Source organism: Gossypium arboreum, chromosome 7, assembly GCF_025698485.1.
Source record: "Gossypium arboreum isolate Shixiya-1 chromosome 7, ASM2569848v2, whole genome shotgun sequence".
NCBI lineage: Eukaryota > Viridiplantae > Streptophyta > Magnoliopsida > Malvales > Malvaceae > Gossypium > Gossypium arboreum.
In genome coordinates, this window is record NC_069076.1 from 31,337,122 (window position 1) to 31,409,210 (window position 72,089).

At 36.6% G+C, this 72,089-nt stretch overlaps 1 non-coding gene across 1 annotated transcript; it reads left to right on the forward strand.

The window, feature by feature from the left end:
- Positions 1-37,795: 37,795 nt before the first annotated feature.
- Positions 37,796-37,902, forward strand: LOC128296041 (small nucleolar RNA R71). Its single transcript, XR_008286589.1, has one exon. It is a non-coding gene; the product is annotated as a small nucleolar RNA R71 (small nucleolar RNA).
- The last annotated feature ends 34,187 nt before the right edge of the window (positions 37,903-72,089 follow it).

A 72,089-nucleotide genomic window follows, 5' to 3' on the forward strand; every position in this document is an offset into this window, starting at 1 on the left:
ATTTCAACTATACTTGATTGGAAACCTCCGAATAATGTTTCTGAAGTCCGGAGCTTTCTGGGACTTGCTGGTTATTATAGACGGTTCGTGAAAGGTTTCTCTATGATTGCAGCCCTGATGACAAAACTATTGAAGAAGGATGTCAAATTCGAGTGGTCAGAAAAGTGCCAGAAAAGCTTTGATCAGTTGAAAGCCCTTTTGACTGAAGCTCCAGTGCTAGTTCAGCCAGAATCGGGTAAAGAATTTGTTATTTATAGTGATGCATTTTTGAATAGCTTGGGCTATGTTTTGATGCAGGGAGGCAAAGTTATAGCTTATGCCTCGAGACAATTGAAGCCACATGAAAGGAACTATCCGACACATGACCTAGAATTGGGGGCTATTGTGTTTGCATTAAAAATATGGCGCCACTATCTGTTTGATGAGAAATGTCATGTACATTCTGATCACAAAAGTCTGAAATACTTGATGGCTCAGAAAGATCTGAATTTGAGGCAACACCGATGGTTAGAATTGCTAAAAGACTATAAGCTTGTAATTGATTATCACCCGGGAAAGGCTAATGTTGTTGCTGATGCTTTAAGCCAAAAATCACTGTTTGCTTTGCTTTCAATGAATGTGCATATGGTCATACCTGATGATGGTTCAGTAATAGCTGAATTGAAAGCAAGACCATTATTTATTCAACAAATTTGTGATGCCTAGAAGATTGATAATGAGTTGATCGCAAAACGAGCTCAATGTGAGACAGATACTTATTCAGAATTCAGAGTTGATGCTGATGACTGTTTGAGATTCAGAGACTGAATATGTGTTCCGAGGATTTCAGAGTTGATTCAGATGATTTTGAATGAAGCTCATAGCAGTCTGTTATCTGTTCATCCAGGTAGTACAAAAATGTATAATGATCTGAAATAGCTTTATTGGTTGCATGGTATGAAATGAGACATTTCAGATTTTGTTACAAAATGTTTAGTCTGTCAGTAAGTAAAAGTCGAGCATCAAGTGTAACTCCCCAAAAATCTTAAAATCGCGAACTTTCATTTTTTTCGGTTTCGATAAAAATTGTGCTTAACATTCCTAGTTAAGTTTTAATTATGTGATAGTAGGTCTTGGTTAAGTTTTGAGTTCGAACTTAGGGGTGAAGGAAATTATGGGTTATTAAATAAAGGAACCTTGTTGGCATGTAGGTTGGTTTTTAAATAAATGAAGGAAGAATTGGACACAAGAAAGCCTTGCAGTGGAGTGGCAAGTGGCATCACATGCAAGGCAATGAGGTATAGGGTTCAAATCCCTCCTTGCTCAAAAAAATGATTTACTTTTGCTTAAGGGATGGATAGTGGTGGCGTTGGATATGAACACTATAAGGAGTGGTAAGAGGAGAAATTTGAGGAGGGGATTAGGGAGTTATTAGGGAGAAAAAGTAAGATATGAGAAGTGAAGAAGAGGTGAAGCCGAATTGGAAATTTGGGCAGAGGAAATTCGGCCATAGAGGCTATAACTAGGTGTCGAATGTGAGGTTGCCAGGCTAATGCCAAATTCTTCCTCACCTTGTTGCCAGAAAACACCTTTTTCTCCAAAGATGAAAAAGTCGAAAATCCCTTGTTCTTCTTTTTTTTTTTTTGTGCCAATTTTTCATTCTTCCCCTACTCAAGTTCTCTTTTTGATTCACCTCTGGTTTTAAATGATTTCTACTTCTCTTTGTGTTGAATAACCTATTTTGCCATACAAGTTTCAAGAGTCGAATATCCTCTGTGCCGCCACTACCCTTTCCACTCGGTCAATTCTAGTGTAAATGCTTTGTTCCCTCAATCGGTTTTGCTAGTATCGATTACTCTGCCCCTCACTTCTTCTAATCGGTTTTGTAGGATTAGTATCGAATCTCATTCTTTTGGATCCCTACCGATTTGCTCCTTAGGTGTGAGATATTGGTAATTGTTCTTAACTTCGGTAAAGGTTGGCCGAATAGGCTTTAGTACTAAAGGGTGACATATGATGGATACAAGTCACCTAATATGTTTTTAAGATAAAGATTAATGCAGATCTGGGAAGTACTCATGATTAGTGATCAAGGAAAAGCTATTAAAACTTGGCATTTCAGGTAAGGTTAAGGTGAGACTTCGGTTTTTGGTAAAGTATTCGATAAGTATATGTGAGTAATCATTGATTGATATCGATTGTAGGTTCATGGTAAGGGGGATCGCAACACGCTTTATTACCAGGTGTGTACATACACTGCACACACACAAGTAGATCGGCAAATCTCGAAATGCCGAAAAGCCGAAATGCCAAAATGACGAAAGTTTGGCTACGGTAGTCTTGCGAGTGCGCGAACACTCGTAAGTAGGAAACTGATAGGTTATCTGAGGCCCCATGGGTGATTCCATGAAATAGAGTCGTGTTTTGGCCAACTGGGCCAGAATAGGCTAAGTGGACCCGATGGGCTGTTGGGCCCATAATAGGCAAACTTGGCAACTTGATGTTAAGTGATGGAAATTATATGAAAGCATGAATATGAATGTGATTTGGGCCTAATGGGCTTATGAATGTGATTTGGGCCTAATAGGCCATACGATGTGATTTGGGCCTAATGGGCCATATGAATGAGATTGGGCCTAGTGGGTTGTATGCATGTATGTAGACTTGTTTGGGCTTTGTAAAGGGTTTTGGGCCTAATATCTGATAAATGTTTAATTGACATAAAACTTAAATAATTAATTAATTGGGAGCGTGGACAAGTTATAAGGTTAAGGTGTGGCAATGGGTATATGCATGTCTAGGATTGGATCTAGGAAGAGCTTGGTACTTAAGCGGTCTTAATGACTCACCTCCTCTTCTCTGAAATCCTACCTGGTGCATAGTATATATTCACTTTAGCCAATGGGGACTTGTTAACGGGCCAAGGTAAGCAACAAACTCATAACAAGAGAAATTACCGAAATGCCCCTAAAGGTGAAAATGACCAAAATAACCCTATGTGTTGAATGTAAGATTTATGGATGTTACATGTATATCTGATACATACATACAATATTCTGTTTAGGTTGCATTTGGGTTGGGAATTATGGAACGGAGGAAGTATATAAGGATCGCATGGTTGCTTGACAACTGTGGCTCCACCGACGGCTTTTAAGCCCAATATGTGATTGGCAGCTTACTGCAATGAAGGTTCTGCAACCGGGCTACCATTGATGTGTATCAGATGGGTGGGTCGATATTTATATCCCCACATGATGTGTATCGGTGGATGGAGTTGATGTGTAACGGTTGGATTATTGGGGGGTTGCATTGCATTGTATTGCATTGCATGTATGATTTTATAGTGATTGATGAATGCTTATTACTCGTTGACGGTTGTACACACTGAGTTTTCGAAAACTTATTCCTTCTTTTATTTTTCTCAGGTGATGCTCAGTAGAAGGTTCGATGTTTAGAGGGACTCGGAGGTGGCTAGCTAGCAAGACGACTTGGACTTGTTTTTTTAAAAAGAAAGCATATAGTTTCTAGCTTATTAAGTAATTTCAGACTGGAATGAAATAAGGCCTTCCCTTTTATTATTATTTGGATTGTTATTTTTATGCGTTGTAATTATGAAAAGGTGAACATGGGTTTCCTAAATCATAGATTGTTTTTCTACGTTTCCGCAACTAAATTTTAAAATGGCAGGCCTTCATAAATCATATGTTTGAAACAAGCTTTCACGATTAAAAGAGAGTTTTTATAAGTTAATTAAGGTTTCTAATTTTAAGGAAGGGTTTTCAATGAAAATAAGGTTTTCGCTAAAACACTTCAATGTGACGCGCCAGATTCGGCCATAACGTCCGGGTCGAGTTTAGGGTGTTACATCAGGTACCTTCTGGATTGCTTTAGCCAATTACAATACCAGAGTGGAAATGGACAGAGTCACGATGGATTTTGTATCTGGTTTACCGTTGTCACCGTGCAAGAAAGACGCAATCTGGGTTGTTGTGGATAGATTGACTAAATCGGCTCATTTTGTTCCGATATGTACAAACTACTCACTGGATAAGCTAGTCGAATTGTATGTTTCTTAGATTGTGAGATTACATGGTGTGCCTATATCTATTGTTTCAGATAGAGATCTGAGGTTTACATCGCAGTTTTGGAAGAAACTGCAAGATGCACTAGGTACGAAATTACATTTCAGTACCGCTTTCCATCCACAAACAGATGGCCAGTTTGAGCGAATCATTCAGATACTTAAGGATATGTTGAGATGTTGCATTCTCGAGTTCGAAGGTACATGGGAACGATACCTACCACTGATTGAATTTGAGTATAATAACAGCTTTCAATTGAGTATCAAAATGGCACCTTATGAGCCTTTTTACGAACGTAAATGTCGTACGCCATTGTACTGGATGGAGCTTAATGGAAATAAAATACACGGGGTTGATTTGATCAGAGAAACTGAACAGAAGGTGAAAGTTGTAATATCCTGAATTAGGGCTTAATCAGAATAGTGGTTTCGTGACCACAAATTCGAGATGGAAATAATTATTTTATAATTATTTTGATGAATATGATATGATTGCATGATTTTTTGAAAATTTCGTGATGAAATTCTATGCCTAAAGTCCTTAAATTGAAAGTAGGGACTAAATCGAATAAGTTGCAAAATTTGCATTCTAGAAGTTTTAAGTATGAAATTGCATTGAAATATTAATTAGGAGGTCTTAAATAGAAATTTGACCAATTTCTAAGTCTATGGACAAAAATTGGACATGGATGGAATTTTTGGAAAGTTTAGTAGTAAGGGCATTTTGGTCATTTAGTTATTAAAATGAATTAAAAACAAAATTAAAAGCCAATTTTTGTCCATCTTCTTCATTAGGCCGAAATTTCAAGGGTTCTCCATAGTTAGGGTTTGTTTCAAGCTTCCAAGCTCCATAGTAAGTGATTCCAAGCCCGCTTTTAATGCTCTTTACGTTTTGGAATCCGGTAGCTCGATTAAGCTTATGTTAGCAATAATTCAACCTAGGGTTTATATTTGGAAAAATACCCATAGGTGAAATTTGTGTATTTTGATGTTTTATGATAGAATATGGGGTTTTAAATTATGTTAGACAACTTGTGCTACTCGGTTTTGAGTGAAAACGAGTAAAAGGGCTTAATCGGCAAAAATACCTAATAGTCACAAGTATATGTTAGAGTAAGAATTTGATGTTGCCATAGAAGGGGAAAATGATCAGCATGTTATAAAACATAAGAATAAGGAATAAAGTTTAATTCCCGAGCCTAGGGGCAAAAGTGTAATTATGCAAAAGTTTAGGGGCAAAAGTGTAATTTTTCCAAAGTTCATATTAAATGCTGTTTTGATGAATGTATGTATTGAATAAGATTAATTTGGCATTATAGATCAAGAGAAACGAGATTCAAGTCGCAATCGAGGAAAAGAAAAGATTGTGGACTAAATTGCAAAATCTTTATATTTTTGTACCAAGGTAAGTTCATGTGTAAATAATGTAGCACAAATGTTATTTTTAAGTTATTAATGTTAATTATATGATATGCTAATTTTTAATCGTGAAATATTATGCTTTGTGGTTAATATTGAGTAATATGCAAATTATGTTTACTACTTGATAAATATGAATTGCTACCGAGTATCGGTTTTGATATTCCAAGGAAGATGGCAAATGTTAGATCAAGGGAAAAAGCCCGTTTGAACCTTAGGAATATATTAGGATACAAGTGACATGTCACTAGGATGGTTGAGCAGCCGAACTCGTTGAGTTGAGTCCGAGTTCACTTATGGATGCAAATGTCCAAACTCGTTGAGTTGAGTCCGAGTTCGTGAAATGTAACTAGGCATCCGAACTCGTTGAGTTGAGTCTGAGTTCACTTATGGATGCGAATGTCCAAACTCGTTGAGTTGAGTCCGAGTTCGTGAAATGTAACTAGGCATCCGAACTCGTTGAGTTGAGTCCGAGTTCACTTATGGATGCGAACGCCTGAGCTCATTGAGTTGAGTCCGAGTTCACTTAGGGGCGGGTTACATGATTTCTTCATTACATATGAGGCATTTATGTGCAAATTATCCGTGTATCCGAGTTGTATTCCGATGTGTTCAATGGGTGAAATTTCTAGTGAAATGGAAGAACACTTAAGATGCAAGCGACGTTTAGGTAAGTGTTGTGAAATGGACACTTTGGACAGGTACGTTCTTAACCCTCGGGTTGAAAATAGATACAACAACGATAAGGTGGTAAGATGATGAATGATGTTTAGAAATGTGATATATGTTTTGGTGATACCATGCTAAAGTTGTTTGGTATATTTCTATTGTTATGTTACTTGTTATTTACATATGAACTTACAAAGCATTTATGCTTACTCCTCCTCTTTATTTCTTGTAGTTTTGAACAAGCCACCGGGAATCGGGACGGGTCGAAGGTTCGATCACACTATCCAAAGGACTTTCATCCGGGTAAATGGCTTGTAAAACTTAAGTATGGCATGTATAGCAATATACTTATTTTGTGTAAATAATTTTATGATATGGCCATGATTGGTTGAGAAAATGTTTGATATTGATAAGTCATGGTGATGGTTAAATTTAGATCATGTTTGATATCATGGAAGTTTAATAGGTTATCTAGTTCATAACAACTCATGAAAAGATGAAATTTGCCTTAAAGCAGAATATTGTCTGCAGCAATGACATGAATTTGAAAAATCACTAAAAATAGTATAAATGGAATTAAATGATGAGAAAGTTATGAAATTTAATCTTAATGAGTCTATTTTCATATGAATTAAAAAACCAGGCATATAAATTATACTTTATGAGATATTTGAAACCTTGTGAAATAGGGCGAGTGATTTTGGATCCTCTATTCTAACTTTAAAATTCATACTAAATTTTAAAAAATAATTATAAGTCATTATTTATATGTAAGGATTCCTTGTTGAGTATAGTTTTAATAGAAAGAAACTTAATAGTCATTTAAATTCTATATAGAGATATATGATTCCTAATACACGAGGTCGTAGGCGGTCAAACCACAAAGCAGGGAGAATTTAACTAATAAACTGTACTAATTGGCCTAACCAAAAATTCTAGAAAAAAATTAGTAAATATATATATGAGTATAGATTTATGGAAAATTTATAGATCTTGATTTCTAGTTTCAGTAACTCGAGATATGATTTTTCTTGTAAGCGTGACGCGGTAGCTAGAAAGGCATGAATGTAGAAACAAATGATTTGAAGTTCTTAATTTGATAAATTATGTTCAGTAACCCCTCAAGCTCGACTCCGGCGACGGTTTCGAGCGTGGGGGCGTTATATTTGGTGGTATCAGAGCAGGTTTAGTCAGTTCTCGGACTACGTGTTGTATGTACAGATTTTGCTATACATGCCATATGTATGAATTGTGATAGTGTGACGACTTCTGACCTTTTTAAATGATTTTTATATAGTAAATGGATCCCGATCCAGCTGTGGCAGATGAAGTAGAGAGTAATACGTCAGCTCCGGCTGAAAGGGCAACGCCGACTGAAAACCCACCCCCTACTGTTGGTCAGGGAGGAGGAGAAAAAGGATCGGGAAGCCTTTCTCCAAATGATGAGTGCATGGTACACTGAGTTTGTTCGTACGAACTCAAATGTACGACCTCCCCCACCTACCCCAATTCCTCAACCTATGCCTCCGATGCCTCAGGGAGTGGATATGATAAAATTTCATGGAACCCCGATGATGTAATTAAGTAAACAAGGGGCTGAAGAATTTAGAGCAAATATTGATGATGATGCGAGAAAGCAGAGTTCGGCTTGAAAATTCTATCCGGTATATCGATGAATTATCTTGTACACCGAAGAATGTTTGAAATGTGCTACATCTTTTTGAGAGATTCACCTATAATTAGTGGAAGACTTTGATTTCGGTGGTACCAAAATATGAGGTAACACGGGAATTCTTTCAAGAAGAGTTTCGAAAGAAATATATTAGTGAAAGATTTATTGATTAGAAATGTAAAGAGTTTCTTCAGCTGAAGCAAGGTAATATGACAGTCTCAGAATTTGAAAGAGAGTTTGTTCGATTGAGTAAGTATTCCAGGGAATATGTTCCTACAGAAGCCAAGATGTGCCGACAATTTGAAGACGGGCTTAACGAAGACATTAAGGTATTTGTTGGGATCTTTGAACTAAAAGAAATGGTGGTACTTGTCGATCGAGCTTGCAAGGCTGAAGAATTACTGAAGGAAAAGAAAAAGGTAGAATCTGAAACACGAAATTGGAAGAAAAGACCAATGAGTAATGCACCCTCACAACAAATCGGAAAGTCAAGAAATATGAATCCTCGTTCCCAAGTTTCAGCTAGGCAATCATATGGATTTAAGAAGCGAAATGTGGGTCCTAAATCTCAAACTACTTCTGCGGCTAGTGTGGGAAATACGAGATTTGTTAAACCTAAGTGCCAGCGGTGTGGTAGAAATCATTTTGGTCCGTGCAAAGCAAATGAATGTTTTCGATGTGGTTCTTCGGATCATTTTATTATAGACGCCTGAGAGAGTCGAGAAAGAAAAATTTCGAATGTAAAAGCTAGTGGTGCGGACTCGAGGGAAGGTATCCGAGAAAAGTGGAAGTGAAACAAGCGAGAAGAATGTAGCCAGAGATCGCGCAGATTAGATCTGAAGGAAGAGCTCGGCTAGAACTTATGCTATTAAAGCGCGTGAAGATGCTTCCTCACCCGATGTGATTACTGGTACATTTTCTCTTTATGATACTAATATTATTGCTTTGATTGATCCGGTTCTACTCATTCATATGTATGCATGAAACCGGTGTCTAGTATGAATATACTGTTGAGAACACAGAATTTATGATTAGAGTGTCGAATCCACTAGGCAAATGTGTGATAGTTGATAAAGTATGCAAGAAATGCCCTTTAATGATTCGGGGTCATTACTTTCTGGCCGACTTGATGTTGTTGCTGTTTGATGAATTTGATGTTATTTTGGGTATGGATTGGTTGACATTGCATGATGCTATAATAAATTGCAAAGAAAAGGTTATAGAATTAAAATGTGAAAGTGGTGAAATCTTGCGGGTTGAACCAGACAAATCAGAGGCAATATTTAGTATGATTTCTTCGATGTCGGCTCAGAGATATTTGAGAAAGGGTTATGAAGCTTATTTGGCGTATGTAATTAATACAAAAGAAGTTGAAAAGAAAGTTGAATCAAGATCTGGTTGTGTGTGAATTTGCGGATGTATTTCGGAAGAATTGCGGGTTTGGCTCGATCGGAAGTAGAATTTGGTATAGATTTGATAAGGGAACACTCGATCTCGATTGCTCCATATAGAATGGCACCAATGAGTTGAAAGAATTAAAGTCGCAATTGCAAGAGTTGGTGATAAAGGCTTTGTGAGACCAAGTTTTCACCTTGGGGTGCTCCGTGTTATTTGTGAAAAGAAGGATGGTTCTATGAGATTATGTGTTGATTATCGACAGTTAAACAAGGTGACAATCAAAAACAAGTATCCATTGCCGAGAATTGATGATTTGTTTGATCAGCTAAAAGGAGCGACATGGTTTTCAAAGATTGACTTGAGATCTGGGTATTATCAGCTGCGAGTGAAAGAGTTAGATGTGCCTAAAACTGCTTTTAGAACAAGGTACGATCATTATGAATTTTTAGTTATACCATTAGGGTTGACAAATGCTCCTACTGTGTTTATGGACTTAATGAATCGCATATTTCGGCCATACCTGGACAGATTTGTTTTGGTGTTTATAGATGATATTTTAATTTATTCAAAAGATGAGACAGAGCATCTTTGAGCATTTGAGGATAGTTTTGCAAACTTTGAGAGATAAGCATTTGTATGCTAAGTTTAGTAAAAGTGAATTTTGGCTCGGAAGTTGGATTTTGGGTCATATTGTTTGGTGATGGTATACGGGTTGATCCTAGTAAAATTTCAGCCATTTTTGATTGGAAACCACCGAAAAATGTAACTGAAGTTAGGAGTTTCTTGAGGCTAGCTGGGTATTATCGGTGGTTTGTAAATGGATTTTCTATAATTGTGGCTCCTATGACTAGACTACTCCAAAAGGATGTTAAATTTGAATGGACGGAAGAATGTCAACAGAGTTTCAAAGAATTGAAAAAGTTATTAACTGAAACACCAGTGTTGATACAACCTGAATCAGGTAAAGAATTTGTGGTGTATAGTGATGCTTCTCTAAATGGTTTGGGGTGTGTACTCATGCAAGAAGGAAAAGTGGTGGCTTATGCTTCGAGGCAGTTAAAACCTCATGAGAGGAATTATCCTACTCACGATTTGGAATTGGCTGCAGTGGTGTTTGCTTTGAAGATTTGGCGACATTATTTGTATGGTGAAAAGTGTCGAGTATATACCGATCACAAAAGTCTTAAATACTTGATGTCACAAAAAGACTTAAATTTGAGACAGCGAAGATGGTTAGAGTTATTGAAAGATTACGAGCTTGTTATTGATTATCATCCGGGAAAAGCAAATGTGGTTGCCGATGCTTTAAGCAGAAAGTTGCTGCTTGCTTTGAGAGTTATGAACACTCAGTTGAAAATGTCAGATGACGGTTCGATTCTAGAAGAGTTAAGAGCAAGACCGATGTTTTTACAAGAGATTTTGAAGCTCGAAAAATGATCAAGATTTGCTAGCCAAGAGAAAGCAGTGTGAAGTCGATCACGGGATCGATTTGTAATCGATTCGATGGTTGTTTGATGTTTAAAAATCAGATTTGTGTAGAAAAATGATGAGTTGATTCAAAAGATTTTGCATGAAGCACATAATGGTTGTTTGGCGTTCATCCGGCGATCTGAAAATGTATAATGACTTAAAGAAAATGTCTTGGTGGAGTGGAATGAAAAGAGATATTTCGAGTTTGTATCAAAGTGCTTAGTTTGTCAACAGTGAAAGTTGAACACCAAGTACCTTCTGGATTACTTCACCTATTATGGTTCCTGAATGGAAATGGGATTGGATTGCTATGGATTTTATATCGGGGTTGTCGTTAACTCGGGGAAGAAAAATGCCATCCGGGCAATAATTGATGACCGACTAAATCGGCTCATTTTATTAGAATGCGTCTGATTATTCTCTTAATAAGTTGGCTGAATTGTATATCCAGAGATTGTTAGACTTCATGGGATACCTTTATCAATCATTTCGGATAGAGATCCGAGGTTTACCTCACGGTTTTGGCAAAATTTGTAAGAGGCATTAGGTACAAAGTTAAATTTCAGCACTGCCTTTCATCCACAAACTGATGGACAATCAGAGAGAGTAATTCAGATTCTTGAAGACATGCTCAGATGTTGCGTATTGGAATTTCAAGATAGTTGGGAAAGGTACTTACCATTGGTAGAATTTGCTTATAATAATAGTTATTAGACGAGTTTGAAGATGGCACCTTATGAAGCATTATATGGTCGTAAATGTCGGACGCCATTGTATTGGACTGAACTCAAGGAAAATCGGATTTATGGAGTTGATTTAATAAAAGAAACCAAAGAAAAGGTGAAAGTGATTCGAGATTGTTTGAAAGCTGCTTCAGATAGACAGAAATCTTATGCGGATTTGAAACGAAAAGAAATGGAGTTTCAAGTTGGTGATAAGGTATTTTTGAAAGTGTCTCCATGGAAGAAAGTCCTTAGATTTGGACGAAAGGGCAAGTTAAGTCCGCGTTTTATTGGACCGTATGAAATAATTCAAAAAGTTGGACCGGTAGCATATCGGCTAGCGCTACCACCTGAATTAGAGAAGATTCATGATGTGTTTCATGTATCTATGTTACGTCGGTATCATTCTAATCCTTCACATATAATTTCACCGACAGAAGTTGAACTACGACCGGATATGACTTATAAAGAAGAACCGATTAAGATTTTAGCTCGAGAAGTCAAACAACTAAGAAATAAAAGTGTTGCACTTGTGAAAGTGTTGTGGAAAAAGCATGGGGTAGAAGAGACTACATGGGAACCTGAAGAAACTATGAAAAACCAATACCCACACCTGTTTACCGGTAAGATTTTTGAGGACGAAAATCCTTAAAAGGGGGAAAGAGTTGTAATATCCTAAATTAGGGCTTAATTGGAATAGTGGTTTCGTGACCACAAATCCGAGATAGAAATAATTATTTTATAATTATTTTGATGAATATGATATGATTGCATGATTGTGTGAAAATTTCGTGATGAAATTCTATTCCTAAAGTGCTTAAATTGAAAGTAGGGACTAAATTGAATAAGTTGCAAATTTTGCATTCTAGAAGTTTTTAGCATGAAATTGCATTGAAATATTAATTAGGAGGTCTTAAATAGAAATTTGACCAATTTCTAAGTCTATGGACAAAAATTGGACATGGATGGAATTTTTGGAAAGTTTAGTAGTAAGGGCATTTTGGTCATTTAGTTATTAAAATGAATTAAAAACAAAATTAAAAGCCAATTTTTGTCCATCTTCTTCATTAGGCCGAAATTTCAAGGGTTCTCCATAGTTAGGGTTTGTTTCAAGCTTCCAAGCTCCATAGTAAGTGATTCCAAGCCCCGTTTTTAATGCTCTTTACGTTTTTGGAATCCCGGTAGCTCGATTAAGCTTATGTTAGCAATAATTCAACCTAGGGTTTATATTTGGAAAAATACCAATAAGTGAAATTTGTGTATTTTGATGTTTTATGATAGAATATGGGGTTTTAAATTCTGTTAGACAACTTGTGCTACTCGATTTTGAGTGAAAACGAGTAAAAGGGCTTAATCGGCAAAAATACCTAATAGTCACAAGTATATGTTAGAGTAAGAATTTGATGTTTCCATAGAAGGGAAAAATGATCAGCATGTTATAAAACATAAGAATAAGGAATAAAGTTTAATTCCCGGGCCTAGGGGCAAAAGTGTAATTATGCAAAAGTTTAGGGACAAAAGTGTAATTTTTCCAAAGTTCGTATTAAATGCTGTTTTGATGAATGTATGTATTGAATAAGATTAATTTGGCATTATAGATCAAGATAAACGAGATTCAAGTCGCAATCGAGGAAAAGAAAAGATTGTGGACTAAATTGCAAAATCTTTATATTTTTGTACCAAGGTAAGTTCATGTGTAAATAATGTAGCACAAATGTTATTTTTAAGTTATTAATGTTAATTATATGATATGCTGATTTTTAATCATGAAATATTATGCTTTGTGGTTAATATTGAGTAATATGCAAATTATGTTTACTACTTAATAAATATGAATTGCTACCGAGTATCGGTTCCGATATTCCATGGAAGACGGAAAATGTGAGATCGAGGGAAAAAGCCCGTTTGAACCTTAGGAATAGATTAGGATACAAGTGACATGTCACTAGGATGGTTGAGCATCCGAACTCGTTGAGTTGAGTCCAAGTTCACTTATGGATGCGAATGTCCGAACTCGTTGAGTTGAGTCCGAGTTCATGAAATGTAACTAGGCATCCAAAGTCATTGAGTTGAGTCCGAGTTCGTGAAATGTAACTAGGCATCCGAACTCATTGAGTTGAGTCCGAGTTCACTTATGGATGCGAACGCCCGAGCTCGTTGAGTTGAGTCTGAGTTCACTTAGGGGCGGGTTACATGATTTCTTCATTACATAAGAGGCACTTATGTGCAAATTATCCGTGTATCCGAGTTGTATTCCAATGTGTTCAACGGGTGAAATTTCTAGTGAAATGGAAGAACACTTAAGATGCAAGCGACGTTTTGGTAAGTGTTGTGAAATGGACACTTTGGACAGGTATGTTCTTAACCCTCGGGTTGAAAATAGATACAACAACGATAAGGTGGTAAGATGATGAATGATGTTTAGAAATGTGATATATGTTTTGGTGATACCATGCTAAAGTTGTTTGGTATATTTCTATTGTTATGTTACTTGTTATTTACATATGAACTTACTAAGCATTTATGCTTACTCCTCCTCTTTATTTACTGTAGTTTTGAACAAGCCATTTCGGGAATCGGACGGGTCAAAGGTTCGATCACACTATCCAAAGGACTTTCATCTAGGTAAATGGCTTGTAAAACTTAAGTATGGCATGTATAGCAATATACTTATTTTGTGTAAATAATTTTATGATATGGACATGATTGGTTGAGAAAATGTTTGATATTGATAAGTCATGGTGATGGTTAAATTTAGATCATGTTTGATATCATGGAAGTTTAATAGGTTATCTAGTTCATAACAACTCATGAAAAGATGAAATATGCCTTAAAAGCAGAATATTCTTTAAAGATAATGACATGAATTTGAAAAATCACCAAAAATAGTATAAATAGAATTAAATGATGAGCAAGTTATGAAATTGAAGCTTAATGAGTCTATTTTCATATTGGTTAAAAAAAAGGCATATAAATTATACTTTATGAGATATTGGAAACCTTATGAAACAGGGCGAGTGATTTCGGATCCTCTGTTCGACTTTAAAATTCATAATAAATTGTAAAAAATAATTAGAAGTCATTATTTATATGTAAAGATTCCTTGTTGAGTCTAGTTTTAATATAAACAAACCTTATAGTCATTTAAATTATTTATAGAGATATATCTGATTCGTAATACAGAGGTCGAGCGATTGAACCACAAAGCAGGGAGAATTTAACTAATAAACTGTACTAATTGGCCTAACCAAAAATTCTAGGACAAAATTAGTAAATATATATATGAGTCTAGATTTAGGGAAAATTTACAGATCTTGATTTCGAGTTTCGTAACTCGAGATATGATTTTTCTTGTAACTGTGACGCGGGTAGCTAGAAAGCTATGAATGTAGAAACAAATGATTTGAAGTTCTTAATTTGATAAATTATGTTCGGTAACCCCTCAAGCTCGACTCCGGCGACAGTTTCGGGAGTGGGGGCATTACAAAAGTGATCCGTGAAAGTTTAAAAGCAGTATTAGATCGATAGAAATCAAATGCAGATTTGAAACGTAAAGAAATAGAATTTCATATCGAAGATAAAGTTTTCTTGAAAGTCTTACCGTGGAAGAAAATACTCAAATTTGGTCGTAAAGGCAAATTGAGTCTGAGATTCATTGGACCGTATGAGATTATAGAGTGTATCAAGCCGGTTGCTTACAGACTATTGTTGCCACCTGAGTTAGAAAAGATCCACAATGTATTCCATGTCTCGATGCTTCGTAGATATCGATCTAACCCTTCGCATGTGATTAGTCCATCTGAGATCGTGATTAAGCCTAGTATGACATACAAAGAAGAACTGATTCGCATTTTGGCTCGTGAGATTAAATAGTCGTAGAATAACAAGATTCCATTAGTTAAAGTATTGTGGTATAAACACTGAGTTGAGGAAGCAACGTGGGAGCCAGAAGATGCAATGAGAGAACGTTATCCAAACCTATTCATCGGTAAGATTTTCGGGGACGAAAATCCCTAAGGGGAAGAGTTGTAACAGCCTGATTTAGACCCTAATCGGAACGGTGGTTTTAGGACCACAAATCCGAGTCAGAAAAATATTTTAAAATTATTTTTTGTGTTCATTTTGTGTGAATTTATATCTGTGAAATTTTCACGATTTAATTTTATCGTTTAGGTGTCCGATTAAATAAAAGGACTTAATCGTGTAAAATGAAAATTTGGTGGTTAATTCAAAAAGGGCCGAATTGTACTTGGCTTTTTAAGTGGAAGCCTTTAAGTTGCAAATTGCACATTACTAAGTGAGGTGGACTGTAGTGGCCCTGGCATAATGGTTTTATAATATGATAAATAAGGTTAAAAATGTAAAACATGTAGTAATAAGTTAGTATATATGTTATATTATATGATAACTTAAATAATCTTTTATTTCTTCATCACTTAGCCGAATATAAACAAAAGAAAAAGAATGAACAAGAGTTAGGGTTCGGCCAATCTTAAAGCTTAATCAAGGTATGAATTTAGTCTGGTTTTTGATAATTTCTACGTTTTTTAGATTGTTGCTTAGTAATATTCAAGACCCATGCTTTAGTTTTTTATTTTGATGAATATTTTGAGTTGTGTCATTGTTGATAGCTTGTGATTTTTGTTGTTTGATGATGAAATATGAAAGATATGTTTTAGATTAACATGTTTTGTATTGGAGTTTTTGATGATTTTAAGTAATTAGGACTTAATTGCAAAAATAATAACTTGAGGGACTAAAATATGAAATTAATGAAATATATGGGCTTTTATAGGTATGGGTACCATTCGGCCTAACATGGGTACTTTGAAATTTTGTGTATTTTGTGTTTTGTGCAATAGGGACTAAATTGTAAAAATTGTAAATGTCAGGGGTAAATGGTAATTTGTCCATTTCTGTGTTGTTGGAATAAATTGAATGAAAATATGTATGAATGAGCTTAATTTGAATATGTTTGGATCAAGAACCAAAGAAATTGGATTTGGATCGAGGGAAAATGAAAGTTGTCGACTAGTCGATCCGTACCGGTTTTTTGTTGTCCAAGGTAAGTTTATAAGCAAATAGACGTACTTAATTCTAATTAAATGTAATATATATAAGCTGAAATGAATTGTATGATTTATTACTTGTTAAAGCCAAATGTGAATAAGCTTGGTTACCATGCTTCCAAATTCGTTTCGACCGAGTTACGACGTCCGAAAGCCTCATATGAACCTTAGGAATAGTTAGGATACATATGTCATGACATAGGATTCTGATATATGTGTGCGAGTAAAACCATGGCATCGATATGTGATTTCGATATTTGTTTACGAGTAAGACCCTATCTGGAACAGTAGCATTGATAAGAGATTACATGTAAGACCACGTCTGGGATGTTGGCATTGTACGATATATGTGTGATTATCCGAGTGCCCTACCCAATTCCGAATGGTTCATCCTGCATGGATAAATTGTGAATAAATATGAAAAATGAGCTGAAAAATCAAGTATGTAATAATCTGTTATCTATGGAAACAAGGTAAGTAAGCTAATTTATGTATGTTACAAGTGATGTATGAATTTAATAAGGAATATGTACGAATATGATATGTGATCTTGGCTTGGAAGGTGAGTAACTTAAGTTTTATTAAAGAGATTTTTAACTATGTGTATATACATATATGTGTGATTGTGTATAATCGACTACATAGGAAATATATGTGTAAAATGTCATATTATGGTTCTTGAGTTGATTCGAATGCATAAATATATGTTTGAATGTGTATTGACATTGTGGCTTGAAAGTTGAATAAATTTTGATTAAATAGTTTAGGTGAACATTCGGCCTAGGTAATTATGGTGTATAGAATGTATTATTTTATCTCCTTTGTAGATTTAAGATTAAGTATTGATAATGATATTATAATTTGGCAAGCTTAATCAATTTGAATATGTTATCAAGATGTTTATTTGCTTATGACTTACTAAGCTGTGGTAGCTTACTCTGTGTATTATGTTACTCTGTTTTATAGATTTTGAAGTCAAGCTACAAGCTCGGGGACTGTCAGCCAAGCTCATCATACTATCTACTGTTTTGGTACCTTATTAGCTAAACTTAAATTATGGCATGTATAGGCTAGAATTTACCTTTGAAATGCTGAATGTTGGTTATGTATATAAGCCATGCGACATGGCTAAACTTTTATTTTTGAATTCGGTCATGGTGAGTATAAGTTATGTTTATTTTAGTTTTATAGTTATGTGCTGCGAAGGCATAATATTCGTGACAGGTACTAAATGCTTTGAAAATGATTAAGTTTGGTCTTATGTGTTTTTGGCTAGATTGTTAAATGAGATTGATTGTTGGTAAACTACTAATGGAAGCTTAGATGTGCATGTAGTGTTAGGTAGTAAATTCGGCTATAAAAGAATAAAAGCAGTATATGTATTTATTGAAATTGATAATTGGTATTAGAGATATGAAATGCGAAATAGTTAACCGTGATGGATAATGTTTATTAGTTTGATTGATTCGGTTGTAAAGTGATATATGTTGCATGTGTTTCATGAATATTTGGTTGATTGTTTAATATGCATTCAATGCTAACTGTGATCTTTATTTTAGGATAAGCTAATTATTATTCACATTGCATTATTAACATGTTCAACAATGATATAATGTACTAAATATACATATGTGATTATATATTAATTTATGTAATAGGATTGTAAATTTAAACGTGTTTACCAAGAGTTTGCTTTTAAAGTTAGGTCATGTATGACATTATGGGAACAATATTTTGAGATGACCGAATGATGTCTTTTACTTAGTTATTTAATATGAAATTTTAAGCAGACTAATTTGCATATATGATAAGTGTACTTCTTGTTGGTATGTGCATGAAATGGTTAAAATTTACTAAGGCCAATCAAGTGTAATTTAATAATCAAGTAGTTATATCTGAGACTTTAATAACTAATGTTTTAAATGATTTATATGGGAATGTATGAAAATATATATATCACTTGGTTGTATCAGTTTGTAGTAAGGTGTAAAGCATGCAATTTCAAATTAATTATTACTTAAGCCGTATATGTGGTAATTAAGATGTGCATTATGATTCATTAAATTGTAAGAATGTGTGTATGATTTTGGTGGCTGTGTGTATAATAACATGAGTGGGAATGGAAGCATGATAAACCATGTTGGTAATTGATACATGATACTCGTGCCAAGTTTTAAATATTTATAATGAATCGTTCTTGAAACTAACTATTATCACGATGAAGGCAAGTGTACCTATCGAACAGTAGTATAGCTTTAGCAAGACCGGATTATTGAACCCAATGGAACTAAAAGTACTAGTATCAACTTTCTTTTTATTATCCAGCCTAAAAAATAAAATGGTTTTGTTTATCTAACTAATTAATTAAACTAAGAAATCACAGAAAAGAAATTTGGGGAAAATACTTTTTGGAAAACTCAATTGATTAAGACAATACCTAAGGAAAAATCCACCTAGACTTCACTTGTTATTTGATTCTGAATCGAATGATTTATTCATTCAACTTATTCTGTAGAGATCCCTAAGTTATATTATTATCTCTCTCGACACTAACAACATCTAACCCTAGATTGAATAATTGAAATCTCTTTCTAATTAACGCCCTAAGGTTGCATTAACTTGATCTATGGATCCCCTTATTAGGTTTCACCCTAATCCGGCAAAATCTTGTCACCCTATCTCTAGGTGCGCAATCAACTCCGCTTAATTATGATAAATTTACTCTTAGACAGGGTCTATTCCTCCTCTGAATAAGAGCTTAACTTGAATCAATATCCTGGTATATCAAAACAAGAATTAAGAACACATAATTAAGAACAAGTCAAATATTTATCATACAATCAGATAATAATAACAAGATTCATCTTAGGTTTCATTCCCCTTAGGTATTTAGGGGTTTTAGTTCATACTAGTGAAAGAAAACATCTCAAAAGAATAAAAATATCAAAACATAAGAAAACCCAAAACTCCTGAGGGAATTTGAAGGGAGATCTTCAGTCTTGATGGTGAATCCGGCTTTTGAGATGGATCGATCAGCTTTTCTTGAGTAATTCCTTGCTTCCTCCTGTGCGTCCCCCGTCTAATTGCCTCCTCGGGTGTTTAAATAGGCTTTGGAATGCCTAAAAGCCCTCAAAATTGGCCTTTTCCGAATTGGACTAAACTTGGGCTCGGTAGGGACACACCCATGTACAATTGCTTAAGGCCGTGGTCAAGGCTGTTAAATGGGCACTGGCATGTGATCTACCCGTGTAAATCGTGCTTTGACCTTGCCAAAGGGACACGGCCGTATGGTCTGCCCGTGTGAGGGAATCCAGGCCGTGTTGATTTCGTACGTTGGCCCATTTTCTCCCTTTTTGGCCCGTTTCTCGTTCCTTTCACTCTCCTATGCTCACCTAAGTATAAAACATGATATTAAGGCATTAGGAGAATCGAATTCACCAATTTTAAGTAAAAATCATCCATAAAATGTGTTAAGCATGGGATAGAAATATGTATAAATTACGGTTTAACAAGTACCCTCACACTTAGGCATTTGCTTGTCCTCAAGCAAAATCCTCAACTCATAATCAAAATAAATTCTTCTCAACTTATAATTTCTATCGATAATATCTCAAAATAATCCATAGGTAATCATACATTGAAAATTCAACTGAAAGAACATGAAAGTTTCAAACATTCCAAGTTGAGCATTTCATTATGAAAACATAGGTGTCTCCCCTCATCTAAGTAATTACCTTTGATTCAAAATATCATAGAGTTTCACATCCTCACTAAAGATTCACTCAAATCACTTAAGGTGTTTAAGTACAATAAATGAAGCACTCAGTAGTCAATAATGAAAAGTCATTACCACAGGCTTGCACGAAAATCAAATCTCCACCACTATAAATTGAGATGAAAAATCAATCAAAAGGTCTTTAAAGGGTTGTAACGTAGCTTTGGTTAGAGGGTGTGGTCACAAGCTGAATGAAAGGGTTATAATCGAGATTGAATTGAAAAAATTGCCTAACTAGAAAAATGACTAGTCATTAATTGCGTACAATAGAGCTTTTTCTCAGAATATGGAATTTAACTTCTTTAGCTCAGAAGATCACTACTACTAATATGTATACATGTATTTTTTTTTAAGAACAAGTCAAATTACAAAATAGAATAAAACATAGCTAAGCAACTATTCCAACTCAAATCTCGACAAAAATAGGGATCAAATTAATTTAGGGGATTTAAACAATAATAAGTTATGGGTTGATATTGAGGGTAAATCAATGAATGGTTTGTTAGGCTCAAGGGGATTCACTAAGGTTTAATTGTGAAGGTAGGCTTTTATGGAGTGAGTGGGTTAAACCTAAGTGCCTTTATCATTTTGACATATCAAATCAAATGGTGTGGTCCTGACATGCATAATCAAGCAAGTTCAAGAATAACAATTCAATACTAATGCACTCATAATGAAAGTGAGCATGAAAGAAATAATAGATGCTCTAAAGGCTCAATATCTCACAAAAGTTATGGCTTTTTTGATGTTTAAACTTGTGACTTCATACTCAAAATAATACCTAAACTTGGGGAAACAACCTAAAAGTTTTTAATTCTTCAAAAATCAACTTATCATGCTTGATTCTCTAATGTCTTAAAGTTTAAACAATCAATGCATAAATGCCTATGTTTTAATTCAAGATATATCAATAAATGTTTTAATTCAAGATATATCAAAAAACATTATAGACTAATTGGAATTCATTCTAATAATGATATGAGAAGATCGCATGAGAATAAAACAAAATTTAGGGATTTTTCTGATATAAAAGACCCCCCACACTTAAGATGTACATTGCCCTCAATGTACAAAGGTAGATATATTGAAAAAGATAGATTTATAATCATAAGGTAGGGAGAGAAGTGAAACTTCTTGAATGATGAATGACTTCCTTGAATTGGAGTTTTGGAGAATAATTGACGTGAGAGTGGAGGAGGATACTCCGGTGGTGTTAGAGGTTCATTAGTCCATAAGTCCTGCGCCAAAAGAATATTATATCTGGTGGTAGCTATAGTTATGGTCGAACAGGACATTGCAGTCGTGGAGAACCTTTCCCGGTGGAGTTTTTAGTTCCTATGTGATGATGAGCTGAGGAGCTCTTTATAATTGTGACAGAATCAGGAACTTTTTAGGAAATATAAGGAAGCATAATTACTTGTAATGGAATAGCCGGAATTGATAATTGTGAAATAAAAATAAAAATTATAAAATCTAATAGAAATAAGCTTAAAGAAAAATAAAAAAGTAGTCTTAAACTAGAATAAAAATAAAAACATAAAATAATAAATAAAAGTTTTTAAACATCTTCATCGTTAGGTGATTTGCGAGGTGGGGGTGGCGATGAGATGTGGAAGTGCTGACAAATCTGCTGTAAAGTAGCATCAATGTTATCGAAGCACTGAAAACACTGTTGCTCGAATCGGGTAAGGCGCTCAAAGATGTCAGCGTATGAAGCCGCCGTATGAACTGGATGAGAGGGTGGTGGTGGTGGCTGATACGGTAGGTCCTCATGAAGTGGAGGGACATCATCAGTAATGTCCTCAGGGTCTCCCTCCTCGGCTGATTGGGTGAGGCGATACTAAGGAGGGTGGGTTCCCCGGCGCTTCTCGATCATCCTCATACTAAGCATGCTCAAGATACCTTGTGGGGACATCTGGCTAATAAGAGAAAGGGAGTATGATTGGGCTGTTGTGTTGAGGAGCCCGAAGTGTCGTACCAGTCGAGTACGTAAGGGCCAATGGAGACCCCCCTCTGATGTCGCTCCGTCTAGTGGCGAATGGCGAGAGTAATACAGTAGGCGAGGTCGAGTACATGCCCGTTTGCCATGTTCCATAGAAAGTAGGAGTCATGAGTGCTGACGACACCAGTGCTCTTTCGATGTCCTGTCAAAGTGTGTGCCAAGATGGCGTGTAGGTACCTCAAGGAGGGAGAGAGAGTCGATGCCTTGGAGCGACTCGGGTCGTAGGTGGCTGAACCAAGGACCAAAGCTTACCAACACTTCGAGGGAGAGTAGTGAATGTGGCGACGGAGAGTATCGAGGTTGTTCTCATCCATGAACTCCTCTATGTATAAGTCCAAAGCTATACCGAACTCGGGCACACTCAACTGGCGGACTAAACCGCTGAGATAGAACTGGACTGTTCCAGGATCATCAAAGTTGGTCATGACGTCTTGAACATGGAATCTCGAGCAAATTTCAAGTGTGAGCTCAACAAACGTCGGCTCGATGATCGTAAAGAAGAGGTTCCATGGATCGGTTGTCAGGAGTGCTCGTACACCATTAGCCAACTGGACTTGTTCAAGCACTGTCCAGTCAATGCAGTGGCCCACACTTAAAGGTCAGGCCCATAGGATTTGGAATAGTTCCTCCTAATTGCCAGGTGGAAATTGGAGGTATGGGTGGTGAATTTCCGCGGTAGGGCCCAAGGAAGATGCCCTTTTTCACTTTTTCGAAGCGGGGATGGCAGTTTTCTTGCCACGTGAGATTGACATGGTATGCATGTAAGAAGAACAAAGAATATAACATAACTAACTAACTAAAGAAGTAGACATGAATATAGTTAAACTAACCAATCTAACCAACAATACTCAGCAGTTTAATCTAAATGATAGAAGTTCATATAGCAATTGACATAATAAAAGCATGATTATTTTCAACATGAAATGACTGAACCAGACTCTATGGGAACACACAAAAAAATGAATGTATCAGAAAGCATTGACTAAAATGGCAAAGAATAAACGTATAAGCATGACTATAGTGAGAACTATGAATATAAATAAAAAATCTGTCAAATAAAACCATAAGAACCATAAAATTAGTAAAAGAGATGAAGAAAATATACAGAAAAGAGTAAACAAACGCTAAAAAGATGAGAATGACTGTCGAAATTGGAGATGGAGGTGGCGCACGGGCGTGGCAGGGAAGCCGTGTGGATTTGCAGCGGCTAGGGTTAGGGATTTTGGGTGAAGAAAATGATGAATAGTGAAGGGTATTTATAGATTTTGGGACACACGGCCAGGGGACACGCCTGTGTTCATCAATTTTTACCCGTGTGATTCGTGAATTTTGAATTTGGGCACATCTGACATTTTTCCCACGCTCGTATTCCTTGGGCGTGCAGGTGCACATGACCATGTCGCACGGTCATGTTTGTCTTCGTTCACTTCTCCCACGCCCGTTGTAGGCCCACGCTTGTGTATGTAGGCTGACGCCCGTGTTAATCTAACAGGTTCGACCACGAGTTCTAGACACGGGCGTGGCAAATGACTGTGCTATTTTCTTAGGTTCAACCACAGTTCTAAGACACGGGCGTGCCGCATGCCCGTGTTGTTTTGGCAGGTTCGCCCATTGTCCTAAGCATGGCCGTGGTGACTTATCACATCTCGTGTTGGGGAAAATTTTGCCTTATTTTTACACGGCCTAAGGCACGCCCGTGTGCCTAGCCGTGTATGCTTTAGAAAGCCTGTATTCCATGAGTTGGTTAGTATGTTAGATGTTAAAACTAAAATTTAAAGAAATTAATACTGTTAGTGCTCGGATTGCCTCCTGAGAAGCGCTTATTTATAGTCTAAGCTCGACTTACCTCTTTGGTGTGTGATCATGGTGGTTCGAGGAGTTTATATTCCTCATTCCTACTATGAATCCCATCAAAATAACGTTTTAGGCAGGTATTGTTTACCTTAAAGGTGTCGAATTTGGGATGACTTACCTCGACTATACCAAATGGGAAAATGCTAAGTACCGTAAGTGAAATTTCTTCATTCGGTTTGGCAGTGTCAATGTGAGGATCTGCGACATCTAATGAAACTTTATCTCCAACCTTAAGTTGATTTGGTGAGGCATTGAGCTTGTTCTGGCGTTGTTTTGGTTTATCATGTTTTCTCGGTTTAAATGTCAGCCATTCATCTAACTCCTCAATTCATAACCTTCGTTCTTCATAAGTAGATTCTTTGTTGTGGATTGAACATGGCTCATGTGTGTCCTTCAAACTTATTTCCTGCAAAATAGGTTGCACTGTATGATCAGTCTTAATAGAAAAATTTGTACAATCACCTTCAATTTTCGATGTGTTGTTCGGGTTGTGAACTTGAAGGTTGATTATTTTGTCTCCTACACAAAGTGTGAGTTCACATGTGCCAACATCAATAATTGTTCTAGCAGTTGGTAAAAAGGGCCTTCCCAAAATTAAAGGAACATTACTGTCCTCTTCTATGTCTAAAACAACAAAATCCACTGGGAATATAAATTTGTCAACTTTAACGAGTACATCTTCAATGATACCCCTAGGAAATCTGACAGCTTTATCTGCTAATTGAATGCTCATCCTAGTTTGATTGGGTTTCCCTATACCTAGTTGCTTAAACAATTTGTAAGGCATAACATTGATACTAGCCCCTAGATCAGCCAACGCATTATTAACATCTAAACTACCAATTAAACAAGGAATCGTAAAACTCCCTGGATCTTTTAGTTTGTTGGGTAGCTTATTCTGAAGAATGGCTGAGCAAACCACATTCAGCTCGACATGCGACCTTTCATCTAACTTTCATTTATTTGCTAAAAGCTTCTTTAAAAATTTGACTGAGTTCAGCATCTGCGAAAGTGCTTCAATAAATGGTAGGTTAATATGTAGTATCTTTAAAAGTTTTAGGAATTTACCAAATTGTTCGTTTGAGCGGTCTTTCCTTGTCGCATTGGGGTATGGCACATGAGGTTTATATTCTGTACTTACCGATTTTTGTTCATTTTGGCCTACCTCATTTTTACCTTAGCTTACCACTGGTTTTGGCCTTGGTTTTTCCACTAACCCTTCCTCATCATGAATGGCTATTGTGTTGACTTGCTCCCATGGGTTAGGTTCAGTGTTGCTTGGCAGGCTACCTTGTGGTCATTTAGAAATCAACTTGGCGAGCTGTCCAATCTGAGTTTTGAGCCCCTGGATTAATGCTTGTTGATTTTTGAGTGCCCTCTCAATATTCTAAAAATGAGTTTCTAACACCGAGATGAATTTCGTTAGCATCTTCTCAAGGTTCGGCTTTTTCTCCTGCTGGTATGGTGGTTGCTGAAAGCCTGGAAGGGGTGGTGGTTTCTGATTTCCTTGGCCTCCCCATGAAAATTTTGGGTGATTCCTCCAACCTGCATTGTAAGTATTGCTATAAGGATTATCTTGAGATCGAGGATTATTACCCATGTAATTTAACTGCTCGTTCTCCATCTTGTGGCCATAAAGTGGGTATTCTGAATTGCTCGATCCACCTCCATTTGCTTCGCACTGCATTACTAGGTGAACCTATGAATAACTAAGAAAACAATCAATTTTATTATTCAAGAGTTCTACCTGATTAGAGAGCATGGTGATCGAATCGATGTTATAAATTCCAGCTATTTTCATTGGCTTTGTCCTCATGACTTGCCACTAATAGTTATTCAATGACATCTCCTATAACACCCCTTACCCGTATCCAAGGCCGGAACAGAGTACGAGGCATTACCAGACTTAACAATACACATAGACAAAAACGGGGCCATAAAATTTCATTTAATTGAAAACTTTTCGAACACATGCATAACAAACAAAGCTAACTATATCATCACATCAAAACGTAGGACATGGCACAATTAATTAAACTTATAAACCATAATGGATAAGGACCACATCTCATGATCATATACGATAACTCAATGCAGACTGATACGTAAGGTCAAAATAATAATAAAAATACATATTACAGACCAACTTCCTATACATGCCACTCACTTGATATTTCTAATATTTGACTTAATTTTCCCAAAAATGATAGTTTGATAGTGTGATTTTGCCTCCGACGATCTCCAACCCCGAGCCGACCTGCCAATAATAAAGAACTGGAGAGGATGGGTAAGCTTTACGCTTAGTAAGTTCATATGAAAATAATAAGCAATTACTACCATGCTTTTCAAGATAAAACACTATAATTGTACAATTACACATATTCAGGTTAAGATGTGTTATCGAGTTACAGTTACTAAATCATTCATATCTGAAGCTACAAAACTCCAAATTTAGTTTTGTTAATTTTCCTAGAACCTAGATTAATATATATTTCTCCCATAAAATTTCCATAATTTTTGGTTTAGCCAATTAGTACAGTTTATTAGTTAAAGTCTCCCCTGTTTCAAAGTACAACTACTTTGAACTCTGTGCACTACGAACTAAATTTCTCCCTGTACAGAATTCCAACGACCATACAGTTTATTTCCCTTAAAAACAGACTCAATAAGGAATCCATCCATGTAAGGTATGACTCTTAATAATTTTTTTACTATTTATGGTGAATTTCTAAATTCAGAACAGGGAATCTCGAATTCATTCAGACCCTGTTTCACAAGAATTCAAATATGACACAATATAGAATTCTTTTGCTTCCCCTGTTTCTTTCATGTGAAAATAGACTCATTAAGCTTTATTTTCATATATCATTTGCATTTTTATTCAACTTTCACAATTTTTAGTGAATTTTCAAAGTCATGAAACTGCTGCTGTCCAACACTGTTTTACCACTAAAATTCATTCTTACATAATTCCACTTAATCCATTTTGTCTTATCGAAATTCACCCAATTATCGAGCACATTGCTCATAATTTTTCATAAACATATACCTTCACTTATTCATCATATAATCATGTTCAGTTGTATTTTTACTTAATTGATTTTCCCGTTGAACTCTTCGGAATAATAACTGATACTCAATTGCCTGCACATATTTTCACACTTGTAGCCAAAGCTATCTGGTACGCATAGTAGCCTGCACATAGTACTATACATGCGACCAATTATCCGGTACACGTAGTAGCCTGTACTTAGTACTACACACGTGACCAATTATCCGATACATGTAGTACCCTGCACTTAGTACTACACACTGACCTAACCATCTGATACACGTAGTAGCCTGCACTTAGTACTACACACGTGATCACAGTTTTCGGGTACACATAGTAGCCTGCACTTAGTACTACACATGCGACCTCACAATAGATCATTCATATCGTTTTTATTCCGAAGGTTCAATCGGGAAATTCCTCACTTTTCAGCATTTTACTAAATTGTCCGTAATCAATTTAAATTCATAATTTACATCAAATAAACATTTGATAGGCAGCCACATTTCATATGATATCAAATATAATAACATAAAAAGAATCGATAGATTATTTATGTACGAATTTACTCGAAGTGTCGATCTCACTATCCATAGTACCAATTGTCCATTCATAGTATAATCAGACACAACTCAAATATCAAATCAGCTTTTAAGAATTTACATAGCATATATCACATATTTCATATATCACTTGTCATGTATCTTCATTTTCTTGCATTTCATGTAACATTCTTTCATGACATATTTCCACATCATAAACACCATTCCATCAACTTTTACACTATATTAAATCATAAAATATATGCAATAATAGTAAGAAATATAATTCAAACATAACATTGCATTATTATTATCATATGAACTTACCTCGATCCGAAGCAAAGAATTTACCATTTTAGTCCATAACCTTGTATTTTCTCGATTTAAGCACGAATCTCGATTTCCTTCATCTATAATATCACATTTAGCCTAATAATTAGTCACACTATTCATACGGGTCCAAAAATCATATTTTTAAAAATTTTCATTTTGACCCCTAAACTTTTGCATATTTGCACTTTTGCCCCAAGGTTCGGAAATTAAACTTCATCCTATTTTCTTGTGTTTTATGACATGCTGATCATTTTTCCCTTCTATGGCAACATCAAATTCTCACTCTAACATGTACTTATGACTATTAGGTATTTTTACCGATTAAGCCCTTTTGCTCGTTTTCACTTAAAACCGAGTAGCACAAGTTGTCTAACATAATTTAAAACCTCATATTATATCATAAAACACCAAAATACACAAATTTCACCTATTGGTATTTTTCCAAATATGAACCCTAGGTTGAATTATTGCTAGCATAAGCTAAATCAAGTTACCGGGACTCCAAAAACGTAAAAATCATTAAAAACAAGGCTAGAACTGTGACAGCCCAAAATTGACCCTAGTCGGGAAGTGGTTTCGGGACCGCTAAACATAGTCACCGAAATGTTTGAACATAATATTTATTGTCTAGAATATGTAATTATGAATGTGTGAAAATTTCAAGCTTCGATTTAGTCGATTGCATGTGAATTCAGTTAGTAGGACTTGTGTGACACTTTTGAAATGTGATAGGCTAATCTATAAGGACCTAATAGTGCATGTAATCAAAAGGAGGACTTGCATGTCAAATTTCCCCTAATTGCTAGTGGCGGCCATGACAAAGAGTGATGGGCAAAACATGTCATAAAACATGTTGTGACAATGGTGTATGTTAGGAAAAAATAAAATAAGGAGTATGGGTAATAAAGAAATGGGAAAAAAAAGAATGGTGTGAGTGTTCCCCCCAATTGCCGTGAGTTGAAGAAAAGAGAAGAAAAAATTTGTTCATCCTTTTCATTTCTTTTGGCCGAAAATTCTAAGGAAGAAGGAAGGAGTTCTTGCTCATGTTTGGTTTGGAAGAGGATTAGGAAGAGGTTTGGCCATACTCGTATCTAGAATAAGGTATGTTTGAGGTTGTGCCATGAGATTCATGCATGTTTTTAGTTGCTAGCTTGAGTTCTAATTAGCCCATGGTTCAAACCTTTGCTATGTCATGGGGATGATATTCGGCCAAGGTGGATTTTGTGTTAATGCCATTGCATGCTAAATATGAAGCTTGATAATGATACATGTGATGGTGGATTGATGACTCTTGGATTTTCTTTTTAGCATTTTTGAGTGAGACATTAAGTTCTTTGTTTAACCATGACCAAAATTGAAATGGTATGGTGTTGTGATGTATTCGGCCATGGTATATCCATAAGTATGATTTATGCTTATTGCATGGTAGGTAAGATTTGTGTTTTGGATTTATGTTCATGTTTAGTTATAATCAACTTTGAGATTTGGCTCTTGCACATATATATATATATATATATATATATATATGTTTGCACATGACGTATTGGTATGACATATACAATATCTCAAGGTATATACTTACATATGATGGTGTTTCGGTTATGGAGTACATGATGGATGCGTATTGAGTTATAATATGTAATGCATTAGTTAGTAAAAAAGGTATGCCATTTGTGTGTGGTATTGAGTATATAATTGGCCTCAACATAGACATGCATAATCGGCCACATGAATGAGTACATAGGTTGATGTGTTGTTCGGCCATAGGTAAGCATGTTGAAGGCTTTATCTTGACTTAGAAAATTGACTAAGGAGAGTACTAACTAATGTGTTGAGTTTGATTCATGATTCCGTACATATGTGACTTTAATGTCTAATGAATATATGTGGGCTAAGTACCTTGAGTTCCTCTTTTCGATGCTCAAATGATTAAATCAATTTATTTGTTAAATTAAGCTCAAGACCAAAGGGTAACTAAATCCGATAAAGGGAAGGAAAAAGTGGTCGAATAGCCATCGGAATCGTTCGACAACATCCGAGGTAAGTTCTTGAGTAATAGAACTTAGATTATGCTTTGATTAGATCATGTTTTAAGCAAATTAAAATCATGCTTTTTGTGTGTGGCTATTGAGCCGAAATTGCAAGTGTGAAAAGTGCCTTGTGTTTGAGTTTTGCTAATGAAAATGAAATACGAATGTGTCATGATTTATTGATAAATGTGCATGGTTATTCGAATGATGTCCGGGCTAAGTCCCGAAGGCTTTGTGCTAAGTGACTATATCCGGACTAAGATCCGAAGGCATTTGTGCGAGTTACTAAATCCAGACTAAGATCCGAAGGCATTTGTGCGAGTTACTAAATCCGAGTTAAGTCCCAAAGGCATTTGTGCGAGCTACTATAACCGGGCTATGTCCCGAAGGTATTTGAACGAGTAGCTATGTCTGGTTAAACTCCGAAGGTACGTGATTCGGGAATGAATGAACTTGCTGTAAAAATTTCAGTTAATACGCTTGTGAAATCCCAACAATGAGGTATGTTTTGTATGTGCTTTGAATTAGTTGAGCCCTTACAAATAAGTATTCGCTCAGTTGATAGATGAGCTACCGGCCTTTGGCTAAGTTGATCTTTTGTGTATGAACATAAGGGTTGGTAATGTGAAGTAAGTATGATATTGAGAATTTGTGCATATGAAATTATCCGTTTAGCTATATGAATGCTATGCTTTTGTTGTCTTGGAATCCTTGCTCAAAACTTACTAAGCATAAATTGCTTACTCCGTTTCTTTGTTTCTCTATTTTATAGATTTTGGCTCGTCACCATCGGACTCGGGATTTTTGGAAGTCGAAGTCTCCCACACTATCAAAGCCCCTTTGGTACAATTTTGGTTGAACTTTGAAATGGCATGTATAGGACTACCCTTTTGTTGTTGGTCATGTACCCATGGATTTTGTGTAAATTTGGATAGCCATGCGAAAATGGCTATATATCGTTTTAGCATAGTACTATAATCATTTTGTATGTTGATCATTAAGAGGTATGGAAATGTTTGGAAACGATTAGCCATTGGAATGGTTAATCATGATCATACTTTGTGCTATGTACGCAAAAAGGGCTAATTGAATCATGGAAACTATGAAATAGGTAAAGTCTACCTTAAAGGTAGATGTTGACAGCAGCAGCGATGTGGATGTGGAAAAATTCACTAAAAATAGTAGAAATGGAATTAAATAGTTAATAAATTATGTAAATGAACCTTGATGAATATACTTTCATATGGAAGTAATGAAATGATCATATGAACGGTATGTTAAGAGATATTTATGTTTTCGTGAGACAGGGCCAGAACGGTTTCTGGATCCCTTGATCTGACTTTGGAAATTCATTATAAATTAACCAGAGACATTAAAAGTCATGAAATATATGTATAGATTCCTTTTTGAGTCTAGTTTCTATAGAAACAAACGGAATCAGTATTGAAGCCCTGTACAGGGAGATATCCAGGTCGTAATGCATGAAGGTCAGTGTAGTCGCACCTTGTAACAGGGGAGACTTTAACTAATAAACTGTACTAATTGGCCCGACCAAATATTCTAGAAAAAAAATTGTAGATGCATATATGAGTCTAGTTTCAAGAAAAAATCACGAAACTGATTTTCGAGTTGTGGAACTCAAGATATGATTTTTAAGGTGACAGTGACACAGTTAGCCAACTGTCTGAAATTTTTTAAATGGACTGTGAAAATAAATATATTATGTCTGTTAGCACCTCATGTTCGACTCCGGCCACGGTCTCGGGTACGGGGTGTTACAAGAACGGACTTACAATCAAGATTGTAAGCTTGGAAACCCTATCCATGGAGTATCCCTTGGTATACACGTCCATGGTGAAGAAGATGAGCAAAATTGGCTTTTAATTTTGTATTTTAATTCATTTTACCCCCAAATGACCAAAATGCCCTTACTACTAAACTTTCCAAAAATTCCATTCATGTCCAATATTTGTCCATAAACTTTGAAATTGGTCAAATTTCTATTTAAGACCTCCTAATTAATATTTCAAAGCAATCATACTAGAAACTTCTAGAATGTAAGTTTTGCAACTTATTCAATTTAGTCCCTAACTTCGAATTAAGCACTTTATGCATAGAATTTCTTCACGAAATTTTCACACAATCATGTAACCATATCATAGACCTCAAAATAATCATAAAATAATTATTTTTATCTTGAATTTATGGTCACGAAACCACTATTCCGATTAGGCCCTAATTCGGGATATTACAATTCTCCCCCCTTTAGGGATTTTCGTCCCCGAAAATCTTACCGGAAAAGTGGTCTTCACTTAAATTCCTCAATTTCATATTCAGTGTTGAAGAACTTTCACTCAGGCGGTTCCTCCACTATATCTCTTTAATTTCTCATATATTCTGAAATTCATTATCAAAAGTCGATCCTTACTGTACTCTTTTAGTTTGCTACTCACTATCACATTTTCCTCTTTTCGCTACGGAAATAATTTTGATATAACCTCGAAAATAATCCTTTCTTCTAGTTACAAAACAATTCATCATGCCATCCTTTACTATTCACTCATTACGTTAATCAAAACCGTCTCAATTACATTAGCTCAAGTACCAAAATATCTCAATTGAATACATTAACTATAATTGACTAACTTGAGAGAAGTAATCCACCATACCGATTGAAACTCGCACTTTTATCACTTATACGTTTACTGTTGTCAAACCTTACACGAAAATTAGAAAAATCCCAATACTGAGTCATACTGGACATGATTATCACGAGCTGAAGAATGCACTCCGAACATGAGTCATAATTGACAAATTACAGAATAAAGATAATAAGAAAACCGAATAAAGAAATCCAAGATAGAAAAACCCAGAATAAAGAAACCCAGAGTAAAGAAACCCAAGATACGATACTATGCCAGAAAATCGAAAACCAAACTCATAGGAAAATATAGAAAATCCCGATAATTCCTCAGAGAAAAGAAATCCAGTAGAAAACATCATTTAATCTCACTGGAATCAAATGCAACAAGAACAATGTATCTTCCCATATATATACATATCAAATAGAGTATCAAGTAGAAGAAACAGAATCATAGTATCATACATATTCTCTCACCAATTTTTTTATCAGGCAGAATATAATGGAATGCCTGAAGGAATAGAGTAATACAAATTATAAACCAGTCAGGCTACCAATGTTTTCGTCTAACATCAGGATTAGAAAACATCCCCAGATAACAAAAATTTCTTCAAAAGATCAATAACCATAGAAATATTTCTGGGAATGGATAAACACATAGAACATCTTAGAAGAAACTACTAAAATTTGTCTAGCCGTAACTGTCACACTCAGATATTACACATTTCAGATATCATTTCCCCAACTATTTCTGCCATCACAAATTTCATATTACATTTCACTAAAGAAGACTAGTTCTGAATAAATTTTTATTTGCACTTTTCTCGACCTTTTACCTTAGTAATTCGATTTATCAAAATAAATTTCTTCTCTAACTGGAACAGTGCATAACTCCAATAATCCTTATGCCAATCTGATACTTTTCTAGCTTTGACTTTACTTATCAATTCATTCTTCAATCTCTAATCATATTTATAATAATTCTAGCACTGAACTCTTTGGTTTCTCAACTGGAAACTTTTCAGTATAAATCTCATGGAATTCTATTATAAAACACCACTTTGGTAAGGGGAAAGGGGTCGTAGGGCCTCTGATTCAACTCTCATATACATATACATGTAACACAGTTTTCTTCATAGCAATCATATCTCAATCATGTTATTCATTTCGAGTAACTAACATTCATATTGATTTAATGCTCACTTTCCAGTTATCTCATTTAGTCAAGTATAATTATGCATGCATCCTATGTTTTTTGGATAGCTTGACTTATCCATTCATTTACTCAAACAAATCATACTCATGACATCATATAAGGGTTAAACAAATATAGATATTTTCATCACAATCGCAACTTTCATTTCGTGCACCATCATATACATATCATTACAATCACATAATTCAGTCCAAACAATTTAACATAGATAAATTCATTTCATTATAATCATTTATCTCATAAAAAAATATCATTGACATTCATCAACATTCAACGTTCAATCAAAGCAATGACATTTCATTCATATCATGATATTAGGAACTTTTACTCATACTTCTATGAATTTCTATTTATCTCGTTCATCTTATCAAGTAAGCCAAGTGCACTACATCATATGAGCATCAAGCAAGCATGGATATTTATCACAACATGACCTTTCATCTCACGTGTTATCACTTATATATATATATCATAATTTTTTATTAATACTTTTCTAAATTGAGACTCATCATAATCGTAATTTTAATCAAACACCTTCAAATCACATTGAACATGGTCAGTGCAGCTCGATTGGAGAGTACCTCTGTCTAAGCAAGACGATGCTCATACGCATCGGAAGACATCACACTATCACGGATCAGTGGCATGTATAGCTGGACTTTTACACATGCTATGTTAGTCGAGAACCGACTAAGCCATAGCTCTGATACCACTAAATGTAACACCCTTACCCGTATCCAAGGCGGAGCAGTACGAGGCATTACCGGACTTAACAATACACATAGACAAAAACGGGCCATAAAATTTCATTTAATTCAAAACTTTTCGAACACATGCATAACAAACAAAGCTAACTATATCATCACATCAAAACGTAGGACATGGCACGATTAATTAAACTTATAAACCATAATGGATAAAGACCACATCTCATGATCATATACGATAACTCAATGCGGATCGACACGTAAGGTCAAAATCATAATAAAAATACATATCACAAACCAACTTCCTATACATGCCACTCACTTGTTATTTCTAATATTTGAATTAATTTTCCCAAAATGATAGTTTGATAGTGTGATTTTGCCTCCCACGATCCCCAACCCCGAGCCGACTCGCCAATACTAAAGAAATGGAGAGGATGGGTAAGCTTTACGCTTAGTAAGTTCATATGAAAATAATAAGCAATTACTACCATGCTTTTCAAGATAAAACATTATAATTGTACAATTACACATATTCAGGTTAAGATGTGTTATCGAGTTACAGTTACTAAATCATTCATATCTGAAGCTACAAAACTCCAAATTTAGTTTTGTTAATTTTCCTTGAAACTAGATTCATATATATTTCTCCCATAAAATTTCCAGAATTTTTGGTTTAGTCAATTAGTACAGTTTATTAGTTAAAGTCTCCCTGTACAGAATTCCAACAACCATGCAGTTTGTTTCCCTTAAAAATAGACTCAATAAGGAATCCATCCAAGTAAGGTACGACTTTAATAAGTTTTTTAATATTTATAGTGAATTTTTAAATTCAGAACAGGGAATCTCGAATTCATTCAGACCCTGTTTCACAAGAATTCAAATATCACACCATATAGAATTCTTTTGGTTCCTATGTTTCTTTCATGTGAAAATAGACTCATTAAGCTTTCTTTTCATATATCATTTGCATTTTTATTCTACTTCCACAATTTTTAGTGAATTTTCAAAGTCATGCAACTGCTACTGTCCAACACTGTTTTACCACTAAAATTCATTCTTACATAATTCCACTTAATCCATTTTGTCTTATCGAAATTCACCCAATTATCGAGCACATTGCTCATAATTTTTCATAAACATATACCTTCACTTATTCATCATATAATCATGTTCAATTGTATTTTTACTTAATTGATTTTCCCGTTGAACTCTTCGTAATAATAACTGATACTCAATTGCCTGCACATATTTTCACACTTGTAGCCAAAGCTATCTGGTACGCATAGTAGCCTGCACACAGCACTACACATGCGACCAATTATCCGGTACACATAGTAGCCTGCACTTAGTACTACACACGTGACCAATTATCCGGTACACGTAGTAGCCTGCATTTAGTACTACACACGTGACCTAACCATCTGATACACGTAGTAGCCTGTACTTAGTACTACACACGTGATCACAGTTTTCGGGTACGCATAGTAGCCTACACTTAGTACTACACATGCGACCTCACAATAGATCATTCGTATCGTTTTTATTCCGAAAGTTCAATTGGGAAATTCCTCACATTTCAACATTTTACTAAATTGTCCGTAATCAATTTAAATTCATAATTTACATCAAATAACCATTTGATAGGCAGCCACATTTCATATGATATCAAATATAATAACATAAAAAGAATCGATAGATTATTTATGTACGAATTTACTCGAAGTGTCGATCTCACTATCCATAGTACCAATTGTCCATTCATAGTATAGTAAGACACAACTCAAATATCAAATCAGCTTTTAAGAATTTACATAACATATATCTCATATTTCATATATCACTTGTCATGTATCTTCATTTTCTTGCATGTTATGTAACATTCTTTCATGTCATATTTCCACATCATAAACACCATTCCATCAACTTTTCCAATATATTAAATCATAAAATATATGCAATAATAGTAAGAAATATAATTCAAACATAACATTGCATTATTATTATCATACGAACTTACCTCGATCCAGAAACAGCAATTTACCATTTTAGTCCATAACCTTGTATTTTCTCGATATAAGCCCGAATCTCGATTTCCTTCATCTATAATATCACATTTAACCTAATAATTAGTCACACTATTCATACGGGTCCAAAAATCATATTTTTAAAAATTTTCATTTGACCCCTAAACTTTTGCATATTTGCACTTTTGCCCCAAGGTTCGGAAATTAAAATTCATCCTATTTTATTATGTTTTATGACATGCTGATCATTTTTCCCTTCTATGGAAACATCAAATTCTCACTCTAACATGTACTTATGACTATTAGGTATTTTTACCGATTAAGCCCTTTTGCTCATTTTCACTTAAAACCGAGTAGCACAAGTTGTCTAACATAATTTAAAACCTCATATTCTATCATAAAACACCAAAATACACAAATTTTACCTATGGGTATTTTTCCAAATATGAACCCTAGGTTGAATTATTGCTAGCATAAGCTAAATCAAGTTACCGGGACTCCAAAAACGTAAAAATCATTAAAAACGAGGCTAGAACGGACTTACAATCGAGCTTGGAAGCTTGGAAACCTTAGCCATGGAGTCTCCCTTGGTATACACGTCCATGGTGAAGAAGATGAGCAAAATTGGCTTTTAATTTTGTATTTTAATTCATTTTACCCCTAAATGACCAAAATGCCCTTACTACTAAACTTTCCAAAAATTCCATTCATGTCCAATATTTGTGCATAAACTTTGAAATTGGTCAAATTTCTATTTAAGACCTCCTAATTAATATTTCAAAGCAATTTTATACTAGAAACTTCTAGAATGCAAGTTTTGCAACTTATTCAATTTAGTCCCTAACTTCAAATTAAGCACTTTATGCATAGAATTTCTTCACGAAATTTTCACACAATCATGCAATCATATCATGGACCTCAAAATAATCATAAAATAATTATTTCTATCTCAGATTTGTGGTCACGAAACCACTAATTCGATTAGGCCCTAATTCAGGATATTACATCTCCTCTATAAATTCATAGGCATCTTCAGGTGTTTTATTATTGATGGTTCCTCCAGCGGCTGCATCAATCATCTGCCAAGTCGAAGGATTCAGGCCATTATGAAATGTTTGAACCTGTAGCCAAAGCGGTAACCTATGGTGAGGGCACCTTCTCAAAAGGTCCTTATATCTCTCCCATGCATCGTAGAGTGTTTCTAAATCCATCTGCACAAAAGAAGAGATATAATTACGTAATTTAGCTGTTTTAGCCAACGGAAAATATTTTAATAAAAACTTTTCGGTCATTTGTTCCCAAGTAGTGATTGACCCTCATGGTAACGAGTTCAACCATTGTTTAGCCTTATTCCTTAAGAAAAGGGAAACAAACGAAGGTGGATTGCGTCATCAGAAACGCCATTAATTTTAAAGGTATCGCACAATTCTAGGAAATTTGCCAAGTGAGCATTGGGATCCTTGTCCTGCAAACCATCAAACTGAACAAACTGTTGTATCATTTGAATTGTGTTAGGTTTCAGTTCAAAATTATTTGCAGCAATAGCAGGTCTAACTATACTTGACTCAGTTCCTATTAAATTAGGTTTAGCATAATCATACATAGTGCGCGGAGTAGGATTTTGATTGACAGCAATCGCAGGAGGTAGCGGATTTTCTTGGTTTTCAGCCATCTCCTCGGTAGTGGTTGAAGTATCTTCCTCTTGCTCTTCTGTGTAACGTAAGCTTCACCTTATTTCTCTTCGGTTTCTACAAACTGTGCGATCGATCTCACTATCAAACAGTAATGGTCCTGATGGGTTTCTTCTGGTCATAAACTAGAAAAACTTGTCAGAAGAAAATAAATGAAGAATTAGAAAAGAAAATAAAAATTTAAATTGCAATAAAAATAAAATGGCTAAAGTAATAAAAATTGAGTGTTCCTAATATCTTAGTTCCCCGGCAACTGCGCCAAAAACTTTCTATTCATTATCTAGCCTAAAAAATAAAAGGGTTTTGTTTATCTAACTAATTAATTAAACTAAGAAATCACAAAAAAGAAATTTGGGGAAAATACTTTTTGGAAAACCCGATTGATTAAAACAATATCTAAGGAAAAATCCACCTAGACTTCACTTGTTATTTAATTCTAAATTAGACGATTTATCCATTCAACTTGTTCCGTAGAGATCCCTAAGTTATATTATTATCTCTCTCGAGACTAACAACGTCTAACCCTAGATTGAATAATTGAAATCTCTTTCTAATGAACGCCCTAGGGTTGCATTAACTCGATCCATGGATCCCCTTATTAGGGTTCACCCTAATTCGATAAAATCTTGTCACCCTATCTCTAGGCGCGCAATCAACTCCACTTAATTATGACAAATTTACTCTTAGACAGGGTCTATTCTTTCTCTGAATAAGAGCTTAACTTGAATCAATATCCTGGAATATCAAAACAAGAATTAAGAACACATAATAAGAACAAGCCAAATATTTATCAAACAATTCAGATAATAATAACAAGATCCATCTTAGGTTTCATTCCCTTTAGGTATTTAGGGGATTTAGTTCATACTAATGAAATAAAACATCTCAAAAGAATAAAAATAACAGAACATAAGAAAACCCAAAACTCCTGAGGGAATTTGAAGGGAGATCTTCAGTCTTGATGGTGAATCCGGCTTTTGAGATGGATCGATGGGCTTTCCTTGAGCAATTCCTTGCTTCCTCCTGTGCGTCCCCCGTCTAAGTGCCTCCTCAGGTGTTTAAATAGGCTTCGGAATGCCTAAGAGCCCTCAAAATTGGCCTTTTCTGAATTGGACTAAACTTGGGCTCGGTAGGGACACGCCCGTGTGCGATTGCTTAAGGTGGTGGTCAAGACTGTTAAATGGGAACGGGCATGTGATCTACTCGTGTAAATCATGCTTTGACCCTGCCAAAGGGACACGGCCGTGTGGTCTACCCGTGTGAGGAAGTCCAGGCCGTGTTGATTTCATACGGTGGCCCATTTTCTCCATTTTTAGCCCGTTTCTCATTCCTTTCACTCTCCTATGCTCACCTAAGTATAAAACATGAAATTAAGGCATTAGGAGCATTGAATTCACCAATTTTAAGAAAAAATCATCCATAAAATGTGTTAAGCATGGGATAGAAATATGTATAAATTACGGTTTATCAGTAATAGATATTACTGTACAATTAAATGCATTATATATTGTTAATAACAAGTTGAGATTTGTTGTGACCTGTATGTGCAAAGCGTAATTTGTTGTATGTTCTGAAATGTGAATTGATTATATTTTATTTTTAAATGAGTCGGACTTGATTAATTATATATAGATGAATGTTTTAAAATTGTGCTTTTGATAGGTAATGCCTCGTATCCCTAATCCGGCGATGGATATGGGTTAGGGGTGTTACATATCGGAATCCTATGTCATGACATATGTATCCTAACTATTTCTAATGTTCATACGGGGCTTTCGGACATTGTAACTCAGTCGAAACAAATTTGAAAACATGGTAACCAGGCTTAGTGACATTCGACTATGACATATAAAAAATCATGTTTTTCATTTCAGCATATATATATTACATTTAATTAAAGTTAAGTACGTCTATTTGCTTATAAACTTACCTCTGACAACGAAAAATCGGTACAGATCGACTAGTCGACAACTTTCGTTTTCCCCCGATCCAAATCTAATTTCTTTGGGTCTTGATCTAAACATATTCAAATTAAGCTCATTCAAACATATTTTCATTCAATTTAGTCCAGAAACACATAAATGGGAAAATTACCATTTTACCCTTGACATTTACACTTTTTACAATTTAGTCCCTATTGCACAAAACACAAAATACACAAAAGTTCAAGGTACTCAGGTTTGGCCGAATCTTACCCATTACTATACAAGTCCATATATTTCATTTATTTTACATTTTAGTCCCCTCAAATTATTATTTTTGCAATTTAGTCCTAATTACTCAAAATCATCAAAAACTCCAATACAAAATATGTTAATCTAAAACATATCTTTCATATTTGATCATCAAACAAACAAAAATCACAAGCTATCAAAAATGGCAGAACTCAAAATATTCATCAAACTCAAAAATTAAAGCTTGGGTCTTGAAGATTACAAAGCAACGATCTCAAAAACGTAGAAATTATCAAAAACTGAGCTAAAACTCACCTTGAATCAAGTTGAAGAATAGACGAACCCTAAAACCCTTTTATTTCCTTTTTCTTTTCTTTTGTATTCAGCAAGAACAAGATGAACATTAAAATGGCATTATTTTTTTATGTTTTATGTTATATTATAACATATATTAAGCTTAATAATTAATTTACTTATATACCTTGATGACTTAATATAAAAACCATATATTATAAGTCTCAAACCGTCCCACCAAGGTATTAATGGATATTTACAATATAAATATCCTTAGAATGCCACTAACAATTTAGCCTTTATACTTTAAAATATCAAGTTTTCAATTTACGCGATTAAGTCCTTTTATTTAATCAGATACCTAAATGACAAAATTAAATCACGAAAATTTCACAGATATAAATTCACACAAAATAAACACAAAAATAATTTTTTAATATTTTTCTAACTCAGATTCGCGGTCCCAGAACCACCATTCCGATTAGGGTCTAAATCGGCCTGTTACAACTCTCCCCTTAGGGATTTTTGTCCCCGAAAATCTTACCGGTGAATATGTTCGGACAGCATTCTCCCATTGCATCTTCAGATTCCCAAGTTTCTTCTTCAACACTGTGTTTATGCCACAGTACTTTAACTAACGAAATTTTCTTATTTCACAACTCTTTAATCTCATGAGCCAGAATACAAATTGGTTCTTCCTCGTATGTCACATATCGGGTTTAATCTCAACCTCAGTCGGACTAATCACATGTGAAGGGTCAGACCGCTATCTATGGAGAATCAAAACATGGAATACATTGTGGATCTTTTCTAACTCAGGTGGCAATAATAGTCTATAAGCAACCGGTCCGATACGCTCTATAACCTCATACGGCCTACTAAATCTCAGACTCAATTTGCCTTTACGACCGAATCTGAATATTTTCTTCCATGGTGAGCCTTTCAAGAAAACTTTATCTTCGATCTGAAACTCTATATCCTTGCGTTTCACGTCCGCATAAGATTTTTGATGATCCGATGCTATTTCAGACTTTCACGGATTACTTTCACTTTCTGTTCAGTTTCTCTGATCAAGTCGACTCAAGTATCTTATTTTCACTGAGCTCAGTCCAGTATAACGGTGTACGACATTTGCGACTGTACAAAGCCTCATAAGGTGCCATTTTGATACTCAATTGAAAGCTATTATTATACGTAAATTCAATCAGAGGTAGGTATCGTTCCCACGTACCTTCGAACTTGAGAATGCAACATCTCAACATATCCTCAAGTATCTGAATGATTCGTTCAGACTGACCATCTGTTTGCAGATGGAAAGCAGTACTGAAATGTAATTTTGTACCTAGTGCATCTTGTAGTTTCTTCCAAAATCGCGATGTAAACCTCGGATCTCTATCCAAAATAATAGATATAGCCACACCATGTAATCTCACAACCTGAGAAACATACAATTTAGCCAGCTTATCAAGCGAGTAGTCTGTACGTATCGGAACAAAATGAGCCAATTTAGTCAATCTATCCACAACAACCCAGATTGTATCTTTCTTACTCGGCGTTAACAGTAAACTAGATAATCAGCTGAAGCGATCCAGAAGGTACCTGATGCTCGGCCTTTACCTACTGACAGACTAAACAACTTGCAATAAAATTAGAAATGTCTCATTTCATACCATGCCACCAATAAAGTTGTTCCAGATCATTATACATTTTTGTACTACCTGGATGAACAGATAACCAACTGTTATGAGCTTCATTCAAAATCATCTGAATCAACTCTGAATTCTTCAGAATGTATATTCAGTCTCTAAATCTCAAACAGTCATTAGCATCAACTCTGAGTTCTGAATCAGCATCTGTCTCACATTGAGCTCGTTTTGCTAACAATTTATTATCAACCTTCTGGGTATCACAAATTTGTTGAATAAATAACGGTCTTACTTTCAATTCAGCTATTATCGAACCATCATCAGACATAGCCATATGTGCATTCATTGCACACAAAGCAAACAGTGATTTTCGGCTTAAAGCATCAGCAACAACATTAGCCTTTCCCGTGTGATAGTCAATTACAAGCTCATAGTCTTTTAGCAATTCTAGCCATCGGCATTGTCTCAAATTCAGATCTTTCTGAGTCATCAAGTATTTCAGACTTTTATGATCAGAATAAACATGACATTTCTCACCGAATAAATAGTGGTGCCATATCTTTAATTTAAACACAATAGCTGCCAATTTTAAGTTGTGTGTTGGATAGTTTCTTTCATGTGGCTTCAACTGTCTCGAGGCATAAGCTATCACTCTTCCTTCCTGCATCAAAACACAACCCAAACCATTTAAATATGCATCACTATAAATAACAAATTCTTTACCTGGTTCTGGCTGAACTAGTACTGGAGCTTCGGTCAAAAGGGCTTTCAACTGATCAAAACTTTTTTTGCACTTCTTTGACCACTCGAATTTAACATCTTTCTGCAATAGTTTCGTCATCGGAGCTACAATCATAGAGAAACCTTTCACGAACCGTCTACAATAACCAGTAAGTCCCAGAAAGCTTCAGACTTCAGAAACATTCTGTAACACCCCAAACCCGGCCTGGAAGTTTGGCTCGAATCTGGCGTGTCACATTGAAGTGTTTTTCGAAAACCATGTTTCCATTAAAAACCCTTCTTAATACTTAAAAACTTATACCCTTTTTAAACCTTGTTAGAAAACCTCAGCTAAATAACATTCTTAACAACTTTGTAAAAATCTTGGTAGTTGCGAAAGCTTAATTTAAAAACAATTTCGGATACGTGATGTTTTGAACAACAGTAGTTGTTTTGGAAAATCGTGTTCTAAAACTAGCAATTATAAGAACAACAAATAAAATTCCCAATTTGAAATTCAGAAAATTACAACGGCTTTACTACAACCCACATAAAAACATTTAAAAGTAATAATCAAAACTATAACATAAACAGTGTGTGTGGCTTTCTTCGAGCCTCTCGCAGCTCCGATCCGTCTAAGGCTGAAAATTACCTGAAAGGTTAATAAACGGGGTGAGTTTACAAAAACTCAGTGTGTAAAATAACCCAACCATAGCCCAAAACAGATCAAACCTCAGAGTCAGACTTATCTGGGTCTTGGCCGATCTGTAAATCGAATGAAACCCATAGGCCCATAGCGATCTGAACAAATATATCATGAATGCAGAAATCCCAACCCAGATCCATCCATAACACCCCTGTACCAGCCTTACACCATGTAGAGAGACTACTTGACCCACCCAACCACTACACACCACAGAAATTGCAGCGAAGCTGCCAGATATTGTGACGAAGTCACCAGATATAAATATTGTGGCTAGGCCACCGAGCAGATATATATATATATGTATGGTTACCACCGGATTGCAATGAGGTGCCAGATATTGTGATAGAGTCACCAGAACAGATATATGTGGCGATGCCACCAGATTGCAGTGAGGCTGCCAGAACGCTTCCTCCATGAATATAAACCCATGTCCCATGCAACAGAAATAATATGCCATGGCATACGTATACAAAAACAAAACATCATGCTTTTCAGAAAAAAATAACCCTAGGGGTAAAATCGTAATTTTGCATGCATAAGAGTATGTCAGTAATTATTACCTATTGCTAAGGTTTCATGCTCATTCTAACGTTTACCAAGTAATCAGAAGTACTTACCTTGTCTTTTTACCAAAGTGGGCCCGTTAGCCCATTAGCCCATTTTCGACCCATTAAGCCCAAAAATACCGTTGTGCACGAAAATGCACACTCTGCACTCTAATCATCCAAATGCACCATATTCATTAACAACTGTCTCACGAGCACTCGCATGCTCGCGAGTTCACAAAATACCAACGTTTCGGTATTTTGGCTTTTACCGATTCAGTCTAAGGGAAGGTGTCGTTTACACACCTGGTTGATGATGATTGATGACGATATCTCCCACGCGATAATCCTGTTAGGAGACTGCAGTTAATACGTGCTCCAAGCACTCTTAGTTGACGCCCAACCCAAACGAACACGTCACAAAGCGAAAGGGATTAGCCAAGAAGGGTATGCCTACTCTCCTCATGGTTTGCTCTATTTAAAGCCAGCTCTCCATTTACTCTTATGTTAACTTCCCAATGTGGGATCCCTCCATCACCAGAGTTTAAAACCAACACCAACTCTTGCCGTCCCAACATAGCAAAATAATCAACCTTTGCGTGCCAACGGATTCGAACCAAAGTCCTCTCACATGCCAACTCACGCCACCACCATTAGGCCATCAACTCATTTGTGTCATAAATCCAACACATTAAACTTTAAAGCGCACCTACTTGCTTCCAGATTTATTGAAAAGAAAAACCAAAATATATTACAAGAGCCAAGACTTGAACCTTGGACCCCTTGCTTCCTCTATGGCATCACTTCCTTGTCCCCTAAGTGGCGCCACCTTGCCACTACACCACACTCCTTTTTGTGGCACAATTCCTCCAACAATATTCTTAAGGCCTACCTACTACACCTGTGGTTTGATTCACCTTAAACCAAAATTTTGCTAGAGTCCGTGTTTGAACCCAAGACTTCTCCAACACTTCTCAGCACACATAACCACTAAAACAAGCCTTCATTAACGAAGTTTACATGCACAACAAAATATTATAAGTTGCCTTCAACCGCTCCCATGCTCAAGGCGAAAACTTCTAGGCCCAAATTGTGGTGTTACAACTCTACCTCCTTAAAAAATTTCGTCCCGAAATTTCCATCTAACAGGTGGTCGTGTAACATCTACCCCACTACGCTATCATCTGCAAGACTCGATCTTACTATCACTGTCACACTTCAACTAGAACTTGAAACATCTCATACATACAACACTTATTCACTGAAGCAGACACATATTTATCACACATATATACAATTTCTGTATCCAAACATCATATCCACATAAAATAAATACCAATTTAAATTCAGACCAATATCTAAAGAATCCACAGTATTTCAATTTCTAAATAGACAAAAATATTCAGAAGACTTACAAATTCGGCGCCGTAGACTCGGTGTGCCACACTTTTTAAAAGAAATACTTCAAATAGACCACGTGGTTGAAAATAATTTTCTAAAATTCAACCTTTGAAAACCCAATCCACAGCCGAGTTGTTACAACTTGGCTCTGATACCACTAAAGCAAACATTTAATTGTTTCATTTCATTGCACAATTAAATACCTATATACAACCTTCTTACGGACCCCCACTCAAGGCCCAAGACTTCTAGGCCCAAATTCGGGGTGTTACAATTCTACCCCCTTAAAGAAATTTCGTCCTCGAAATTTTCCACTCTCAGACTACACCACCACACTTCTGCTGTCTAAGATTCAGCTCCTTTTGAGTTAACAAGTACTTAAGACTCTTGTGATCTGTATAAATAATGCATCTCTCCTATTCTTCGGAGGTTTCTAATCAAGTATAGCTGAAATTTTGTTCGGATCAACTCGAATACCTAATGCTAATACCACATGACCCAAAAAACTGACTTCACTTGACCAGAACTCACATTTACTGAATTTTGCATACAACTGCTTATCTCGCAAAGTCTGCAACACAAGTCTCAAATGTTCGGTATGTTCAGCTTCATCACGAGAGTAGATTAAAATATCATCTATAAACACAACTACGAACAGGTCTAGATACGGTCTGAAAATCCGATTCATCAAATCCATAAAAATAGCAGGTGCATTAGTGAGTCCGAATGGCATAACCAAAAACTCATAGTGTTCGTACCTCATTCGAAAAGTAGTCTTTGGTACATTGGAGTCTTTAACTCGCAACTAATAGTAGTCTAACCTCAGATCTATCTTCGAAAATACTGTAGCCCCTTTCAGTTGGTCAAATAGATCTTTAATCCGTGGCAACGGATACTTATTCTTTATAGTCACCTTATTAAGCTGTCTATAATCGATGCACATTCTCATAGTTCCGTCTTTCTTTTTCACAAACAACACAGGTGCACCCCACAGAGAGAAACTCGATCGTGCAAAACCTCTATCTGTCAATTCTTGCAACTAAGCTTTCAGTTCTTTTAATTCTATAGGTGCTATTCAATACGAAGCTGTAGATATCGAAGTCATCCCAGGCATTAACTCAATACCAAACTCTACCTCCCGAATAGGTGGCAAGCCCGGTAATTCCTCAGGAAACACATCTGGATATTCATATACAATCGGTACTGATTCAATGTTTCTTTCAGCCACTTTACTGTCAAGCACGTAGGAAAAATAAGCTTCACACCCTTTCCTCACATATTTCTGAGCTAGCATCGAAAAAATTACTACTGGCAACCTATTCAGACCATTAGATTTAATCCAGATAATCTCATCATTCTGGCATCGTAAATCAATAGTCTTCCTTTTGCAGTTTACAATAGCATCATGTAAAGTCAACCAGTCCATACCCAAAATTATGTCAAACTCATCAAATGGCAACAGCATCAAATCAGCCAGAAAGCACGAATCTCAAACCATCAAGGGACAATTCTTACACACTTTGTCAACCATAACACATCGGCCCAAGGGGTTTGACACTCTAATCACAAACTCAGTAGACTCAACAGGTAGAGTCTTGCTGAATACTGAAGTCTCACAAACATAAGAATGAGTCAAACTAGGATCAACTAATGCAATTACATTAGTATCATAAAAAGTGAATGTACCAGTAATAACATCTGGGGATGAAGCTTCCTCTCGCGCGCGAATGGCATAGGCTCTAGTAGGTGCATGAACATCAGATCTGACTGCTGTATCTTTATTCCCTCTCTGACTACCGCTCCATTACCCCCATTTCTCTGTGGTCTACCCCGAGCTGCAGTATTACCTGATCTTGTGTTCTGTGCTGGGTTTTTTTCACCTAACCCTAGGCAATCTAGAATATAATGGTCTGTCGATCTACATTTAAAACAAGCCCGATCATGCAATCTGCAACTGTCGGGATGTCGTTTACCACAATGTTTACACTCGATTTGATTTGATCTAACATTACCCATACTCACTGGTGGTCTGTTCTGATCTGGTCAAGAATAACCCGAAGTGGCTTTTGAATGGCTGAACTCATCTCAGAACTTCTTTGGTGCCTACTGGTCTGATTTACTGAATGATCTCTTACGCGAGTCTCTAGCTTCAAAATCAGCTTTTCTCTTCTCTTTTCTGAGCTTTTCAGCTTTGCAGGCTCGCTTAACCAGCACTACAAACTCTTTTATCTCAAGTATGCCAACTAACAGTTTATTGTCTTCATTCAACCAATCTTCGAATCTTTTACACATTATGGCTTCGGTTGAAACACACTCTCGGGCATACTGATTGAGTCTCACGAATTTTCGCTCATACTCGGTCACGGTCATCTGACCCTGTTTCAGCTCCAGAAATTCTTTACGCTTCAGATCAATAAATCTCTGGCTAATATATTTCTTATGGAACTCAGTCTGAAAGAATTTCTAGGTCACCCACTCTCTCAGAACCACTAATACTAGGGTATTCCACTAGTGATATGTTGTGTCTCTAAGCAAAGATATGGCACACTTCAAACATTCATCTGGGGTATAGGACAGCTCATCAAACACACAAATAGTATTATCAAGCCAGAACTCAGTCCGCTCAACATCATCGTCATCAGTAGCTTTAAACTCCTCAGCCCCGTGTTCTCTGATTTTATCAACAGGTGGCTTATATAATCTCAACGGATCACTTACTTGAGGTACAGCAAGCATCAAAGATAGATCAATTGGGGGTGGAGGTTGTTGTGCAGCTGGGTTAGTCCGAATATATTGAGTAAACCAATCATTCATCATTTGGTAAAAGGCTTGTCTAGCCTCTCCTTCCTGGTTACTAGGAATCGGTCGAGAATCAATCGACGCTGTCCCTTGCACAGGAGCAGGCGCTACACTCTCGATATCATCAGCTACAGCTCTGTCGAGATCCATTTACTATATGAAAACACATTTTTAGATGTCAGAAGTCATCACACTATCTCAGTATATAATATGGTATGTATAGCTAGACTCACACATGCTACGTTCGTCCTAGAACCAAATAAACCGTAACTCTGATACCAATAAAATGTAACACCCCTAACCCGTATCCGTCACCAAAATAGGGTTACAAGACATTACTAAACGAATGCACAGTTCCGAAAATTTTCATATTAATTCAAGATTTAAATCATATCAATGCTTAAGATTCAATCTAATATCTAATCATAAATTTATTATCATTCTCCATATAGCTTAAGTAAAACTTAATCCAAAATATATAAATATTAAAGCAATTCATTGCATATACGTAACTTGTAATGAATCAATAATTTCCTTCTGAATATTAAGACCTATATTTTTTATACTTATACAAGTTATGCATATTCACAAGTTAATTATCCATTAAACTAAATTTCATTACTAACCCCTTTCATTCATATATGCTATGCGGCATTAATGTGTTAGACTAAGGGTAATTTATTTGTCATAAATATTAGCATGATTTAGAAACAAACATTCGGTTATGAATAACCCTTTTTAATTCTATGTCTAATTGGCTAACTTAATCCATTTATACATATTTAATAATTGATAAACACCTAACGATTACACTGCCATACACATATATATATATTTATATATGAATAACATTTGAAAATTTCAACTAATATAACTTGACTAATTACCGAGTACACACATAACCTACCTTAGTCTTATTTAACACCCGATAAAACACATAGCCAAATTACAAAGTACCTTCAAAAGTTTATATACTCAAATACATTTTCAAAATAACAAAGAAATGATCAACATGTCATACGATATAATAATCATATTAAACATAGACCTTGACTCAATCCAAGCCGGATTCCAACCTAAGGTTTAAGCCATTTTCGATGCATGAAATGCTTACCTCAAACATCAAACATAACATTAATATATTTCACTAGTGATTACCGAATTTACCTCATGCAATTATATGTACTTTCAATACATTGAACCATAATTGGACCTGTCAATGATGTACATATATAATAAGTGCAACTTACCTATAATTTAAATCACACTTAATATAATGTGCTTACCACACATTTGACTAAATTTTATTCATAAACATATACAACATTTATCAACACCCAAGTTCAATGAACACTTAACAAAAACACATTAAACTGAATTTAAGCATATCAAGTAAACCATTTCCGAAGAATATGATACCTAACGCAAACTTTATACATGCAAGACACGTAACCAAAGAAACAAAGTGAACATAAGCTAAACTTAACATAACCAAATTTTAAAGATGAAAGCTTAGCCATTTTTGCATGGCTTATATACATAACCAACGTGCAGCAATTTCAAAATGTGTTCCAGCCTATACATGCCATAGTTCCAAAATGCAACTTATAAAATATCGAAGGCAGCTAATAGTGTGATAGACTTGGCTGACAATCCTCGAGCTTGTAACTTTATCTAAAATCTATAAAACAAAGACAAATACACACACAGTAAGCTACTTAATCTTAGTAGGTCATAAACAAACAAACAAACCGATAATACAATCAACTTAATTTAACCAACCATAATACAATATCATTATCAAGCTTAATCACAACTTACAACTTCAATAACAATATACCTGGACACAATTATCTATTACCTTGGCCGAATATTCACAAGGTTAAATCATCAACTCATTGTTCAATTTTCAAAAGCCAAAATGTCTTAATAAAATCAAGCTTACACATACACAATTATATAAATTCAAGAACCATAATTTCACATTATGTACATATACCACTTATATGGTCGAATATTCATGTTCCCATAGGTACATATATCCAAAAATCAATTCTACCTTATTCATACGATCATTTTCAAGGTCAAATACACACACTAAATTCACATGTAATCTTCATTTGTATCACACATAATTAGTAACCAATATCAAGTTACTTATTTACTTTACCTCAAGTAAGCAACAAGGTAACTCGTACCTGATCACTTAGCTCGTTTTAAATGTTCGTTGTCGTTTTACCTTTTCCTGATGAACCATTCGGAATCAGATAGGACACTTGGATAATCACATAAATCATACAATGCCAACATCCCAGACGTGGTCCTACATGTAACCACATATCAATGCCACTGACCCACACAGGTTCTTACTAGTAAACACATATCGGAATCACATATCGATGCCATGGTCTTACTCGCACATATATATCGGAATCCTAGGTCATGACATATGTTTCCTAACTATTCCTAAGGTTCATACGGGGCTTTCGGACGTCGTAACTCAGTTGAAACAAATTAGAAAACATGGTAACCAGGCTTAGTCACATTCGGCTATGACATATATAAAATCATGTTTTTCATTTCAGCATATATATATTACATTTAATTAAAGTTAAGTACGTCTATTTGCTTACAAACTTACCTCGGACAATGAAAAACTGGTACGGATCGACTAGTCGACAACTTTCGTTTTCCCCCGATCCAAATCTGATTTTTTTGGTTCTTGATCTAAACATATTAAAATTAAGCTCATTCAAACATATTTTCATTCAATTTAGTCCAAAAACACATAAATGGGAAAATTACCATTTTACCCTGACATTTACACTTTTTACAATTTAGTCCCTATTGTACAAAAGATAAAATACACGAAATTTCAAGGTAGCCATGTTTTGCGAAATCTTACCCAATACCATAAAAGTCCATATATTTCATTTATTTCACATTTTAGTCCCTCAAATTATTATTTTTTCAATTTAGTCGTAATTACTCAAAATCATCAAAAACTCCAATACAAAATATGTTAATCTAAAACATATCTTTCATATTTCATCATCAAACAACAAAAATCACAAGCTATCAACAATGGAACAACTCAAAATATTCATCAAACTCAAAATTTAAAGCTTGGGTCTTGAAGATTACTAAGCAGCGATCTCAAAAACGTAGAAATTATCAAAAACTGAGCTAAAACTCACCTTGAATCAAGTTGGAGAATAGTCGAACCCTAAAACCATTTTATTTCCTTTTTCTTTTCTTTTGTATTCGGCAAGAACAAGATGAACATTAAAATGGCATTATTTTTTTATGTTTTTTGTTGTATTATAACATATATTAAGCTTAATAAGTAATTTACTTATATACCCTTAATGATTTAATATAAAAACCATATATTATAAGTCTCAAACCGTCCCACCAAGGTATTAATGAGATATTTACAATATAAATATCCTAACTTAGAATGCCGCTAACAATTTAGCCCTTATACTTTAAACTATCAAGTTTTCAATTTACGCGATTAAGTCCTTTTATTTAATCGGATACCTAAATGACAAAATTAAATCACAAAAATTTCATAGATATAAATTCACACAAAATAAACACAAAAATTAATTTTCAAATATTCTTCTTACACAAATTCTTGGTCCCAAAACCACTGTTCCAATCAGGGCCTGAATCGGCTATTACAATTGAAAAGTGGTAAAACCCATGGAAAAATTTTGAATTTTATGAAATTCTGTGCTGTAAATGTTATATGAAAATTTTGGTTAGGCTTGGAATAAGGATTAAATTGTATAAATTTTATTTTCCGAGCCTAGGGATGAAATTGAAATTTATGAAAAGTTTAGTGTAAAAATGGTAATTTTTCCTAGGGTGTAAATTGAATTCAATTGAATATGAAATGGATTAAATTGATGATTAAATTCATTTATATAAATCCAGACAACTCAAATTCGAAGCTAGATAGAGGAAAAGAAAAAGTTTCAAATTAGTAGAATTTCTTGTACGGACGATTATTAAGGTAAGTTCATGCAATCGAATTGTGTATAGTTATATGCTTGTATTGAATCTATTATGTGATTGTATGAATTATAAATGATTAAAGTATGAAATAAATTATATGCCCGATATAGCTTGAAAAAATATTAAGTTCCGTTTGAATAATAAAATTCGATGGATATATGTAATTTCCCAATTTGAATGTGATCCTGCTTATGCTGCAAACAGGATTTAGCTCAAACGAGTAATCCTGATAAATCCCTCTTGAGCATCCTAATAAATAGTTCTTGTGAGCATCTTGATCGGTAGTGATTTTGCATGTGTTGCACACTGCCGCAGATCTTTGTGAGCATCCTGTTACATGATTTGATCAGTTGTGATCCAACATAAAATGCGGACATAAATGCAGCTCTACATGAGCGTCTTGATATAAGCTCTTATGGGCTTCCTGACATGGCTCGCTCGAACTCCCTGTTACCTTATCCAGTGCTCCCTGATATTAACTCTTCAGAGTTATCTGTTAATAAGCTCTATGAGCTTCTTGGTTAAAACTCTTATGAGTTTCTTGTTTAGCCTAGATAAGTGTCCTGTTACGTGGCTCATCTGAGCATCCAGATATGCGGCTTGAGAGTGTGCTCCTTGATTAAGTGCCCTAATGGGTACCCCTAAACATAAATGGACGAATTACTGAATTGTACACCTTGTGTGTACTACCTGAATATTCATCAAAATTTCAATGATGTAACGGTTAAATTCCCAAAATAAGAAATTATGAGATTAAATGAATTATGTCTTGAATGCGCCTAAAATACTTGGAAGTTTGTAACATGATGAGCTCATCTATGCTTATTTGGTGTATATGTGAATTGTGTGACTAACATACTTTTTTGAATATATGTGATTAGGCAAACTTGTTAATTTGTTGGGAATCATGTCATTGTATGCTCATTATAATGAATGTGAATGGTAAGTTTAATCCTTGTTATACGAACTTACTAAGCATTAAATACTTATTAGGTTTTATTTTCTCTATTTTATAGTGCTCGGAAGCTCATAAAGGTTAGAAACCGGTTGGAACAACATCACACTATCCTCTAGCTCGCTTTGGTATAAATAATAAATTCATTTTGCTATAATAGCATGTATAAGCTAACTTAACCATTGATGGCATGTAAATGGTTGTATGTAATTTAGCCATTGGAATGGCTAGAGTGATATATTTTGGCATGTTTATATAAAGGTTATAATATAATCAATATGTTTGGGAATGGTTAAATAGTAAATGGTATATATCCAATGAAAGGTAAGTTTTGAATTAGAAAAATTGACTAATCAAGTATGTTTACAAAAGGTAAATATTTTAAACAAGGATGCATGAAAAGATATATCATTTAGATGTTAGAATTGGCTTGATTATAATGCTTGTATTTGTTGGTATATGTTTGCAATTGTTGATGTAAGTTGTTGACAAATTTGGGTGAGAAATTGTAACACCCCTAACCTGTATTCAACGCCGAAATAGGGTTACTGAGCATTACCGGACTATTCACACATTTAAACATACATCTTTCATACAATAAATCAATTCATAAACAATTCAATCACAATTAAAATTCCGTCCTTAATACGAGCCTATGAAACCCTTAACAAGCATTGGGAGTGGTTTGGGACTAAACCGATAACTTTGGAAACTTTTTGAACACTTAAGAAATTTTCTCAAGAACAAGGGACACACACCCATGTGGCCCGCTCGTGTGTCTCACACGGCCAACAAACATGCTCTGTCACAAACTGTGTGGACAATCGAAATGGAAGCACATGGTCGTGTCCCAGCCCGTGTCCTACCCTTGTAACTCTCTAACTTGGGTCACATGGCCAACACACATGCCCGTGTGACTAGCCCGTGTGCCTTAAAAATGGTCATACACGCCCGTGTGCCAGGTCATGCGCTAGACCATGCCAAAATTGTAGGGTATACTGATTTATACCACACGGCTAAGTCACACGCCCATGTTTGAGACCATGTGAAGAATACTGACTTGATTTCTAATTCAACACCAGGGGACACACAGCCGTGTATTCTAACCGTACGTCGCACATGACTGAAACACATGCTCGTGTCTCTACCCTTGTGGACAAAACCAAGCCATTTTGCTACCTAAACTTATGCTCACCTACATCAAACTCAAAGACACCAAATCATAGCATTAATAGGCATTCTTCTAAACTAATCCAACCATAAATTATACCATTTGATTACCAACCACAACAAGGTATACATAATTGACATTATGCCAAGATTTTCATACCAATACCCAAAAATTCAAATCATTAATATGAATACATTCAAACATGCATTATTTCACCTAATATCACCATATATCATTCCTCAAACATGGACTATTTCATATTCCAAATACTAATTCAAAAACTACCTATCACAATTAGAATTTATAGAACTAAAAAAAAAGGTCATTTGCACACTTATATACATCATCAAAATCACCAATATAAGCCAACTCACATGACAATATATACAATCCAAAACATATACATTTACAATCCATTTCAAATGACCAAAATCATTATCATCTCATAACCAAAATGACTAAAGTCCCTATACATGCCATATGCTCAAAACATAGGCATCAAAAGGTACCAAAGTGATAGTAGGATAATGTAATAGAGTCTCTGTGTAACATCTTGATTTTCGGGTTTTTCGCGATTCTTGATATTTTAAGTAAATTTCTAAAATTTGCTATGTGATTATGGAATTCATAATTTGGGTATGTAAATGGGCTTATGGAAGGCCCATGAGTTGGCCAAAACCCGGTAGAATTTTTAAATTTTGGACTTAGGAGTTAGGGGTTCTGGCTAGGTGCCCTTATATTAAGTTGTGGGTAAAATGTATCACAAAAAGAGCTTTGGTAAAGTGGCAAGGGTGACGCCACTAAGCTCCTAAAAAGGTGGCGTGTGGAGCATAGAGGAAGACCTGGGTTCGATTCCCTGTGTTGGCAAATAAGAGTATTTATTTTTATGTGCAGGAAGGGTAAGTGTTGGAACCTAAGTGGATTCTGTAAGAGGAGAGTTGGATCAAGTTAAATGCATAAATTAAGGAGGGATAAGGGGAGAGATTTTAGGGATTTGAGAGAAGGATAGAGCTTAGCCGTTTGGAAGGGGTTAGAGAGGGGAATTCGGCAGAAGGGTATTAGGTTAGTAATTTCGGCATTAGGGTCTGAGCTGTGCCTTTTTCTCCTTTGTTTTAGTTTTTTTTCTCTTCTTTTTCTTCCCTAGCCGAATCTACCATCCTTCCTCTCATCTTTTCTCCCTTTTCTTTTTCAAAATCCAGCCTATTACTTTCCTCTACTCATTTATTATTTCTTTCTTTAATCTCTACTTCTGCCAAAATACCGCAAAAAGCCAAAATCAGTGAAGATAGGTGGGTGCCGATTCTTTGTGTCCAGCAACCTTTTCTTTCCTTTTCAATAGTTGGCGTTCAATTCCTTTACCTTTTAGGCATCCGGATTCAAGAGGAAAAAGACTATAGAGCAGCAAGGTGTAGTGTCGACTTGGAGTAGCTTGGATCACCGGAGTGGCTAGACCTAGTCATCAATCACGACAAAGGAGAAATCGTGTAGGAGATCTCGTCGAGGAATATCGCCAAATAGGTGTGTAACGAACCCTTTTCATAGCTTAAAGCGATAAATGCCGAAAAGCGTAAATGCCAAATTCGCATTTCAAGGACTTGTGAGTGTTTAACGCTCACTAGTTAGTTAGAATCGATGAGATGATGATCGGAAAATGGAAAGCAGTAAGGACGTGTTTTTGGCGTTCACGGTAAGTTGGGCCTCGAGGGGCTGAATTAGGGCCCAATAGGCTTTCGGGCCCATTTGGGTAAATTTGGTAAGAAATGGAAATCTGTTAAATTGCATGTTAAAACATTATCTGTTATGGAAATAGGCTAAATGGGCCTAGATGACAGAATCGGCTAAGTAGGGCCCATTAGGGGTTTCTGGCCCAATAACTCGTTTTCGCTAAAATGGGCCAGAATCACTGTTTGCACCCATGAATTGTTTGTAACCGTTAATGAACATGGAAACCCTAATTTTTGGTAAAATTACAAGATTACCCTTATAATATGAAAATGACCGTTTTGCCCCTAGGTAAAAATGACCATTATACCCCTAGGGTTTATATATGAACTTAATGCATGGGATTTTGATAAACATGATATGTCTGATATGCACATGACATGTATGATATGCACATGATATGTATGATATGCACACAAGATGTTCATAAATGCATTGGGTTGGGTTTTTATACGGATGGAGGAAGTGCAAAAGGGCTTATGCCCCAGTTATTAAAAGGCCTTATGCCCCAGTTATTAAAAGGGCTTATGCCCCAGTTATTAAAAGGGCTTATGCCCCAGTTATTAAAAAAGGGCTTTGCCCCAGTTATTAAAAGAGGCTAGGCCTCCAGTTATATGATAAAGCAGCTATGCTGCCAGTGGAGAGTTATGGCGGGGTGGGTCGAGTTAATCCCCACATGGTGTGTTGGTTGGTACGGGTGGAGAGTAGCGGATGGTGGGTTGAGTAGCCTCCCCAAATGGGTTGCATTCTTTCATTGACATTACATGTGACATAAAAATGGGCCTTTGGGCCGTACCGTTTACAGTAAAGGCTTCGGCCCAGTAATATGAAATATGAAAAGGCTTCACCAGTGTTATGAATTATGAATATGAAAAGGGCTATGGCCCAATACATGTTTGAGATTGGTTTTGGGCTTAGACCCAACAGTCATTATTGTTTTGGGCTCGAAAGGGCTTGTTGCACACTGAGTTTCCAAACTCACCCCTTTCCTTAACCTTGGTGAGCCTTGATGTGGGGACTTGGTAGGAGGATTGAGTAGCCACGGTGATCGTCTTTGGACTTTTAAATAAGCATTGGTTTTCATTAGTTTCCTTTAATTATTATTTATTTTTGGGTTGTAATAAGGCCATTTTAACTTTCCTTTTATTTCTTTTGGGATTATTTTAATTTTAATAACTTCAAACTGGTTGATAATTATTCAAATGGGCTAGACTTAGGACGTGTTTTCAAAACGATACTTGTTTTCAAAAGAGTTCAACACCACGATTAATCGATTTAACAAAGTCGTTCACTTAAACAAATTTAAACTCGATATAACAAAGTGTGGCTATGGTTGTGGGCATGTCTAGGATTGGATCCAATCAAAGAGCTTGGTACTTAAGCAGCCTTCATGGCTCACCTCCTCTATCTCGGATACCTACCTGGTGCCCAACTTCCACACACTTCGTATGTATAACAAAATATATGGTTTTAAAACACTAAAAATGGAATGTGGGTTTTCAACTCCAATGTGGCACGTCAGATTCGGCCAAAACGTCTGGGCCAGGTTTGGGGTGTTACATTTAGTGGTATCAGAGCTAAGTTGCAACAACTCGGCTGTAGATCGGGTCCAAAACTATTTTCGAAAACCTAGGCCTAAAAAGGGTATTTTTGAAAATGGTTCTTTTTGAGATGTTTTGCGGGGAATATATGTTAAAAAGGTACAAGTTTTTCTGTTTTAAATCAAGAGTTCAAAATAAAGGGAGTTTTCAAATCAAAGTTTTTAAATTTCTATTTTTGGTGATTAAAAACATGGTTTTTCAAAGTTCTGGATTGAAGAAATAAGTGGCGCACTAAATCCCCGGCACCAAGTCTGTAAGTATATTTTCTTTATGATATATGATATGATATTATGAATAGTATTAAGACCCTACTATGATACTTTAGCTAGGGTAGAGCTGTAAACGGTAGGAATGAGACTGTAGCTAGGCTACGATGATACGAAAACAATCCTTGAACTGCTATATCTCCATAAGACATTTTCTTAATAAACAGTGGAACGTTATACTAATTTCATAAAACTCGTAAACAGAAAATTCGATATGAGTACAAGAGGAGCTCGTGGACGAGGCCGCGGACGTGGTCGCGGAAGGGTGCAAGCTGAATCTTCATCCTCAGGGCATAGGCCAGCTGAGGAGCCATCTGTGCCACAAGCAACGGAGACTGGGTCTTATGATCGGGCTGCGGGGGATGTCGCTTTATCCAAAGCCATGTTAAGGGTTTTAGAAAGAGTGGCTGGAGCTAGTACTGGGACGGTGAATAGGGGGTCTATATCGGAGCGACTCCGGGCCAACGGAGCAGAAGTATTTAGGGGTGTATCTGGAGTAGCCCCAAATGTGGCAGAATATTGGCTAGAGGCAACAGAACGGATCATGGACGATCTAGACTACTTAGTGGAGCAAAAGCTGAAAGGAGCTGTGCCGCTGCTACGTGACGAGGCATACTGATGGTGGATCACCGTAAGGGAGAGTACCCCAATTGAGCAAGTAACCTGGGAATTGTTCAAAACGGCTTTTAAAGGGAGGTATGTTGGAGCAAGCTATGTGGATGCTCGTCGGAAGGAATTCTTGAATCGACTCAAGGTGATAAGGCGTAGCAGTATGAGGCGAATTTTGAGGTGAGTCGATATGCTAGTGGCATAGTGGCAATCGAATATGAGCGCAGATGTCCGATTTGAGGATGGTCTCATGACGAGCTTAGGATATTAATAGCTCCACAGAGGGAGCGTGGTTTTGCTGCATTGGTAGAAAAGGCAAAAATAGCCGAGGAGGTGAAGCTGACTGAGCGATAGAATCGTGAGAAGGATCGACCCAAGTTCAAGAGGGATTTTAGACCCTCAAGTGCCGCGAATCGAAATGTTAAAAGAGCAAGGATGGAGGAACCGTTCGAGTGTGATGACCTTTAAACGACCCTAGTCGGAATGTGGTTTCGGGACCACAAAACCGAGGCATAAAAAATAATTTGATATTTATTTTGATGCCTATAATATGTGTTAACTCATGTGTGACATTTTGATGCTTTAATTTAGAGTTATAAATGTGAATTTCACTAGAAAGGACCTAGTAGTAAACTTTAAAAGTATGAGGGGAAATGTGTAATGACTAGTTGATCATGCATGCAAAATGAGGGGTTTGCATGTCAACTTCCCCATTTATTAGCTAATGGCCGGCCATGACAAGGTGTATGGGCTAAACATGTCATGAAACATGTTTTGTTGGTGCATTAGGGAGAAACAATAAACAAATAAGTATGGGTGATAAAGAAAGAAAAAAATGTGTGAAGGCTTCTCCCCCATTGCCGTGAGTAGAGGAAAAGAGGAGAAAAAATTTTGTTCATCTTTTTTCACTTTCTTTGAGCTGAAATTCTAAGGAAGAAGGAAGGGTCTTGCTTCATGCTTGGTTTGGAGGGGGGATTAGGAGGAGGTCTGGCCATACTTGTGTTGAGATTAAGGTAAGTTTGATGTTTTTCCATGAGATTCATGTATATTTTAGTAGTTAGCTTGAGTTCTAACTAGCCATGGTTCAAATCCTCACTATGTCATGGAGATGATATTCGGTTAAGGTGAGATTGTGTTGGCATCATTTGCATGCTAAAAGTGAAACTTTGTAATGGTGCATGTGATGGTGGATTGATGATTTTTGAATATTCTTTTTAACACTTTTGAGTGAGAGTTTGATAGATACTATGAGATTAAACTTCATGACATTGTAAGCTTGTAAGTTGGATGATGAAATCCATGCTTTGTGATGGTAAATGGTGTGGAAGGAACATTCGGCCATGATGAAAATATATGGGATAGTTATAATCAATTTGAGTTTGACCCTTGCACCTACATGCATATATGTTGCACATGATGTATTGGTATGACATATATACTATCTCAAGGTGTATATTTGCTTGTGATGTTGTTTCGGTTATGAAATAAATGAGAGATGTGTATAGAGCTACAATATGTAATGCGTTAATTAGGAAAATGTATGCTGTTTTTTTGTGTAGTATTAAGTGTAAAATTGGCCTCAACATAGACATGCATATTCGCCAAAGGAAGTAGATTGGTGTGCATGTATTCGGTTAGAGGCAACCATATTGAAGCCTTATCTTGGCTTAGATTGTTGACCAAATGGGTAATAAGTGAGGATGGTTGCCGAATATACAAACATACATATGCATGTGTAATTGAATTATGAATGTTTAGCAAGAGGGTTAAACTAGTTGATTTATTGATTAAGCTCAAGGAGTTAAAGAAGGAGAATCAAGCAAGGGAAAGACGAAGGTCATCGAGTAGCCGACTTGGACTATTTTACCCAACACAAGGTAAGTCATTAAGCATATATTTGATATTGCTTAAATGATTGTAATATCTATGCAATTGTGTTTAATGAGATGAAATATATACAAATGTATGTGTATGAAAAGATGATATTGTTGAACGTAAAAGAGATAGTGAAATGTGTAGGAAGTTTGCTTCGGCACTAAGTGTAAGTACCTTGAGTTCATGGCTAATAGATGCTATGTTCATGCTCGGGGTGGAGTTGGTAAGATTTAAATCTATGTGATGATTTCAATTGCATTCCCGTAAATAAGGTATCGTGGAATAGATGAAAGTTCATTTGATTGCATGATTGTTGCGGAAATGAAATGATGTATGGAAATTGCTTCAAATATCCTATTGAACAGTATATGAAATGTAAATGTATGACTTGGTATGAGATTGATCCGAAAGATCTAAGGAACTATGGTTAGTTCGGTATGGCTGGAACACTTGGCCTTGTTTCATTATTTCATTTTATGATAATTGTATTAATGGATGGTTGTGGAATGCTTATGACTTACTGAGTTATAAACTCACTCAGTGTTTTCTTGTCACCCATTTTAGGTTTCTTGGACTCGTCTCCTTTTGGGTGTTCAGAATCACAACGAAGTCATCACACCGTGAGCAATTTTTGGTATTGTCTTCTTAGTCAACTTAGGAGAACATTTGGCATGTATGGGCTATTTTGTTTTGTTAAATTTTGGGTTGTAAACTTTAAGCCATGTGAAAATGGCCTATGTGGTCGTTTGAGTGGGATGCTAGAATCTATAGCCACGAGTCTTAGAAACCTTAATTTTGATAAGGTGGCCATAATTTGTGTCACGTATGATGGATGATTAGTAAGGCTAAGGAAGGATTCATGAAATTGGCATAGTTCTGCGCAAAGAATCATTATGGACGGCAGCAGTGATATGAGATCGAAAAATCACTAAAAATAGTAGAAGTGGAATTAATAGCTAAAAAATTACGTACTCGAAGCTTGATGGGTCTATTTTCATATGGATGAAACGAAACGACCATATGAGCTGTATTTTAAGAGATATCCAAGATTTCGTGAGACAGGGCCAGAACGGTTTCTGGATTCCCTGTTCCGACTTTGAAAATTCATTATAAATTAACCAGAGATAATTAGGAGTCATACCACATATGTATAAATTCCTCTTTGAGTCTAGTTTCTATAGAAACAAACGGCATCAGTATTGAATCCCTACACAGGGAGTTATTCAAGTTGTAACGCACGAAGGTCAGTGTAGTCGACCCCTGTAACATGGGAGACTTTAACTAATAAACTGTACTAATTGGGTTGACCAAAAATTCTAGAAAAAAATCTGTAGATGGACATATTTCAGGGAAAAATTACGAAACTGCTTTTCGAGTTGTAAAACTCAAGTTATGATTTTTGAAGCGACTAGTACACAGATTGGCGGCTTATGTCCGGAAAATTCTCAATAAGTGGTTTGAAGTCAGTAACACCTCGTGTTCGACTACGGCGACGGTCTCGGGTTCGGGGTGTTACAATTTTATTGGTATCAGAGCTATGGTTTAGTCGGTTCTAGGACTACCGTAGCGCGTGTGAGTCTAGCTATACATGCCAATGTGTTAGTGCTTAAAATGTGATGACTTCGACGATTGAAATTTTTGTTTTGATTAGCAAATGGAACACAGGGTAGAGACCCTTGGCGGATGACGTTGAAAGTGTAGCGGCTGCTCTGCGCAAGGGACACCGCCTGTTGAGCCTCGATCATCCACGAATAATCAAGATGAAGGCGAAACAAGCCTTCTTCACCATGATGAATGAGTGGGTCGCGTAATATGCCCGAACCAATCTGGCTATCCAACCATTCTCAAATTTAAATAATCCACCCCAAGAACCCGTAATGCCATCGATTGTTGATCTTGTGAGGTTGAGTAAACCGCTGTGGACTTGATTAGGAAGCGTGGGGCGAGGAGTTTAAGGCCATAGTTACCGATGATGCCGAAAGGGCTGAGTTCGCTTGATAACACCATTAGAGTGTTTGATGAACTATCATGCACACCCGATGAATGTCTTAAGTGTGCTATATCCTTGTTAAGTAGACTCACCTACTATTGGTGGAGGACCTTAATTTCCATAGTCCCAAAGGAACAAGTTACTTGGGATTTCTTCCAAACGGAATTTCGAAAGAAATACATTAGTCAACGGTTCATCGATCAAAAAGCGTAAGGAATTCTTGGAGCTCAAGCAAGGTCGTATGACGGTATCTGAATGCGAACATGAGTTCATAAGACTTAGTCGGTATGCTCGGGAGTGTGTGGCTGATGAGGTTGCTATGTGCAAAAGATTTGAAGAGGGATTGAATGAAGAGTTAAAGCAACTGGTGGGTATTTTGGAGATAAAAGAATTTGTAACACTAGTTGAACGAGCCTACAAGGCGGAAGAGCTCGGAAGGGAGAAGAGGAAGGCTGAATTTGAAGCTAGAGATTATCGTAAAAGATCGACGGGCAAGGCTCCATTTTCGGCTGTAAAGAAGTTCAGAGAGGACACAAATAAGTCGAGGCGCATCTGGGATTTCCATTAGAGCACGACCATCGATGGACTCACAAGCTACTTCGGTAGCTAGTGTGGGCAATAATCGTCAAGAAAAGCCCGAATGCCCCCAATGTGGAAGACGACACATAGGTGAATGTTGGGGTAAGTCATTAATAGGGCCTGTTATGGATGCGGTTGAAGGACCATTTCATTAGAGATTGCACGAGCTAGATGAGAAGAATAAGATGCAAGGTGCAAGATCTAGTGGGACGACGGCTAGAGGTAGACCCCGAGGATTTCAGGAGGTAGGGGTGGTAATCGAGAGGGTCTCGATACGGTTGTTCGATCCGAGACTCGTGCTCTGCTAGAGCATATGCTATCCGCGCACGAGAGGGGCATCCTCCCCGACGTTATCACCGGTACTTTCACTCTCTTTGATACTAATGTGATTGCTTTGATTGACCCTGGTTCCACTCATTCTTATATATGCGAAACCTTAGCATCCAGTAAGACTTTACCTATTGAGTCTACTGAGTTCGTAATTCGGGTGTCAAATCCCTTGGGTCGTTACGTGCTTGTTGACAAAGTGTGTAAGAAATGCCCCCTAGTAATTCGAGGATCTTGTTTTCCGGCGGACTTGATGCTTTTGCCGTTCGACGAATTTGATGTTATCCTCGGTTTAGATTGGTTGACAGTGCATGATGCGGTTGTGAATTGCAAAGGCAAGACTATTGATTTGAGATGCGCAAATAATGAGATAATCTGAGTTGAGTCTACGGACTTAAAGGGGTTGCCAGCTGTAATATCAGCAATGTTGGCCCAGAAATATGTGAGAAAGGGGTGCGAAGCATACCTTGCATATGTACTTGATGACAAGGAATTGGAAAAGAAACCCGAATCTGTGCGGTGGTTTGTGAATACCGGATGTTTTTCCGAAGAATTACCGGTCTACCACTGCTCGGAAGTAGAGTTTGGTATTGAGCTTGTACACGGGACTACGCCGATTTCGATAGCTCGTGATCGTATGGCACCAACCGAGTTAAAAGAGTTGAAAGCTCGGTTGCAAGAATTGACGGATAGAGGTTTCGCCGACCCGTTTCTCACCTTGGGGTGCACCAGTATTGTTCGTGAAAAAGAAGGACGGAACCATGAGGTTGTGCATTGACTATCGTCAGTTGAATAAAGTGACGATAAAGAATAAATATCCGTTACCGCGTATTGATGACTTGTTCGATCAGCTAAAGGGAGCCTCAGTGTTTTCAAAGATAGATTTGAGATCGGGGTATTACCAGTTGCGGATTCGAGATTCGGACGTACCCAAAACTGCTTTCAGAACGAGGTATGGTCACTACGAGTTCTTGGTGATGCCGTTCGGGCTCACTAATGCCCCTGCGGTATTTATGGATTTGATGAATCGGATCTTTAGACAGTATTTGGACCGGTTCGTAGTTGTGTTCATCGATGACATCTTGGTCTATTCAAGAGATGAGACCGAACATCTTGAACACCGAGATTAGTGTTGTAAATTTTACGGGATAAGCGGTTATACGCTAAGTTCAGCAAGTGTGAGTTTTGGTTAGAGAGGTTAGCTTCTTGGGTCATGTGGTATCGTGATCGGGTATTCGAGTCGATTCGAGCAAAATTACAACTATACTTAACTAGAAACCTCCAAGAAATATTATCGAGGTTCGGAGCTTTTGGGACTTGCTTACATACTACCGACGGTTTGTAAAAGGATTCTCGATGATAGCCACACCCATGACTAAACCGCTTGAAGGATGTCAAGTTTGAATGGACGGAAAAGTGTCGAAAAGTTTCGATCAATTGAAAACTCATTTGTGAAGCTCCAGTTTTAGTGCGGCCGAATCGGCAAAGAGTTTGTCATTTATAGTGACGCCTCCCTACTTGGGTTAGGTTGCGTATTGATGCAAGAAAGTCGAGTTGTGGCCTACGCGTCAAGACAATTAAAGCCACATGAGAAAAATTATCGACCCATGATCTCGAATTGGTCGCCATCGATTCGCCTTAAAGATATGGCGACATTACTTATTTGGTGAGAAGTGCCATGTGTATTCGGATCACAAAAGTCTCAAATATTTGATGACTCAAAGAGACTTAAATCTGCGACAAAGACGTTGGCTCGAGTTGTTAAAAGATTATGAGCTTGTCATTGATTATCACCGGGAAAGGCTAATGTGGTTGCGGACCCCTTAAGCGAAATCACCGCTTGTTTTACGAGCAATGAATGTACACTTGTCTATTCTACCCGACAATGTGTTAGTAGCCAATTAAAGGCCAAACCATTGTTGACTCATCAAATTCGTAAGGCTCGTAAAGTTGATGATGAGTTGGTTGCAAAGCGGAAATTTGAGTGTGTTCGAACAAGGAATCGGAGTTTCATATTGGTGATGACGATTGTTTGAGGTTCGAAGTCGTCTGTGTGTTCCAAAGAATTGAACTTATTTCAATGATTCGAACGAAGCCCATTGTAGCCGAATGGCAATCCACCCGGGAGTACGAAGATGTACAACGATTTGAAACGTCGGTTTTGGTGGCATGGTATGAAGCGGGACATCTCCGACTTTGTTTGAGATGTTTAATATGTCAACAAGAGAAAGCGGAACATCAAGCGCCTTGGATTGCTTCACCGATTCACGATACCCGAGTGGAAATGGGATCGAGTCACAATGGACTTTGTGTCCGGACTGCCATTGTCAGCAAGTAAGAAGGACGCGATTTGGGTTGTTGTTGATAGACTGACTAAGTCGGCTCACTTTATCCCTGTGCGTATGGATTTTTCATTGGATAAACTAGCTGAATTATACGTTTCTCAGATTGTGAGATTACACGGGGTACCGATTTCTGTTGTGTCGGATAGAGATCCGAGATTCACCTCACGATTTTGGAAGAAATTGCAAGAAGCTTTGGGTACCAAGTTGCATTTCAGCACCGCCTTTCACCCCCAAACCGATGGTCAATCCGAGCGGATAATTCAGATACTTGAGGATATGTTGAGATGTTGCATCCTCGAGTTCAGTGGTTCATGGGAACGGTACTTACCTTTGATTGAATTCGCTTACAACAATAGTTTTCAATCAAGTATTAAGATGGCGCCTTACGAGGCCTTGTACGGGCGTAGATGCCGTACACCATTGTTTTGGACCGAGCTCGGTGAGAACAAAATTTTTGGAGTGGATTTGATTAAAGATGCTGAACAGAAAGTAAAAGTAATCCGTGAAAATCTGAAGATAGCCTCCGATCGTCAGAAGTCGTACGCGGATCTGAAACGAAAAGACATTGAGTATCAAGTGGGAGATAAAGTGTTTCTTAAAGTTTCGCCTTGGAAAAAGATACTCAGATTTGGCCGTAAAGGCAAATTGAGCCCGAGGTTCATCGGGCCATATGAGATATCCGAACGAGTCGGTCCAGTTGCGTATCGTTTAATTTTGCCCCCTGAACTTGAAAAGATTCACGACGTCTTTCATGTTTCGATGCTTGGCGCTATAGATCGATCCGTCGCACGTAATTAGTCCATCGAGGTTGAAATTCAATCCGATATGAGTTATGAAGAAGAACTGATTCAGTATCCTAGCTCGTGAAGTGAAGGAGTTGCGAAACAAAAGGGTTCCGTTAGTAAAAGTGTTATGGCTCAAACACGGGATGGAAGAAGCTACTTGGGAACCCGAGAGCTCTATGAAAGAGCGTTACCCAAACCTATTTACCGGTAATATTTTCGGGGACGAAAATTTCTTAAGTGGGGGAGAGTTGTGACAACCTTAAAACGACCCTAGTCGGAATGTGGTTTCGAGACCATAAAATCGAGGCATAAAAAAATAATTTGATATTTATTTTGATGCCTATAATATGTGTTAACTCATGTGCGACATTTTTGATGCTTTAATTTAGAGTTATAAATGTGAATTTCACTAGAAAGGACCTAGTAGTAAACTTTAAATTATGAGGGGGAAATGTGTAATGACTAGTTGATCATGCATGCAAAAATGAGGGGTTTGCATGTCAACTTCCCCATTTATTAGCTAATGGCCGGCCATGACAAGGGTGTATGGGCTAAACATGTCATGAAACATGTTTTGTTGGTGCATTAGGGAGAAACAATAAACAAATAAGTATGGGTGATAAAGAAAGAAAAAAATGTGTGTGAAGGCTTCTCCCCCATTGCCGTGAGTAGAGGAAAAGAGGAGAAAAAATTTTGTTCATCTTTTTTCACTTTCTTTGAGCTGAAATTCTAAGGAAGAAGGAAGGGTCTTGCTTCATGCTTGGTTTGGAGGGGGATTAGGAGGAGGTTTGGCCATACTTGTGTTGAGATTAAGGTAAGTTTGATGTTTTGCCATGAGATTCATGTATATTTTAGTAGTTAGCTTGAGTTCTAACTAGCCATGGTTCAAATCCTCACTATGTCATGGAGATGATATTGGCTAAGGTGAGATTGTGTTGGCATCATTTGCATGCTAAAAGTGAAACTTTGTAATGGTGCATGTGATGGTGGATTGATGATTTTGAATATTCTTTTTAACACTTTTGAGTGAGAGTTTGATAGATACTATGAGATTAAACTTCATGACATTGTAAGCTTGTAAGTTGGATGATGAAATCCATGCTTTGTGATGGTAAATGGTGTGGAAGGAACATTCGCCATGATGAAAATATATGGGATAGTTATAATCAATTTGAGATTCGCCCTTGCACCTACATGCATATATGTTGCACATGATGTATTGGTATGACATATATACTATCTCAAGGTGTATATTTGCTTGTGATGTTGTTTGGTTATGAAATAAATGAGAGATGTGTATAGAGCTACAATATGTAATCGTTAATTAGGAAAATGTATGCTGTTTTTTTGTGTAGTATTAAGTGTAAAATTGGCCTCAACATAGACATGCATATTCGGCCAAAGGAAGTAGATTGGAGTGCATGTATTCGGTTAGAGGCAACCATATTGAAGCCTTATCTTGGCTTAGATTGTTGACCAAATGGGTAATAAGTGAGGATGGTTGCGAATATACAAACATACATATGCATGTGTAATTGAATTATGAATGTTTAGCAAGAGGGTTAAACTAGTTGATTTATTGATTAAGCTCAAGGAGTTAAAGAAGGAGAATCAAGCAAGGGAAAGACGAAGGTCATCGAGTAGCCGACTTGGACTATTTTACCCAACACAAGGTAAGTCATTAAGCATATATTTGATATTGCTTAAATGATTGTAATATCTATGCAATTGTGTTTAATGAGATGAAATATATACAAATGTATGTGTATGAAAAGATGATATTGTTGAACGTAAAAGAGATAGTGAAATGTGTAGGAAGTTTGCTTGGCACTAAGTGTGCGAGAAATAGATGTGTACGGGGGCGAGATTGGCAATCGAGTGTGCGAGCTTGTAATGTATGGCACTAAGTGTGCGAGTTTGGACTATATGGCACTATGTGTGCGGGCTTGAATCACATGGCACTAAGTGTGCGTGATTGAGTATTAAGCACTATGTGTGCGAACTCTACACATATCTCCGATTGAACATTTATATGGAGGTGTGACTTCATCAAGATGAGTATGGACAGCGGAAAGAGTAAGTACCTTGAGTTCATGGCTAATAGATGCTATGTTCATGCTCGGGTGGAGTTGGTAAGATTTAAATCTATGTGATGATTTCAATTGCATTCCGTAAATAAGGTATCGTGGAATAGATGAAAGTTCATTTGATTGCATGATTGTTGCGGAAATGAAATGATGTATGGAAATTGCTTCAAATATCCTATTGAACAGTATATGAAATGTAAATGTATGACTTGGTATGAGATTGATCCGAAGATCTAAGGAACTATGGTATAGTTCGGTATGGCTGGAACACTTGGCCTTGTTTCATTATTTCATTTTATGATAATTGTATTAATGGATGGTTGTGGAATGCTTATGACTTCTTGAGTTATAAACTCACTCGGTGTTTTCTTGTCACCCATTTTAGGTTTCTTGGACTCGTCTCCTTTTGGGTGTTCAGAATCACAACAAAGTCATCACACCGCGAGCAATTTTGGTATTGTCTTCTTAGTCAACTTAGGAGAACATTTGGCATGTATGGGCTATTTTGTTTTGTTAAATTTTGGGTTGTAAACTTTAAGCCATGTGAAAATGGCCTATGTGGTCGTTTGAGTGGGATGCTAGAATCTATAGCCACGAGTCTTAGAAACCTTAATTTTGATAAGGTGGCCATAATTTGTGTCACGTATGATGGATGATTAGTAAGGCTAAGGAAGGATTCATGAAATTGGCATAGTCTACTGCAGTAACTGTTGCGGACGGCAGCAGTGATATGAGATTGAAAAATCACTAAAAATAGTAGAAGTGGAATTAATAGCTAAAAAAAATTACGTACTCGAAGCTTGATGGGTCTATTTTCATATGGATGAAACGAAACGACCATATGAGCTGTATTTTAAGAGATATCCAAGATTTCGTGAGACAGGGCCAGAACGGTTTCTGGATTCCCTGTTCCGACTTTGAAAATTCATTATAAATTAACCAGAGATAATTAGGAGTCATACCACATATGTATAAATTCCTCTTTGAGTCTAGTTTCTATAGAAACAAACGAAATCAGTATTGAATCCCTACACAGGGAGTTATTCAAGTTGTAACGCACGAAGGTCAGTGTAGTCGACCCCTGTAACATGGGAGACTTTAACTAATAAACTGTACTAATTGGGTTGACCAAAAATTCTAGAAAAAAATCTGTAGATGGACATATGAGTCTAGTTTTAGGGAAAAATTACGAAACCGATTTTCGAGTTGTAAAACTCAAGTTATGATTTTTGAAGCGACTAGTACACAGATTGGCAGCTTGTCTGGAAAATTCTCAATAAGTGGTTTGAAGTCTGTTAACACCTCGTGTTCGACTCCGGCGACGGTCTCGGGTTTGGGGTGTTACACGAGCAGTTCCAGTAAATACTTATAGACCGCAGGCTTGCAGGGACTGTGGTAAGGTGTATATGGGGGAGTGCTGGAAATGAACTGGAGCATATTTTCGATGTGGGTCTAAGGAGCATAAGTTCAGAGAGTGTCCTTGGAGGATGTACTCAGAGCTAGCGGCAGAGCAAAGGGATGTCCAACCACGGGGAGGAGGACCACCACCACAGAGGGGTCGTGGGCAAGGTAGAGGTGGCAATGGTAATGGACGAGGACGTGGGGCACCTGGCAGAGGTGCTGGACATGCTGAAGCTCGACAATCGGCGTTGGTTTATCTTTGCACGACGCCGTGAGGAGGAGACGCCTCGATGTTATAATGGGTACGTTCTTCATCCATAGCATGCCTTACACTGCTTTGAGTGATGTGGGTTCCACCCACTCGTATGTTGCTTGTGATGTATCTGGGGCTTTGGATGTGCTTCCTGAGAAGACTGTGAGTGGGGTATTAGTGATAAGTCCATTGGGACATTCGGTTAAGGTAGATAAAATTTTTAGGGCAGTACCGTTAGTGACACAAGATAAAATCTTTGAAGGAGATTTGATGGAGCTGCCATTTTGGGATTTTGATCTTATCTTGGGAATGGACTGGTTAACTAAGCACAAGGTGACGTTGGATTGTGCTGCAAAAAGGATGGTACTAAGAACTGTCGAAGATGAGGAGATAATGGTCATAGAGGAACGAAGGGACTATTTGTCCAATGTTGTTTCGGCTTTAAGAGCCGAGAAGTTGATTCGGAAAGGTTGTGAGGCGTACTTGGCCCTTATAAGTCAAACGGGACTTGAGGAGATAACGGTAGATTCGGTTAGGACTATTAAGGAATTTCGGGATGTATTCCTGATGAACTTCTGGATTACCCCGGCAGGAGAAGTCGAGTTTGGAATCGACTTACTACCGAACAGACTCCCGTGTCCATTACACCTTATAGGATGGCACCAAAGGAGTTGGTAGAATTGAAAGCTCAGATTCAAGAGCTGTTGGATAGAGGGTTTATAAGACCAAGTGTTTCCCCATAGGGAGCACCGGTACTGTTCGTAAAGAAGAAAGATGGGACTATGCGAATGTGTGTTGACTATCGGCAGTTGAACAAACTGACTATCAAGAACAAGTATCCGTTACCAAGAATCGATGATTTGTTCGACCAATTAAAAGGAGCCTCGGTGTTTTCTAAGATTGACCTTCGGTCGGGATATCAACAATTAAGAGTTAAAGAGGGGGATATTTATAAGACGGCGTTCAGGACTCGATATGGTCATTACGAGTTTCTGGTAATGCCTTTTGGGTTGACTAATGCACCGGCAGCATTCATGGATTTGATGAATCGGGTATTCCAGCCATACTTGGATCGGTTCGTAGTCATTTTTATTGACGATATCTTGGTGTATTCGGAAACGGAAGAGAAGCATGATGAGCATCTTCGTGTAGTGCTGCAAGTGTTAAGGGAGAAGCAACTTTGTACAAAGTTTAGTAAGTGCGAGTTTTGGCTGAAGGAAGTTACCTTCTTGGGGCATGTTGTGTCTGCCGAGGGGATCAAGGTTGACCCTCGAAAGATTGAAGCAATTTTGGAATGGAAGCCACCGAAGTTGGTAACAGAGATTCGAAGTTTTCTGGGGTTGGCAGGTTATTATCGGAGATTCGTGGAAGGATTTTCTGTGTTGGCAGGACCGTTAATCTAAACTTATAAGGAAGGAGCACCTTTTGTTTGGACAAATAAGCAGCAAGAGGCTTTTGAGAAGTTG